We start from the raw sequence: 67675 nt of genomic DNA, 5'->3' as shown, positions 1-67675 counted from the left end.
GATAGATAGATAGATAGATAGATAGATAGATAGATGATAGATAAGACTTGAGATGAATCTGATCTCTGAGCTCGGGGGTAAGATGGGGGTAGAGGTTAGTTTAAAGCAGGAAAGGAAAATAATGGTCTTGGTTATATAGCAACAATATTATCCTGGCCTTAGGGTACAAGTTGACAATACTACAAAGGGCTAAATACTAATGTTTATTCCAAGACGTTGCCTATGAGGCATGAAGATAGATGGGAGGAAAGTCGGGAAGAAAAGCGGTATCATTTCTGTTTTTTTTTTTTTTTAAAGATTTTATTTGTTTATTTGACAGAGATAGAGACAGCCAGCGAGAGAGGGAACACAAGCAGGGGGAGTGGGAGAGGAAGAAGCAGGCTCCTAGGGGAGGAGCCTGATGTGGGGCTCGATCCCATAACGCCGGGATCACGCCCTGAGCCGAAGGCAGACGCTTAACCGCTGTGCCACCCAGGCGCCCCTCATTTCTGATCCTATGATCAAACACTTCTTGGCTGATTCAGGTGTCATCAAAAACTGCTTCTCTTCTTCATTTTCCCTGCTGGCCAGTAACAAACATGGTATTGTGGTCTTCCTTTCTCTGTACTAGCATTTACTGGCCTCCTTGATCTTGGCATGTCCTTCTGAAAATCATCCTAAACCATTAAAAAAGTATTTGAGTATGTGGGTCTTCCCTATCAGGATGGTTATTTAAAATAGCTCTGTTTACAACTGAAACCACATTTCCAAACAAAATGAGGCCTTGGTTTATGCATGAAACAATACTACACTTGAAGAGATCTCTGGTCCCTTCTAGAAAAGGAGAATAAATATCTTACCCTTGGGGTCATGGTCTGAGAGGCCAAAGTTAGCCTTTCTTTACAGATTACATAAATTTCTTGGATTTTTTAGTTGAAAAGGTCCTTAAGTACTCATTTCACAGGTGGAAAAGCTGATACCCAGAGACATAGTTATTTACCAAGGTCAAATGTTTAGTCTGTCAAAGACCGGGGTCTAAAATCCTTGCCTTCTATTATATTCAGTTCTTCTTCCATAAAAATCAGAATCATGCTAACAGCCAAATGTACAGACACAGCTACATAATTCCAAGTTTGCATGTTGTTGGTTTCCAGCCCTCTTGGGAGCCTTCTGGATGTAATCTGAAACTGATCCCCATAGGCAGAGGGCAAGGAGAAACCAAAGAAAGAGGCAAGTCATACCAAGCTTGGTAGGTGGCAGTTTTAATACGCAAAGGGAACTTAAACACAAGGCTTGTCTTGGGCTGCAGCAAGATGAATGGATCCCCACACCAGTTCACCAAATCTTAAAAAGTTTATAAAGAGGCCTTAACTGGGTTCAGTCAAGAATACTGTGCAGGTATTCTCAACACCACATCACTATCTCAAGGCTCTGTTCTTGGAGCAGCCTCTGGGAGAAAGAAGGCAAGTGGAACCCATAGTCCCAGGGCAGGGGAAGGAGTGAGGAGCCTCTGATTGCCTGGGTCCACCTTGCGGGTCAACTGGTGGTCACATCTTTTCAATGACCTTCCCCAACACATGTATTCTTATAGATCTCCAAGGTCTATATGACTATTGCCATGCCCATTTGACAGACAAGAAAGATGAAGCAAAGAGATGGTAGATAACTTATCCGAGGTCACACAGTCAGCAGGTTGCAGACCTAGGGTTCAAAATCAAGCAATCTGGCTCCAGAATCTATATGCTTCGCTATTACACTCTTCTGCCTCTCTACATGGTGAGGGTCTCCTTTTGGTGGCTATATTTCTAAAATGAGACTCTTCTCACTGACTTCGGGTGTGATAAATAGTATAAATAACACTCTAGGCACAGAAGTACTTTACCTGAGGCTCTGTCAATGAGGAATTGAGCAAGAAAACCCAGAAACTTGGATAAGAAAATGACATAGGAGAGAAATTAGGAAGACTTCCCATTTGAACATAAATGTAAGCTGCAGAGACACTGGGGCACAGCTGAGACATTGCCATTGGAAAATGAAATGATCAAATATGGCCAGAGTTACCTAGAGTTGCAGAAGCTTTTTGTATGCTTTCCTCACTAGGCATTTTGCCAGTTGCTCTTTAAAAAGCAGGTCATGTCTTCCACTGTTCTTTCAGACCCTGTACATAGTAATATAAACTGGAACTGAGAAATATACATCACTGGAAAACCTGGCCTTGCAGGCTCAGATGAAGAAGCTGGCTTCAGCGCTCCTTGTAACTAGAGGCCCATGCAGGACCCTGGGGCTGTAAGGCCATGTAGTGCACCCTCGTCAGGGAAACCAACACTCAGCACCTGAAACCTTTACAAACAGTAACTGTATCAGTTATCTACTGCCGCATAACAAACCACCCCAGCACTTCATGGCTTGAAAGTACTGTTTATTACTTCTCATGATTCCATGGGTGAGTTGGCCAGTTCTTATGCTGATTTTGCTGGAATCACTTATGCAGCTGTATTGAACAGAGGGGGCAGGTGGGGTCTGAGTTCTGTTAGAACGGCTGGGAGAGCTGGACGTCTCCATGTGGTTTTTCATCTCAGACTTTTTGCGGCATGATTGTCTTGGGTTTCCAAGACAGCATAAGAAGGAGCAGTAAGACTTCACAGGGCCTTAGTCCAGAGCTTGTATAGCATCACTTCTGGCACGTTCTATCAGCCCAAGCAACTTATAAGGCCCATCTTCATATAAGATTAGAGTAGAATGCTCAACTCCATGAATTCAAGATAGTATAATTCATTGGGGGCTATTTTGTAGCAATCTAACACTCAGGATTTTTTAAAGCCAGACCAGGGCATCTGGGTGGCTCAGTTGGTTAAGCGTCTGCCTTTGGCTCAGGTCATGATCCCAGGGTCCTGAGATGGAGTCCTGCATCAGTCTCCCTGCTCAGCAGGGAGTCTGCTTCTCCCTCTACCCTCCCCCCTGCTCATGCTCTCACTCTCTCTCTCAAATAAATAAAATCTTTTCAAAATTAATTAATTAACTAATTAATTAATTAAAGCCAGACCATTCTTTCTTTTACATGATTGGCTGGGCTAACAGCGGCTTAGGCAAGAGGAGAAAGCATTCAGTACTGAGCTCCCCTTTCAGAAAAAGGCATCATGCCAAAGGAAATGTAAGAAACGTGGTTATTTATTGAGTCTTTCATTATTTAAGTGATTTTCATGGCATGTGAGTGACTCTGACATAGTCATAGCCTTATGGGTGGGCCAGAGTAGATTTTATCTCTGGATATAGTGGAGGATTTCTGGCTTAAAGTAGGTTAGGACTGAGAGAAGGGAAGGAGGTTGTACAGAATAGTGTTGCCACAGGCTGTCATACCTTAAAGTCAGGGTTAACAAAATAAATACCCATGTAGAAAAGAGGGAGGGGACTACCATGAAAGTACTCATTAAGGCTTTGTTTCCCCCTTCAGCGTGCTCAGTGACAAAGCTGGCAACAGTTTCCAGTGATAGAAGGTTGGTCCTTCCCAGTCCTTTACTAAGATATGCTGCCAAGGAGGTAACATAGTAAGGAGTGAGTGTGTGTGTGTGTGTGTGTGTGTGTGTGTGTGTGGTGTGTTCTGGGGGAAGGGTGGCAAGAGATCTTCTGGGACAGATGTTCCAAAAGGGCATACATAACTGTATGGTGACTAACATAATATAATAAAAAATCATTATTAAAAAAAAAAAAAGGTATACATATTTCCATCAGATCATCTTAAAATGTAATCTTGCAAAAACCTTAATAAACTTCTACTTTTGTAGAAAACAGCAACAAGATAGGCATCTGAGTATCACAAATGGATGTAAAAGCAAAAAGCTTCTATTTTTATCTAGACAGATCGTGATTATCCACAAAGCAAGTGGGATAAGGCTGATCAAAATCTGGTTATCAGGCTATTTCTGCTACATTTTTTTGGTATCCATACCCAAAGCAAGTGCCAAAGGTCAAGGTATTCCATAGGCCCCTATAAAAATGCTTGGTAACCATTTGGTGTAGTTCTACAACTGACCACCGCTGAATGGAAGGTTCCTGAATGTTGGGAGTGGGGGAAGGCCTTTTCTGGAAGAAAATATCAGATATAGGGGCAACTGGGTGGCTCAGTCGTTAAGCATCTACCATTGGCTCAGGGCATGATCCCAGAGTCCTGGGATCGAGCCCCACATCAGGCTCCTCCGCTGGGAGCCTGCTTCTTCCTCTCCCACTCCCCCTGCTTGTGTTCCCTCTCTCGCTGGCTCTCTCTCCATCAAATAAATAAATAAAATCTTTAAAAAAATCAGATATAAATTTCACTTCGTTTACACTATCAGTCCACCTAAGATTAATCTTTAGATACAGAGGTGGCTCAGTTCTGTCAAATGGATCTTTAGACCCATTGTTCATGGTTTCCTGCTTGAAAGAAGATCGGTCAGCAATCCAACTAATGCAGTCCACACATTCTAGTAAAAGATGTCAATGATGTGAAGAAAATGATACACATTTTCCATTGCCTCAATAGTACTTAGCAAGTTCTTTTCTCTCTCACTTTTTCTTTTTCTTTCTTTCTCTTTCTTTCTTTTCCTTCCTTCCTTCCTTCCTGCCTTCCTGCCTTCCTGCCTAATGGCTCTGGTTGGAACTTCCAGCACAACGTTGAAGAGAAGTGGCAAGAATAGACATCCTTGTATCGATCCCAATGTTATTAAGGAGAAAGCTTTCAGTCTTTCACCATTACGTATGATGTTATCTGTGGGTTTTTCAAAAATACTCTTTAACAGGGTGAGGAAATTCCTTCTCGTTCCCAGTTTGGTGAGTGTTTTCATCACAAAAGTGTGTTGGATTTTTTTCCTTTTTTGCATCTACTAAAATGATCATTTTTATGCCCTTAATTCTATTAATGTTGTGTATTGCATTGATTAATTTGTGGATGTTAAACCAATCATGCATTTCTGGAATAAAATTTTATTAATTGTGTTCTTAAGAGCTTGTGAGAGTATAGCTGCAGGCATAGTAACATTAGTGAAAACCCACCCCACAAACAGGAGAAGATATTGTACTCTGTGTGTGTGTGTGTGTGTGTGTGTGTGTGTACGCATGCACATGCGTACACATCTATGCTTTCTACCCCTCAGCCTTGAAAAGTTGCAAAGAATCTAGCCACCCACCTGGGGTCGCATGTAGAAGAGTTACTCAAGAGAAATTAGAATCTCAAGTTCATACAATACATAATTTAAATTCCGCAGGCATACTCTACACAAGAGGAAATAACTGTAAGTACCAAAATTAACTTTAAAACTTCATTTGGAACCAGTAAGGGAAGGCTGCTGCTTTCAGAGAATCAGGAAGTTACATTTAATTGTTGTAGTAGTTTCCAGGGGCCGCTGTAACAAAGTGTCACAAAGTGGGTGGTGGCTTAAAAAAAAACAACAGAAATGTATTCGCTCACAGTTATGGATGCCAGAAGCTTGAAATCAAGGTATTAGCCAGGTTGGTTGCTGCTGGGGGATTCTGAGGGAGAATCTGTTCCATTTGTCTCCCCTAGCTTCTGATGGTTGCCGGCAATCCCCAATATTGCCTGTGCTGTAGCACCATCACACCAGTGTCTGCCTCCATTTTCACATGACGTTCTGCCTTGTGTTTCTTCACACGGTTTCCCCTCGGTGCATGTCTGTGTCTAAATTTCTCTCATAAAGACACCAGTCTTTGGGTTAGGGCCCTTCTTAATCCAATATGCCCTCATCTTAACTTGATTATATCTGTAAAGACCCCATTTCCAAATCAGGTCACATTCTGAGGTCCCAGGTAAATATGAATTCTGGGGAGGTAGTATTCAACCTTAACTTCCTTAAATCACGGAATGTACTGATGCTCACATCTTCCTGTAGCACGTTGGCGAATATGTGAGCCAAGAATATTCTTACCAATCAAGTTGTGTTTAAAGTACAAAAGGCTAAAGACAAATAGTTTTGAACATGCCAGAGCTCAGGAAAAATCACCGCCATGAGCACTTTCTGAGAAAATGAATGGAGGACGAATATAAGACAATAAAGAGATTAACAAGGAAATTATGAAAGACTTTACAATGAATTTTGAACACATTTAACAGTAGAAATAAGCCTAAAACACATGTGAGAAAGAAAGTACAAAATATAATGTTAAAGTTATACACAATCGTCATGGAGAAATGATATAATATCTAGGGGACTCTCAGTGCCCCATCTGTATCCCTGCAGCTTTACCACTTCAGGTTGTTCTAGCTGATTCTATCTACCAATATATGTGTCTTTTCCCCAAGGGTACCATGGAATTAAAATCCCCCCAGGAGAAGCTCTCAACAAATGACTGATGGGATTTGGTGAATAAATACTGTGGATCCCCTGATCCTTGGAGAGACAACTCTGACGCGTGTGCATTAAAATGTTTCCCAGAAATTACTCACAATATTAAGTTCTAGTTACCCACAGAAATGGCTGGCATAATACTCATTTTATTGGTTGCTTTGTCTTTACTGTGTATTTCCTTCCTTTCCTATTGGTATTCTTGCCCTTCACAAATAAAGAAGTTACACTTGGATCATTGTCTCATGATGTGCCTCTGAGGGAACACAAATTAAGACAATGTAACTAGCCAAAATTGATTGGGGGAGGGAGACAGTAAATATAAAGTATTGCACATATCCCATTGCTTCATCTGTAATTGCTGGGAGTCCAAGGAGATAATTTAAAGCTGCAAATATGAAGTCATAGAAGCATAAGCATAGTTAACTATAAATGGTAAACAAAAATATAATGTAATTAACTAAAACTGAGTGGTAGAAGTGAACGAAGGAAATGAAAAGGAAGAAAAAATATCCTAAGTTTATCACTGCTCAGATAATAGATACTGCCTAAGAAATGGAAGATTAAGGGTATTATGTAAATTTACAGCTATAAAGTGAAAATGGCAAAGTAAGGATGCCAAAAATTCTCTCCTCCATAAAAGCAATGAGAAAACTGGCGAAAAATAAAGAATCAGCTTTTTCGGAACTCTGGAAATTAACTAAAAGCTTGCAGCAATCCAGGGAATGTTTATGCAAGAAAAACAGCTGGTAAACCTTGGTAAAAACAGCAAGCTTTGGGGCATCTTAACTTGTCCTAGTCTCATTCTCTGCCTCCCAGAAGCACAGTGGCCTTGAAAAGTAACAATGCACATTGATGGCAAAGACTGGCAACTACTGGAGAAAGCAGAATAGCACTGAAACTCTTTCAAAGCATCATTCCCCCAAACTGTCAATTTCTGACCTGCCTGTCAGTTGTGACCCCATAAGACCATATTTGCAAACTACCAGTATCTTACCTGACTGGGAGCTTGCACAGTGTGAAAAGCCTTATCCCCCAGGGACATTTATCAAAAAGCAGTTACAGACCATTGCTGACCTTCACGGATGCCTGAGGCAGTGTATAACAGTTGAGGCAAACAATAGAGTAACCAAAAAGTCTTGAAAATAAAAGTTGGGGAATGAAATTCCATCGGGGCATTCAAAAGCTCTGGTACTTTCCCGGGAATCTGTAAGTCCAGGCACAATGCCTAAGGCAGTTTGTATGCTCAGGGCTGTGCACATGCACAGAAAGGATCGGAGGAGGCCCTCAGCTCTCACCTCTGGCTGACCTTGAGATTTTGTGCAAGTAAGAAGTGAAGGCTAAGGCAAAGTTTCAAACTGCCTGGCTGAGCGTTGAAAGCATACCCCAATACAAACACAGAGCCCCTCAGCAAAGATTGGGAGAGATCTGCCAGTCTCAGGCATTTAAGAAAATCTCTGGCCAGTCATTAGCTGATCACTCGGCTAACCAAGTAGAGATTCAGTGGCCACACATGACAAAGACACAGAAAAACTACCAGTGGAAAGCAAATCCTAAGGAAGGGGAAGAATCTGATTTTCAGAGTTATCACATTATATTACTTCAAATGTCCAGTTTTCAACAAAAAATAAATTATGAGACATATAAAGAAACAAAAACATGGCCCATACACAGGTTAAAAAAAAAAATCAAGAAACTCAAGCAAGATATACAAATGGCCAATAAACCCATCAAAAGATGCACAACAACATTCTTCATCAGCAAAATGCAAGTCAAAACCACAGTGAGATGTCACGTCACACCCACGCAGATGACTAAAATCAAAAAGTCAGAGAAGAAGTATTAGCAAGGATTTGGAGTACTCAGAACCCTCAGATACTACTGGTGGGACTATAAAAGGATGCAGCCACTTTGAAAAACTTTCTGGTAATTTCTTTCTTTTTCATTCCTGTAATTTCTCAAATGATTAGACACAAAGTCGTCCAATGACTGGGCAGTTTCACTCCTAGGTATATATATACATCCAAGAAAAATGAAAAGGTGTCCACACAAGAACTTGCACATGGATGTTTATAGCAGCATGATTCTTAGTAGCCAAGAGTTGAAAACAACCCAAATGTTCATCAACTGACAAACAGATCAACAGAAAGTGCCATATTCATACAATGGAGTATCATTTGGTACCAAAAAGGAATGAAGTACTTACCCATGCTACAACGTGGATGAGCCTTGAAAATGTTATCCGAAAGAAGCCAGTCACAAAAGACCATATATTATACAGCTCCATTCATGTGCAAGTCTAAAATGGGGACATTTATAGAGACGGAAGTAGATCTGTTAATACTTAGGACTGGGGAGTGGGTAGAGGAATAGTTGAATGTTTGCTTATGGGAAAAGGGCTTCTTTTCTGAGGTGATGAAAATGTTCTCAAATTGATTGTGGTGGTGATTGCACATATCTCTGAATAACTAAAAACCACTCTATTGTGCATTTGAGTGAACTGTGTGGTAGGTGACTCATATCTTTTTAAAGCTATTAAAAAACAAAAATACTAATGGGAGTCCTTTAGGCTTAAATGAAAGGATAGTAGACAGTGACTTGAATCCACATGAAGAGAGACAAAGAACCAGTGAAGATTCAGCCATCCAGCTTTTCTCACCACCACCACCATGCTGCGCATGCATTTTTGTGAAGAACCTTCCATGTACTAGGTCTCAAGTCAATGAGACCAGCAATCTGCACCCCTCTGGGAATTTTAGACAAGGGAAGAGGACAAACACAGAACATATCTTTTCCCTTCTGGTAAGTAAGTACTAAAACAAGGGATAGCCAGGTCACTGCAAATTATCAGCCCAAGGCTAGAGTCTTTCCACACATCAGTTCATGGATCCTTGAACTCCTGTGAGGTAGAGAATGTTGACTTCTCTGGAACTTACTTTTCCCATCCATGAAACAAACTCAAAAGATTGACCCCCAGGTCTCAATTCATAATAGAAAATAGGCCCAACCCCAAATTCCAGTAAGTTCATTTTTATGTCTCATCAACTCAATGGAATATTATATAAGCATTCTTTATGTAGTTATTAAGACTATGTTAAAACATGGCATAGAGCACTTAACAGGTGTTTTGACATGTTAAATGGAAGAAGCACACTACAGAGTTTCATTTGTGCTATGTTTACAACCTTGTAATATATGTAAAATTATGTAAAAATGAAACAGATTACAGTTATAAAGAANTTACTGGTATAAGACTATAAATCTCCCTAAAAAATATGAAGAGTCCACATAGCAAAAGACTTGAAAAATTATAAATACAGAAACACAAAATTAACTATTATGACAAAAATAAAACTGACTATATTTTTCATATCAATAAATTTAAACGGGCTAAAGTCCTTCATTAAGAGTTCTCGGTTGGTTCATAAAATAAATTCAGACACATAAAAAAAGTGTTTCTAAAAAGTTAAAAATAAAGAATTGGTAAAGGTATACTAGGCGCAAACCAAACCAAGAGGAAGAGGGTTCATGATCTTAATTTCAAATATAAAACAATAAGCAGAAATGCACTAGCAGCAGGAAACTTAGAATACATTCTCATTATCCAAGATAAATCAAGTTGTTAAAACATGAGGACATCTATAGAATACCTGTGCCACTGGATCTTCAATTTGCTTCTCCAGATGCACATTCTTCCCTCTTCTACCTTGCTCTGGTGCCCTGGGAAACCAAATTCGTTTGTGGACTCTGCCAAATGCATCACTGGGTCCCCTTGTCTCTGGCTCCTAGTGAGGTTCGGTCAGTGGGGAGCACTAGTGATAGAACAGAGGATGGAAAGAGAATGAGAGAAGAGTATTCATTCCAGTTGATTGGTCCCAATTGAGTTGCTGCAGGTTAGCAAGATCCTTCTACCGAAGCTCCTGTCAGGTGGCCCTTTTCACGTAAGCTCTCTATCTCAAGGTACTTTGGCTCTCCTTCTCCTTCATCTTCAGGTCTGTATTTAGGAATGGTACCCCCGAAAATATCTGAGTTACTGTTCTATCCCTTGTGCTTCGCCCCTCTACTCGGCCTCTATCTACCATTGTAAATTGTCCTTTTATTAATCATCTCGTGTCAAGTTATCCCATTTAAGTACGCCCCACCTGTTTTCTGATGCCACGAAAACTTAACATCTTTCATAAGATGGATCTAATATTTACATATCAAACTCTCTCCTGAAAATACAGAACAAAACTTTTGAGTCCCCATTAAACAATCATGAGGAAAAGGGACGATGCCTTGGTCTCTGAAGAAAAACAAAACAAAACAAAAAGTTCAGTTAATTCCAAACGGAAAGGAAACAAATAGAACCAAGAAATAGTCTCTCGTTCCAGTGCAATAAAACTAGAAATTAAGCATAGAATCAGAAAATACTGTCTATTGGAAATTAAGAAAAAAGTTGTTAGTTGAGTCAAGGAGTAAATACAAAAAATGCAAATTGTATTCTGAGTCCCAGGCAAAATTTTTTAAAAATCAATACCTAGATACACTGGAGTACATGCCTAGAGCAATGAAAACAAGGGGCGCCTGGGGGGCTCAGTTGGTTAAGCATCTGATTCTTGATTTTGGCTCAGGTCCTGATCTCAGGGTTGTAGGATTGAACCCTGCGTTGGGCTCCGTGCTCAGTGTGGAGTCTGCTAGTCCCTTTCCCTCTGCTCCTCCCCCCACTCCTGCTTGCTCTGTCTCTCTCAAATAAATAAATACAATCTTAAAAAAAAAAAAGAATAACAAAAACAGGGTTTGGTTTTGTTTTGTTTTAAGCAGTCAAGGAAAAAAAGAGCTTACTTAGAAAGACAGACAGTGGGCTTTTGGCCAGGTATGACAGAAGTATAGTATTTCCCTAGTGTTGAGGGAAAATATTCGTTACTCTAGAATACTATGTCAGATAAAGGTTTTAGAGTTATATGAGAACCAGGAGAGATAACTCTTCACAGAAGCAGGCTGAAAGAATGAAAGGAAGTGCTTCAGTAATAACCCAGAAGGAATATGTGGGAAATAAAACACAATGTGAGCCAAGAAGTCGGAAAGCACGGTGGTAATTCTAAACAATTATAGAATGTTAAGAGAGAGGAAAAAAATAGCTTTGGTGTGTTTAAGACAAGGAGGAGCTAAAATACAATAAACCTGAAAATAGGAGGGAGGAGAGTAAGCTTTTAATTTTTTCTGGCTCATTCTATTCTCCGTGCAGAGGCTAGAGATGAGGATGACTTTCGATTCTATTTTGTACGCACATTGGTATCTAATTGCCAAGTCACGAATGCCAATTTACACAGCATCCAACCGATTTTCACATCTGTATCAGTCAGTCAGGTGTTAGTAGATACCTAGAGAGTAGAGCAAACATGCAGGCCAGCCCATCTTCTGAGCTATACTTCACAGAACAGAAGAAAACACCACCAAGCGTTATTGATAACGCAGGATGCTCACTGTTGTACTCCTACGGCGGAATGATTTTATACATCATACTCTCTACTTTTTAAAAAATCTTTATTTCTTTATTTTAGAGAGAGCGCACCAATGGGAATGGGGCAGAGGGCGAGGCAGGAGGGCAGACTCTGCGCTGAGCGTGGAGCCAGAGGTGGGGCTCAATCTCACGAAACCGAGATCAAGACTAGAGCTGAAATCAACAGTCGGTTCCCTAACTGACTGGGCCACCGAGGCGCCCCTCTACTGAACTGCTTTTTTGGTGACTTCCTCAGTGTCAAGGTAAATGGCCTGCATGTCATTGGTAGATTCTCATTCGAAGCATCTGTTCTCAGAATGAAATGAGCATAAAAAAAGAAACAGACTTGTTGAAAAGATTCAAAGCCACGAAACATGTATCTGGAGCCTTTGAGACGTAGGACACTGAGTTCTAACGTAGTGCTGTCTGACTACAGTTTGCTTCTTCATTTCCCTGTTTTCTCCCACTGGCCTTTCTTAGAGCTGATGGGGTCTGCGAAGCTACCTTGTGTAGTTCCAGAGACCACAACATGATGAGTATCGTGCGTAGCAGTGTAGCAGTTTTTAGCCCTGGCAAAGAAAGGCCAGCTTCCTTCTGTTTCAAATGAGGATTTAACTATCCAACTACCCTGAGTTTCAGAGGCCATGAAAGGCTGGGAGTTGCTGGGAATTTCATCTGATGAACACTTCAGATTGTTGGAGAATGAGATTAACTGCCTTGTCCCCAGGTAGAGATGGCACATTTTATCTCCAAGGCCTGCAAAAGAACTTGCATCTTCATGTTAAAGCCGGCCTGGGGCCCCAGAAATTCGGTGCTTGGGCTTGCACAAATTGAAAGGAAGATCAGGGGATCTCCCTCTCCACATTTCACTGCCTTTTTTTTTTTTTTTTTTCCAGATCCCCGGGATTTTGCTGAGTGTGCTACTGAAAAAGCTTGCTCATCTCCCACACCCCATCTAATTAACTGGAAATTAACCTTCTCATTAACCCACAGATGGGGAAGACCAGCACGCATATTTCAGCGTGTGTACACTCGCATGGGCTCACACTGGCCATGATTAAGAATGAAATTCCAGTTGATAGATGCAGGACGAATAGATAGAATATATTTGAAATGGAATTTTCATTTCAGAAGTTGGTTGCCAAAACATGTATTTTTTTTAATGTCAACCAGAAGTCCACGCCTGGGATGTGATGTATTGAGCCATCTCAGGAGCCCGATCCAAGCTGCTATTGATTTTGCTGCATCCCGTGGATCCAACCTACTAGCCAACAACACACCCAACCTGTGCGTACTCACTTGCAATAAGAAGACCCCAGATGAATCCATGTCTATACTGAGGCCCTTACCTCTGCTAATCCTTTCCCATGTTCAAGCTTAATATTTTCCCGATCGTCAAGCATTACCTCCTAACACAGTAGCTCTATTTATTGACTGCCCATCATTTTTTTGGCATTAAGTCTCATGAAATCTCCTGTCTTTTGATAAGTCCCAGGCAAATCGGTGCCTTAATTAACACCCATGCCTCGACTGTCTCTCACTTTACCTAGTCTTTTGGAGTCTTACTGTCAAAATCCAAGTATAAAGGCAAAAAAAGCAGACAATGGGCTTCCAGTTTTATGCTTGTCTTAGCGATTCTATGAGAAATATTTTGAAGCTCCTCTTGAAAACTCTGTGCCAAAGACCTGGTAATTGTTTTTTACGGTTTTCCAATGAAGTGTGAAGTCCTTCTAATAGCTGTCAATAGCTTTCTCTTCTCTGTAGCTGCGGACACGAAGAAAGAGGCCTTTAACAACTGCTCCTGTGGGGTTTTTTTTCCCTCTCTCCCGTCATCACTACTTTGGTCTGATGTCTGGATAAAGACAGAACATTTGGCTTTTTACCACTGAATAGCCTAAGAGGAGTTCGGGGTAGGTAAAATTAATCATGTCGGCTGCCTCCTAAATTTCAAAAAGAAAAGACAATCATCACAGCCAATATATATCCAGTAGTTCATTACAAAAACCACTGACTTTTACTCTGCGCCGGGCCTATTGTTAGGCCCTGAGGATACGTAGAAAAATAAAGGAGGTCCTGGTTCCGAGGAGAGAGGTAACCAAAAGAAGGGGCTGATTCTAAGGGATTGTCAGCATACACATGTTTTGTCATCACTATGTTCCCAGTACTTAACACAGGGGCCAACCTTCAATAGATAGGGAATGAATGTATGTTGAATTCAACCATATCACCCTACCCTTAATGAGATATCCACAAGGACAGTGAAATCATCTCAATACATCGTTACTTTAATATTGCAAAGTCTATTAAAAGAAAAAGAAAGGAAAGGCATCTTTTTCGGCTTCCCGAGGTATCTCTGCAAAGAGGTAAGTCAGCAAAACCATCCCTTAAAAAGCCCTTTAAGTTTTTAAGAAGGCACATGAAATTATTGATAAGTAAATGTTTAATTAGTGTTTGTTCTACTTAGCATAATAGTTCAGGTCAAATTCATGATTCATGAGAGCTGTATTTTTACGTGCTGTGTATGCTCTTTATGGTACATCGGAGTCCCTTCTGTGTAATCAATGTGCACAGTATATTTCTGCCCATTATATAGGACTTGACACATAATTTTACTCTTTTAAATTCTTATGGAGGTTTGCAGTTGTTGTGTCTTTGCCTCTATAGCACACTGTTGTCCGTGCGTATAATTTATTTTATACCATAATCTTCCTTAGAAACACAATCTCAATTATTATATTATTCCTTGAGGAGAAAAGATGACCTGTTTCAGGAATATATGCTCCCCTCTTCGAAAGGCAAGAATGCACTGCGCTAGCAATTGGTGACTACCCATGCAGTCACGTATCACTGGTTACATTTTCATAGGGATGTTGGGAGTTTTTCCCTCAGTCTGAATTTAACCCTTTCAGGGAGTCATTGTTTGCTCCCAGCTCCTCTCTCCTGATTTTTCCTTCACCTGTCCAACTTCCTGTAACCGTTGGTAGGTTTTCCACTAGGCAAAGGTTGGTCTCAGGCTCTGACTCAATCCTGGATGCCAAATATCCGAGGTTCCAGCTCAGATCGAGCGGAACTTAGAATTCAGTTTGAATGCAATAAGCCAAGGGTCAGGTGTGCTAGGAAGGCGTATTCTCCTCTAATCCCCATGTAGTAGCCCAGCCGAGTTAGTCCCACAATCTCCCCATGAATCCACCTACCACTTAACTGGGTTGAGGTCCTGCTAAATTCTTATCAAACTCTTGTCTAGAGTTACTGGACTTCACTCTGGATATCCTCCACCACTACCTGAGGTCTGCCTTTGAGCAGACAGTGTTCACAAACATGATTATCACTGGGGGGCCTGGGGGGGCTCAGTCGGTTAAGCGTCCGACTCTTGATTTTGGCTCAGGTCACAATCTCACGGTCGTGAGAGCAATCCTTGCGTCAGGTTCCACACTCAGCAGGGAGTCTGCTTGAGATTCTCTCTCCTTCTCCCTCTGCCCCTCCCCCCACTCACGCATGTGCTCTCTCTCTTTAAAAAAAAAAAAAAAAAGGAAACATGATGTCATCAACTTTCATACAACTAACCCCTGCCACCTGACATCCAAACTGGACCTCCCGGAAGACCTTACCAATTTGAAGACTGGGCCTCCAGAGTTAGAATGGCTGACATGTTATGTACGCCTGTAACACAATGGATTTCTCTGTTTGGCCACCCTTCCTAGGGCAAGCCTCCGCAACTTTCCCAGACTTACTTGTCCTAGTTTTGTCTCCTTTTTCACTAGCTCCTGCTTCTGAAGTACCAAGATGTCTCACAGTAGCACTCATGGGACCTCGGTTCCACAGATAAGAACATTCTATTAATCCTGCGCCCTGCACAATACCTAGCAGAGGATGCAGTACACAGAAATTTCTGCTGAGCACATGCCTGGCCCCAAAACAGGGAGCTTGTCTGCAGGTCCTGGTCCAGGGACTTGGGGCAAACAATGGCAGAGACAATGTAAATTAAACATTAAAAATTATGAGTGTATAACTTAGTGGGGAAAAGAAGATCAACACACAGTAAATGAGAATGTGTAACAGACTGTCTGGGCCCTGTGTTTTCTATAAAGATAAATGTTACCCCTTCCTACTCAGTCACTCAAGCGAAAGTAGACTACCTCACTTCTTTTCACCCCTATGCAAATTATTGGTATCAAGTACCACCTATTCCTCATCTTTTTTTTTAAATTTTATCTTTTTTTTCCTTTTTCAGGTTTTTATTTAAATTCCAGTTTATTAACATACAGCGTAATATTAGTTTCAGGTGTAGAATTTGGTGATTCATCCCTTACACACAACACCCAGTGCTCATCACAAGTGTGCTCCTTAATGTCCATCACCCATTTAACCCATCCCCCCCACCTCCCCCTCCAGCAACCCTCAGTGTGTTCCTTATCATAAAGAATCCTTTATCGTTTGCCTCCCTATTTTTATCTTATTTTATCTCTCCTTCCCTTCCCCTATGTTCATCTGTTTTGTTTCTTAAATTCCGCATGAGTGAAATCATATGGTATTTGTCTTTCTCTGACTATTTCACTTAGTGTAATACCCTCTAGCTCCATCCACATTGATGTAAATGGCAAGATTTCCTTCTTTTTATGGCTGCATAATATTTCATTGTGTATGTATATACCACATATTCTTTATCCACTCATCAGTCAATGGACACTTGGGCTCTTTCCATAATTTGGCTATTGTTGATAAGACTGCGATAAACATTAGCGTGCATGTGGCCCTTCAAATCACTCTGTTTATATCCTTTGGGTAAAAACCTAGTAGTGCAATTGCTGGGTTGTAGGGTAGTTCTAATCTTAACTTTCCGAGGAAACTCCACATTGTTTTCCAGAGCAGCTGCACCAGTTTGCATTCCCACCAACAGTAATTCCTCATCTTTAACCTCTCCTCTTGTATTTATCCTTCTTTTCCACGTCAAACTTAATACCTCAATTGAAGTCATAGCCGTTCGCTTGGACTACTATTATAGACATGTAGTTAACCTCCCTGCCTTCAAATTTTTCCTGTCCTATCTATCCTTCATTTAGCAAGACTTTTATTTAATTAATTTATTTATTTATTTATTTTAGTGGGCAAAAAGGTTTTATTTACTTATTTATTTCAAATTTTTATTTAAGTTCTGGTTGGTTCACATATACTGTAATATTGGTTTCAGGAGTAGAATTTAGTGATTCATCACTTACATATAACACCCAGCGCTCATCATGACAAGTGCCCTCCTTACTACCCATCCCCCATCTGGTCCATCCCCCGCTCCCCTCCCCTCCAGCAACCCTCAGTTTGTTCTTTATTGTTAACAGTCTCTTACGGTCTGCTTCCCTCTCTCTTTCTTTTTCTTCCCATATGTTCATCTGTTTTGTTTCATTTAGCTATTTTAATGATGTCTTTTTTATTTATACCACTTAAAGCTAACTATTTATTATTATTTTTTAAACCAGAGACATGTGTTGCTATAGATGTTTGTTTCTTTCCAGTGCTGATTCCAGAATATAGGAGGGCTTTCCTCATCTCCCATGCCTTTCTTCAACCACTCCCATCTGCTTTTGTTCCTATCATTCGATGAAAAAGGTTCTCACTAAGGACAACAATAATATCCACATTTCTAAAGGCAACAGAATTGAGACTTGAAATCTCAGCAGTATGTGGTTCTGTTGGCTGCATGTTCCTTTGAGAAACTCTCCTTGGACTCTGTATTCATTTCCTCTCGCTGCAAGTAACAAATGACCACCAACTTGGTGGCTTGAAGCAACACACATTCATTCGCTTGTGCTTCTGGAGGACAGAAATCTAAAATCAGTTTCAATGAGCTGAAATCAAGGTATGAACTCTAGGGGAGAATCTGTTTCTTTGCTTTTTTTTTTTTTAGCTTCTGGAAGTTGTCTGCATTCCTTGGTTCGTGGCCCCTTTCTCCATCTTCAAAGCCAGTCATGCAATATCTTGCCTCATTTGTCACCTTGCCTCTTCTTCTCTAGGCCAATCTTTTTCTGCCTCTCTCTATAAGGACACTGGATTATCCGATGGGTGCTAAATGTAATCGTAATTGTCCTTATAAAGAGAGGTTGTGTGATGGTTAATTTTATATGCCAACTTAACTGGGCTGATGGATGCCCAGATAGCTGTTAAAACATTACTTCTGGGTGTGTTTGTGAGGGTGTTTCTGGAAGAGATTAATATTCGATTCAGTAGTCTGAGTAGATCGATCCGCCCATAGCAGTGTGGGTGGCCATGATCTGATCCACTGAGGGTCTGAATAGAATTAAAAAAAAAAAACAAAGGAAAGGCGAATTCTCTTTCTCTCTTCTTGATCAGGGATGTCTATCTTTTCCTGCCCTCAGACATCAGAGCTCCCAGTTCTCAGGCTTTTGGACTCAGACTGAATTATACCACTGGCTTTCCTGGGTCTCTAACTTGCAGACAGCAGATTGTGGGACTTTTCAGCCTCTATACCCATGTGAGCCAATTTCTATAATAAATCTCTTCTTGTATATATCTCTCTATATATCATATTGGTTCTGTTTCTCTGGAGATCGCTGACTAACACAGACTGTGTTCTACTTATTCATTCACTATTTATGACTCATAGTTCTTTTGAGGAAGTGTATTTTTAAATAAATTAATTTAATGTTGATAAATTTAAATTAAATTGAATAGATATTAAAGTATCTAAATATTGTGAAACATAACACACTTAGAGAAAAGTGCAAAAGCCATAAATATTTAGCTTACCAAATTATTATAACGTGAAGACATGCAACCACCATTCAGGTCGAGAAACACATTGTCAGCAGCCTAGAAGCCCTCTGTGAGCACCTTCCCAGTTACACCCCACTCCTTGTTAAATTTATCCCCAGGTGTTGTAACCTGTATGGTTTGAGAACTTGTATTTTTTTTTTGAGAAAGAGGGAAGCAGTGCCTGACATCCAGGAACCGGCTTGGCCCTTTCCTGGTGAGCATAAACAAAACCAATTTCACAGAACACCAACACCAACAAGGCCAGCCTGCAATTGTGATCAAGACAAAAGCCAGACCCTTCTGTAATCATGTCTGAACACAGATAAAAACATGAACTCTTCCAAACTACAGAAATGACCTCTCGCCCAGCTAACACGAGTGACTGCTGTTTCTTTATCAATGAGAGCTTTGGCCTCACTTGAATCTTCTCTTCCTAGAAAAGGTTTATTAACTCAATCACGGAATTACCCCCATTCCCTAACAGCACACAATTCTGAGCAAAGTCTCATTGGGACCCTCTCCTAAAGGACCAGAAGCAAGCCTGAATCCTGTCTTAAGTCCTTTCTGGCACCCTCTTAACTGAGACGATCCCCTGTGGCCTGCATTCTCCCTCATGACGATAATCAAGAAACCTAACTTGTTCACCTCTGAGTATGTTCATGAGGGTCTCTGCCTAAAGGGCACTGACATTTTCCTAAGGTCGGTGACTTTTTCTAAACAGGGTTTTCTAAAAGATTTTTAAAAATTTACATTTTATTTTTATTTAATTCTCAGTGATTTTTATTTGTGTAAAGACAGCTGACATTTTTTTGTGTATTAATTATGTTGATTTTGTGAATAGTCTCCTTGCTCCTTTTCCTTCTGGCTTAAGGCTTCAAACATTACATTTACAAAATTGCAGGAAAAAAAATCTACGTTCTCTTTCTCAACATTTATTCTTCTGATTCCTTTTTCTCATTTATTTGCCTCGACTAGTACTTGCAGAACATAATAAGTATTTCTGCTGATAATGGGTATCTTTGCCTTGTTTTTGCTTTATTGGGAATTCGTTGAGCTTCTCACTATTAAACATGATGCTGGCCTTTGATTTGAGATGTAGATTATGTAAGAAATTATCCTGGTTCAAATTCTGGCTCTGCCACTTACACGCTATGACCTTGGGCAAGCTACTTAAATTTTCAGTACTAATTTCTTCATCTGAATATTATGGCAATAATAACACTACCTCATAGGGCTTTGTCAACATGAAATTCATTTAAAAATGTTAAAAATATGAAAAAATGTTTAGAACAGTGCTTGGTTCATAGTAATTGCTATATAAAAGCTTCCTTATATAATTTCAATATGACAAAGCATAATATAACACAATATGATAAACAATATATAATATAATAAAACAATGATATTTCATGTATTGTAGAAGTATTATTTATTATTACTCTATTCTGATTTAGTTAAGAATTTTATCAACATTAGAGGTTGGATGTTATCAAATGCATTTGTAGTATCTGTAGTGTGTGTGATACTCATATGGCATTTCTCCTTTCATGGATTCATTTTTCTTTTTTTTTTTTAAAGATTTTATTTATTTATTCGACAGAGATAGAGACAGCCAGTGAGAGAGGGAACACAAGCAGGGGGAGTGGGAGAGGAAGAAGCAGGCTCATAGCGGAGGAGCCTGATGTGGGGCTCGATCCCAGAACGCCGGGATCACGCCCTGAGCCAAAGGCAGACGCTTAACCGCTGTGCCACCCAGGCGCCCCATGGATTCATTTTTCTTAAACACCCATCTGATCATGTTATACCCCTGTCTGGACTCATCCTACCTGCATAAGAGGATGTGTAATTCTTTAGCAAGACATTCAAGAACTTCCATGGTATTACCCCTGCTTTCATTTCCAAACTCACCTACTTCCTTCCTGCACCCTCTGCTTTGGATTTATTAAAGACTCGGCTCCATCAAAGTACCATACTCTATAGTATTTTTACCATGTAAGTTTGTTGTGATGATCAAATAATTTATCTAAAAAATATGTATCAGATGGTTCCTGGCACAGTGTGCATGCAATGTAAGTGTTCCTATAAGAGATTGACCAGTACAAGATGTGGAATTTTATCACATTCTTTGGGGGCCTTGGTAGAGATATTTATGTGGTATTTTTCCTTTGATTGAACCATCTTTTAAATCACAGATCTGATCATATGACACCATCAAAGAGACTCACCACTGACTGCAAAGGCAAGACAGTCAGGACCTCCCATGATCTAACTCTGCTTTTGGTGACTTGACTGTGGTCTTGTAAATAGGTTTTAAAATCGTCTCTTAATCCCAAACAGTTTTTGCCAGGGTGTGAATGTTCAAGTTTTTCCCATTCTCTCATGTCCCTGGTGTTGGCGCCAATTACAAGCCAAAAGAATGGTATGGTAGGTGTTGGTGTTTATTGATCTGAAACGTTTTAAGTTATTGGAGCGATTTCTTGCCAACCTTGTGTTCCTTCTTTGGGGGCCAGATGCCACTTGGTTAAGTGCTCATTAGTGTGACTTTCATACTGAATAAGTAACATTTCCACATGTATTAAAAAAGGCTCTCATTTCAAAACTTAGGTCCTTGTTCTAGGAGTTTCCAGTTTACCAAGCATACATTATAGACAACTAAGCCGTATTTGGAGATCCCCTCAGGGCTGCCTGAAAATTCCAAGGTATATTAAAATCGCGTCAACAATACCTTGCCCTTTCATAATATATTATGTGAAGGTTTATAATCTCTCCTAGGGAAACACAATTAATTTTTCAATGTTTTTCCCTTGTGAGAGAGTCGAGCATAATAAATACTCCTTCTCTGTACCTTTGGAGATAATTGGCTGGAAAACGATTGGGTGAAAATTGTTTTCTCACTCAAGGTCACTCTGCTGCACATTAGCACCACTGAGGCATGCTTCTGAATACCAGGAACATGCCCTTCAGACAAAGATTAATTAGATGCAAAAGTTAAAAGAGAGAAACAGATGAATCCTCAGCATGGCTTTCAGAATATAAGAAGTGCAGTCCATGTTAATGGCTGAGCTAGTTTTCAAAGCTAGCCTTTTGAACTCATCTTATTATGTATCTAGTTTAAAAGGCTTGTATTCCTATTAATAATGAGATTTTAAAATGAAAGAGAGCCATATAATGATCTAGCATTCATGCAAAGGAAATAATTATTTACTATAAAAGAATTAATTCACAAATGTCACCTAAGGAGCCAAACAGAAGAAATCCCTGCTTTGCTCGTTGTCCTTCATCTGCTTACAACCTTCCATCATACTGGAAAGGGCTACACCGGGGTTGCAAAGATGAGTATAATGTGGTCCCGCTACTTGATGGCATACTTTTTAAGAGCAGCAATCAGGACAGATACACAAACATCTTCGAGGCAAGGGAGAAGATGGCGGGGCCCAGAAGAGAAATCTCAAAAAAAGGGAATGATTACTTTCCTTGTTTTGCTTTATGGATGCTTTGTCTCGCTTCATCGTTTTCTCAGAACTTTTGTTAAGTTGCAAGAGTAAAGAGACATTGCATAACAAGTCAAATAATACAGAGGCATGAGGCCACAGTTCACAATCTGCTCCTCCACCCCTTCAATCTCCACCCCCATTCAAAGTAACCAATGTGAAATATTCCTTGTGTTAACTTCTGTACCTTTCTAGAATCTCATATTAAAATATCCAAACTTATTTTATTCTCTTACCCAAAAGAATGGGATCATCCTACAGATCTCTTCACGCAACTTCCTTTTCTTTTTATCTTCAGTTTAAGGTAAAAAGAACTAGCGATGCCAATGCATTTCGCTGGAGGAAATGGGAGTCTTTTCAATGAGCAAGAAATGAGTAGGTTTGGAGCAACTGAATATCTGCATGAAAAAAAAATGATCCTTGACCCCCTCTCCCTCACACATATATAAAAATCAATTTGATATGGATCACAGACTTAAATATTAAAGCATAGAAGAATGCATAAAAGAACATTGTGTATATATGAATATATGACCTTGGAATTGGCAAAGTTTCTTAACAGAACAGAAAAAGCACCAATCGCAGTTGAAAAAAAAAAAAAGAAATTAAGCACACACACCCACACACACACCCCTTCCGCTCTGATTTCCAAAGTAAATGTATTCATATATACTTTCATCAGTAGCATCTGAGGGCTTCAGTGGCTCCAAGCCTTGGCCAACACATGGTATTTTAAGGTTCTTAAACTTTACTGTTATTGTTGTTGTTTCTGTTTAATTTTAGCCATTCTGGTTAGCGTGAAGCTCATTGTGGTTCTAATTGTACTTTCTTGATAACGAATGAAGGTGGGCACCTTTGGACATTTCCTTTTGTGAAATTTCCACTAAGGTCTTGTATTCATTGAAAAAAAGAGAAAGAAATGAGATGTCAGTTTCTTATTGATTGTGGAGATTTTTGTTTTTGTTTTTTTGGTTTAAACAACGGAAGTTCATTTGCTCACAGTTCTGGAGGCTGGAAGTCCAAGATCAACATTGACAGCAGTGTTGGTTTCTTCTGAGGCCTCTCTCTTTGGTTTGCAAATAACCTTCCCCTCCCTGCGTCATCAGGTGATCTGTCCTGTGTGTGCGTCCTAAGCCTTTCCTTTTCTGAGAAGGACACAGTCAGATTGGATGAGGACCGTCCTATGACCTCACTTTATCAGTCCTTTAAAGTCCCTATCTTTGGAGGCATATTTAAAATCTATATTCTAAACATTATCTATATCTATATATTTATATATCTATCTATATCTATATTTATATCTCAAATATCTTTTCCCAGTTGGGGTCTTGCCTCACCATCTTAACATAGTCTTTTGATAAAGAGAAGTTCCTTATTTTAATGGACTACGATTAGCCAGTCATTTCCCTTATTGTTAGTGCATTTTGTGGGGGCCTAGCTAAGCAAGCCCAGAATCTGTAGGGCGGGCAATCAGGAAGGCAGGATCATGAGCAGGCTGGCATCCCACAGGCATGGGCTGTAGCTCATCTTCACGCAGCGAGGCAGGCAGGCAGGCAGGATGGGAAGATCCCCAGCAGGCTAGAACAGCACAGCATGAGTAAAGCTTACTGTCCACAGACAGCAGGTAGGAAGGAAGATCCAGAACAGATAGGAGAGCAATTGCAGACCCAGGTGCTGTTTGCAGTCTCTGAGCTCAGGAAAGGCCTAAGCCCTTTATTAAAGGCCTTCCAACAGATTAAATCAGACCCACAAAGATAATGTCCCTTTTTTTTTATAAGATTTTATTTATTTGAGAGAAAGAGAGAGCACGAGCAGAGTAAGGGGCAGATGGAGAAGCAGGCTCCTCGCTGAGCAGGGAACCAGACGTGGGGCTCGACCCCAGGACCCCAAGATCATGACCTGAGCCAAAGGCAGACGCTTAACCAACTGAGCCACCCAAGTGCCCCGAAAATGTCCCTTTTGATTAATTTGAAGTCAACTGATTTTGAATTCGAATCACATTTGCAAACTCCCTTTACAGCAGCACCCAGATTAGGTCTGTGTATGCTACAAAAGGGCTGTTGCCTCCCTTCCATTTCTCGGCCCTTGCCAGAGAATCTCCCTTGAAACTATGGCTCAGCCCACTCAAGTTAACCCATCAAATAGTTATCACAGATATTCTCGTATGTTATCTGGTAGAACCGCAATACCCAGTATGGGAACCACATGTCCTACTTACATTTAAATTAACTGAAATTAAATAAAATTGAGAACCCAGTTTCTTAGTCACACGAGTCAAGCTCCAAGTGGTCAATAATCATTTGTGGATGCTGTGTTAGCACAGAGAGAGTATATTTCCATCATCTCAGAAAGTTCTACTGGCTAGTGCTATTTCAGAAACTTTATTGCTTTGACTTGTCTCCCCTTTGGAGTTCTTTTTTTTTTTTTTAAGATTTTATTTATTTGTGAGAGACAGCGTGAACGAGAGCAAGAGCTGGGGGGTGGGGAGGCAGAGGGTGAGGGAGAAGCAGGCTCCTTGCTGTGCAGGGAGCCTGAGGCAGGTCTTTTTTTTTTTTTTTAAAGATTTTATTTATTTATTCGACAGAGATAGAGACAGCCAGTGAGAGAGGGAACACAAGCAGGGGGAGTGGGAGAGGAAGAAGCAGGCTCACAGCGGAAGAGCCCGATGTGGGGCTCGATCCCGGATCGCCGGGATCACGCCCTGAGCCGAAGGCAGACGCCCAACCGCTGTGCCACCCAGGCGCCCCCTGAGGCAGGTCTTGATCCCAGAACCGAGAACATGACCTGAGCAAAAGGCAGACACAACTGACTGAGCCACCCAGGCGCCTCTGGAGTTCATTTTTAAATATAAGATGAAGTTGGGGGTCAAGATTTATTTTTTGTCCATGTGGAAATCTAATTCATTGAGCCACCACTATTTATTGAAAAGTCCACCCATTCTAACTACATTTCAGTGGCTGGCACCTTTGTTATAAATTGGGTGACCATGTATGTTAATCTGGATGGTCTGTGTCTTGTTTTATTCTGTTCTGTTTGCCTGTTAGTTTATCCTTATACCAATGCCACCGTATCTTAATTCCTGTCTCTTGATAACAGGTATTGACATTGGTAATGAAAGCTTTGCAATTGGTTTTCTTCCTCAACATGCCATTGGTGATTTTTGATGTTTTGCATTTCTATATGCGTTTCAGAATGAGCTTGTCAATTTGCACAAATAATTTTCTCGGGTATTCACTGCGATTGCTTTAACTCTATAAATTAACTGAAAATAGGCATTTTATTTTGTATTTTAATGCCATCACATACCGTCCAGGTTTTTCAGTTATGTTCTTACACACACACTCCCATTAGCAATACGGGAAGTGTTTATTTCCCTGTGTTCTCATCACCACCGAATATTATCCATCTTTAAAAATATATATTATCTGCTATGTAAATGTCTTGCTGTTTGAATTTGAATTTTCCTAATTTCTCATAAGGCTGAGCATCTTTTAATATCGTCCTCCATTTGAATTTCCTTTTCTGTGAATTGATTTTTTTACTTAAAATTATTTGTGCTAATTCAATTGTAGGACTCTTTGTGTATCATGGATGGAGTGAATACTACGCCATGCCACCCAGATGCCCTTTCAGGAAAGAGTCACTTATTCTACCATCTGCCTGCAGTGCTGGCTACTAGCAAGTCACAACTGTGCCCTCTTTGGGACTTATCCCTGGCCAGAGGATGCAGCACCACGTAAAGCTGTATTTCATGACTGGTTGATGCTGGAATACAGAGACATAGTTTCCTTATGTGCCTTAAGGCAAGGCAGGCATCTCTGAAAGGCCATCCTGGCTTCAGAGCACCCCCGTTGGACTAGCCAAAGTTGCTAGTGCAACCGTACCATCGCTCAATCTTTCCCTCTGCCCAGTCTTGCTTCCCTTGCTCCCCCACACGTATTTTGGTCCAAGAACACTCCCCAGTAAACCTCCTGCTTGCAAATCTCAGAGTCTCAAGAGTCTTTTTCTCCAGAAATCTGACATGTGACAGTTCATTGAGGAAGTGGTCCTAGGTAGCACAATCTAAAATGGTATTTTGAAGATGGATCGTCTCTAGGCTGGCTGGCAATACAGATTCCAATGGTGGTAAGTGGACTATGGAAAGCCCCTGGCATGTTGTGGTTGTATAATTGTTAAAATTTACACCGGTGGTAAACTCTTGTGGGATACGGGTGGAGTGGAATGCACCAGCAGGTACAAGTCTCAGGCATTTGGGATTTTCGAGGAAGTAGTAATTTTAAGGATTTGGGATTGGATGGCTGTTGGGGGCCACTGCACTGGATCAAGTCAATGCAATGCTGAAAGAGATGAATCTGTGTCAGATGGTGTCATTGGCAGCATCGAAAGAGGATGTCCTTCTACAGCCATGGGGCAGAAAAAATGGGCGATCCGGCCCTGAACTTAATTACTAGAGTAGCAAAGCTCTACAGGAAGTTGAATTCTCGGAAGGGAAGTGTCGGAACAACACAGGTCAGAGATCCATAAGAATTTTTGGGAGGTGAGGTTGAAACTATCATATATTTAAACATGTATGAAGGAATATAAGTTTTAGCTCTCCCATTTAATCTTTTTGACCCAATAGACATAGGTATCCCAGGTATGGAAATTAAGATAATCTGACTATATTACTCTAAAATTATTTACATCTTGTCATTTGTAATTGGAATGGACATTCCACTTTGGTTTTCTCTTATCATTGTCCCTCATTTCTTTGAGTTTTTTAAATGATCTGGAAAGTTTATCTGATTCCATTATGTGCTTTTTGAGATGTGTCAGGAATACCTGGAGGATAAAGATTCAGGAAAATCTTTCAAAGGGGTCACAGTTAAAAAAAAACACAAAACTTTTGTAGTCAGAGAAAACATAGCTCCCTGATGTTTTTCAATACTAAATAATCAACTCACAATAATGGAAAACCTGAAAAACAAGAAAATTCACTTGAAGGACAAGTGCATGTGGAAAAAAAGAAAGAACAGGATGGGATTAAGAAAAGGAAATTAATAATAAATCAAGAGTAAAATGACAGTGTGTAGTCAGCAGGGTTCTGGAGTTTTGTTACTAAGGCTGTTTCACAGGACATAAGCCTAAATTGAAATGAACAATTTTCTAAACGTCAATATTGACAGAATAATACAGAAGATTGCATTTACTTGCCTCATGAGTCCAATGCAAGACCTTTTTGTAATCATACAAGTCAGAAAGATATTGCTTCTTAGTTTTTCACTGCCCTACTGTTTTTAAATTAAACCAGAAATACAGAAATGCCAATAAAAATTAATATTGAGAATCCTTCACAGAATTCTATTTTTCTAAATGTTAAACTTTCAGAAGATGGATGACGAGAAATCCCTAGAACATTGACTGTGCTAGGACAGAAAGATCATCTGAGAACATAGTTTTCTTATTATTTGCTAGAAGAACTTCAGGGTGAGCTGTGCACCATATACGGGACATATTCTTGCCTATGAAAACCAGATAAAACTATATTCAAATATTCGCTGGGCTTTTTATTTGAAAGAAAAGCAAAAATGATGATATCTAATATTATCTTACATAACCACATTGTAGGAGTAAAAATTCCAATATCAATGAGCATTGTGCTATATTAAAATGTATTTGAAAGAGTCCAAGTTGTCATCATTTTTCATTCTATTAATGTGTATTTTTTAGTGACTCCACTGAATATTAGAAGCCTCTGCACAGAGTGATAGCAGGTGGAAAATATGACTCTCCACTTGCAATTTAAAATGATCTTGACTCCAAAAGTGTCGATTATTCTATACAGAATTTCCATAGAGTAACTGTAACAGCATTTTAGCTAATTTTATTCTGCCTGGCTTTGAAAAATAAATGTAAATTAAAACCAGGACGTAGGTACAGGAGCTGGCTTTGGTAATGTTTTCAGTCTCTTTGTCCAGGCCAGCGCATCATTGCCGTTCCCCAGGACATTGTACTTACCGTAACGTTAGGGCCCTGGGAGAAGTTCAGAGCTTCTTTCATTAAGTCTCCTACCCCTTCCTTTCCTCACTCTCTCCTCACTGCAACTTCTGATGCTCGAAGTCCCGGGAAAATTATATGAGAATGAAGGCATGTAGGAGTTGCCAACTGAGCTTTCCATTTGGCGCCGTCTTGCGTGGCATTTTTTCAACATTTTGTGAAAAATAAATGGGTCAGTTAACTACATCTCTGTGAGTATTATGAATCTGATATGCTCTTTTCTTAAAAAAAAAAAAAAGGAAACGCTAACTGATCTTTTCAGGCTGTAATACAGACTCCTATTAAGATAATTTATCTTGGAATGATCCTTCAACAGGATTCTCGTGAGTGGGGTGGGGGTGGGGGTAGACATTTGGGGCACATCCTTCTCTCAGGAAGTTTCCAGTCTCAAGGGAGCAGCTAAATAAATTTACAGTGAACTAAACAAGTGTAGATGAATGAAACTATTAGAAGGTAATTAGCCCTGTCAAACCTTAGCATGAATCAGAATCAGTTGGAAGGCTTGTTAAAACACAGATGACTGGGTCCACCCCACTATTTCTGACTTAATAATCCTGGGTGGAGCCTGAGAATTTGCATTTCTAACAACTTCCCACTTAATGCTGATATTGCTGGTCTGGTGACCACCCTGATTACAGACAGGGACATTCCAAGAACACGTTTAATAAAATTGGTTCTGTTGTATTTATTTTAAGTGTTGCTGAGTAAGTTTGGATATTTTCTGGTACATTAAATATCTCTTCTTTGTATGACCTCATGGAACATATTTCTGGCCTCTGCTGTATTACCTCTGAAGTCCTGTTTGTTTTTATTTTTAGCCAAATTGAATAACTTTTTTCCCTTTTGAGCTGATCACTAGAAAACTTAGAGCCAAATTCATGACTCCCATCTTTTGAGCGCACAGGTCTTAGATTTACACTAAGCATTCTCTTCCTAACCTCGCATCGGGGTTCAACTTGCTTTTCTTTTTTTTTTTTTTAAAGATTTTATTTATTTATTTGACAGAGATAGAGACAGCCAGCGAGAGAGGGAACACAAGTAGGGAGAGTGGGAGAGGAAGAAGCAGGCTCATAGCAGAGGAGCCTGATGTGGGGCTCGATCCCAGAACGCCGGGATCACGCCCTGAGCCAAAAGCAGATGCTTAACCCCTGTGTCACCCAGGCGCCCCTCAACTTGCTTTTCTTATGCACATTTTCCCCAACTTCCTCATTTTCTCCCTTGTTTTGTGAATATATGTGTGTGTATATATATATTATAAGATATACTGTCTCTCTCTCTCTCTCTCTCTCTATATATATATACATAAAGTTTTTTTTTTTATCTGCCTAATGTTTGTTTCTAAGTGTGAGTTCAAGGCTGTCTTCTCCCTCCTCCCCCATAAATTCATCTTCAAGAATGAAGAATGCTGGAATGGGTCAGGGAAGAAGGCACCACCATGATCTTAGAGTTACATTCTATGTACTCTTTTTGAGATTTACCCATGATGTTGTATGTTTCATTAATTTGTTTCTTTTTATTACTGCATGATATTCCATTGTATAAATATACATACTCCAATTTGTTTATCCATTCACCTGATAATTGGACATCTCGGTTGTTTCCAGTTTTGGCTATTACAAATAAAGTTTCTATGAACATTTATGTACAAGTCCTCATATAAACGAGTAAATGCTTTCACTGCTCTTGGGTACTTGTGAATATAGCCACTCCAGCCTTCTTTTGGGTAGTGTTAGCATCGTCTATGCTTGCCCACCAATTTACTTTTAACCTATTTGTGTCTTTATATTTAAGTGTGTTTTTTGTAGGTAGAATACAGTGGGATCTTGCTTTTCATCCAATCTGACAACCTCTGCCTTTTCATGGGGTGTTTAGACTCTTTACACTTACTGTGATTATTAACATGTTCAGATTTACATTTATTGTCTTATTATTTGTTTTCTATTTGTCTCCTTTGTTTTTTGTTCCTCTTTTTCTGCTTTCCTTCAGATTGATTAAAACATTTATTTAAGTATGTTGACACCCAGTGTTACATTAGTTTCAGGTGTACAACATAGTGATTCAACATTATGCTATACATTATGCTTTGCTTGCCACAAGTGTACCTACTGTCTGACACTATACACTGCTCTTATAATATCATCGATGATATTCCCTGTGCTGTACCTTTCATCCCCGTGATTTATTCCCTCCATAACTGGAAGCTTGTACCTCCCACTCCCCTTCACCCATTTTGCTCATCCCCCCACCCCCACCCCTCTGGCAACCACCAGTTTGTTCCCTGTATTTATGGATCTGTTTCTGCTCTTATTTATTTGTTTGTTCATTTGTTTTGCTTTTTTAGATGCCACATATAAGTGGAATCACATAGCATTGTCTTCATCTGACTTATTTCACTTAGCATAATACCCTTTAGGCCCTCGACTGATTATTTTTTATAATTTCATTTCATATCCTTTGTTGGTTTCTCGGCTGTAACTATTCGCTTTGCTCTTTTATTGTTTTAATGTAGAGAACACATTTCGAATTTGTCACAGTCGACCTTCATTTGGTATTAACACTACTTCACACAAAGTATGAGAACCTTAAACAGTAAATTTCCATTTCTACCCTCCCGGGCTTTGTGCTTTGGTTATCATTCACTTTACCTCGACCTGTGTTGTCAACCCCACTACATCATTCTACAATATTTTCACCTTTGTTTAAGCAGCCAATTTTTAAAAGATTCAAATAACAAAAATATTTCATATATTTACCCAAGGAGCCACCATGCTGGTGTGCCCCATCCCTCTGTGTAGATCTACATTTTCATCTACAGGAGTTTCTTTTTGCCTGATCAACCTCCTTTAACCTTTCTTGTAAAAGGAGGCTTCCGGTGATGAATTCTTTCAGGATTTCTATGTCTGAAAAGGTCTTTATTTTACCTTCATCTTTGAATTCTGTTTTTGCTGAGTAGAGAATTCTAGGGTGACAGTTTACGTCTTTCCACACTCGAAAGATGTCAATCCACTGTCCTTTTGTTTGATTTCTGATTAGAAATCTGCCATCATCTTTGTCTTTGTTCCTTTGTAGGTAATATATCTTTTTTCTCTGACTGCTTTTAAGATTTTCTCTTTATGACTGGTTTTGAGAATTGGATTACGGTGCGCCTTTGTGTGGTTTTCTTCATGTTTTTTGTGCTTGAGGTTCCTTGATCTTGGATCTTTGGGATTTTAAGTTTTACCAAATTTGGAGCTTTGGGGGCCATTATTTCTTCAGATATTAATTTTCTATCCCATCTTTCTTTTCTTTCGTATAAGTACACCAATTATATGCACATTAGGTGTGTGAAGTTGTCCTACAGCTCCCTAGTGACCTGTCCATTCCATTTTTATTCTTTTCTGTGTTTTAGTGTCTGTGTTACAGAGAGTTCCTTATACCACATCTTTAGGTTCACTAGTCATTTATTCTGCAATATCAAATTGACTATTCATACCATCCAGTGTACTTTTCACATCACACATTGTGGATTTTATCTCTATAATTTTGACTTAGGTCTTAAGTTTTTAAAACATCTTCAATGACTCCACTTAACATATTTAATCTTTCCTGTGCCTTTTTTTTAAACATATAAAATAGAGTTATATTAACTGCTTTAATGTCATTGTCTGCCACATCTGTGCCCGTTCTGGGTCTGTTTTGGTTGATACATTATTCTCTTCGTTATGAGTTCTTTTTTCCTGCTTCTTTACTTGCCTTGTAATCGTTAATAAGATGTCAGACGTTGTGAATTTCACCTTGTTGGATGCTGGGTATTTCTGTATTTTTATAAATATTCTTGATCTTGCTGTGGGAGGATGTTACTTGGAAACCGTGTAATCCTTTTGGGTCTTGCTTTTAAGACCTATGTGTCAGGAATGGAGCAGCATTTAGTCTAAGACTAATTATTCTCTACTACTGAGGAAAAATTCTTCTAATGACTCTATTCAGTACTCCATGAATTATGAAGATTACCATGCCAGCTTGTAAGAACAGGCACTATTAATGGTCCTGTGTTATCACCAAGTGCTGTTCCCGCTGGTCCTTTCGGGTGGTTTTCCCTTGGCTTTGGGTAGTTTTCTCACATGCCTATGCAGCTGGGTACTCTGTTGCATACCTGAGGGGGACCCTCTATAAATCTGCAGAAGTTTTTCTGTGTAGCTCTCTTCTCTCCAGTGCTAGGTTTTGTTAACTCCATTATTTACTTCTCCAGAGCCTGCTAACAATATCGATTCAACTCAGGTAATTTGATGCATTCTATCTGGATTTGCCTTCAATACACTGTGGCCTAGAAACTCTCTCAAAGCTTTAAACTGGGGCAATAGTAGGCTTCTGTCTCTCGGAGAGCATATCCTTTATAGCCTGACATCCAATGACTTAAAATCTACTCTTTTGTATGTTTCGTCTAGTATTTTATTTGTATCAGATGGGACAGTAAATTTCGTCCTTGTTACCGCATCTTGGTTAGAAAAAGCTCCCTGTCATCCTTTCTTTGGAATCCTTTCTTCCTTTCTTCCTCAAGTGCATGGATGGTCAGCACATTATATCTTTGCTCTTGTCTCTGGAGGAAATAGATATTTCCCTTTTTGTCTTTGGCCTTGGATTAATCCTCCCTTAACTCTACTTACCATCAACTGGAATGATGCTGTGGCCCAAGATTAATAAGTAAGATTACCTGGGAGTGAGGGGCCCTGGAGACCAGCTCGTCTCCTCTAAAATGTGGCCTTCACACAGAAGCACAAAGGCCAGCCTTGTGTTTCAATTTAGCTCAGGAAGCACCAGGGTCCTCACACTGATCTGCCTCTCATGACACCAACAGTTGGCTGAGGATTTGGATATTCAGAATTACAGTCATTTATCTTTTCATCTTCTAAGACTAATGTGGTCAATCTATTTCAGAATAAAGTAGGAAGAAAGAATTTGCACTTAAATGTCAAAATTATATTTCTAATAAATTATACTGTGTTGTATGTGATTCTGTTAAAGTTAATTGTGTATAGTTCTCTCCCCCAGTGTATATTCAGTTTTTCTCAGTTAATCTTTATTATTTTTAGAGTTTTAATTAATAATCCCCTCAATACCTGCTTATATGTAAGTACTTGAACTTGGTGGGCCCAGGTGATAAATTATAGTTCAAATGAACAGAATGTGCGACAAGGTAAGCAACCCCCTTACAAGAGACTGGAGCCAGAAACATTCCTTTCTGCACATGTCATAATCCACACTAGTAAATCTGAATGTACAGATAGTTGTCATGGAAGTTGAGCTCTCCAAAATTTAACAAATATCAAAATTTTATATTTAAAATTCTAGTCTTGCCCATGGGAATAATTAGCCTTTACCCAGATAGAGACTATCAAGCAATTTTTCTTCATATACTTACTCTTATCATTTATGGCAAGAATATTTTACTGTATTGGAAAATGTCCTAATGGGAAAAAGGTTAACTTTTTTATGAGACTATGACTTTTAGGGTCAAATGACTAATACTATTCAGTCTTGCTTTCAAAAATAAGTAATAACTAAAAATCAGTTGAGAAAAGTGTTCCTTAGAAAACAGACTGATAACAGGTTTTCAAATACTTAGATTGAATCACCGGAAGGAAGTGATTGAAAATGCTTCTTCCCCCATTGCTTTTCCTCGGCAACAGAGCTACTCGAGTCATTAGCCTACAACCGCTCTACTGGGAGGAATCATCTTCCAGTCAGGAGGTCTTAGGAAGGCGATATGGTGCAGCTAAGAGCACTCCCAGAAATTTTTGCATCTCAGCCCAGATCAACCATGAAAAGATGTGAGTTTTAAGAGATCACGGGCCAAATTTACAATTCCCTATTTGTTAACATTCCTACCAAAGAGTACATTTTTCATTCACTAAACAGATACGTTATGAGCGCCTACCCGTTATCATGTACCGTGAAGCAAAAGAAGAAACAGCAAAGGTGAATGAATGTGAGCTTTGCTTTAAGACGCTTAAGTCGAGGGCCATTGCAGTCATTCACAAGACATATGCACTATACCTCATGTTTCTCCTGTTTGATAAAGGGCATCGATGGAAAGGAGAAAGCTATAGCTTTTATGATCCTAACTCTGTTTAATTAAGATGGATTTGTCTACCTTTTGTGCTTGATTGCATTTGTCCTTTTCTACTAATTAACAGCCTCTCCGGAGATGGGATTTGTGTCTAAGATTACTCTTCCACAGTCCTTCACTCTTTTCCCTCTCCCCACTGGAACTGTAAGATAGGAGATTGCACGCATAATACCCAGCAACTGTTTCGTGAGTTTAAATGATTCGAGCTCCTATGAGTCTCCACGTATTGGGTGTGAACCTAAAATCGTCAGGAGGCAATAATGAAATCTAAGTGTTGATCTGGGATCAAAGAACTGCAATTTGGGTACGCAGATGTGGGCAGCAAACCAAATAGTGTCCTATTAGGGAGTAAAAGTCAGGGATTTATAAAGCAAAAAGGGAATACTTGTATACATTGCTTACAAAGAATTTCTGATTGGGTGTTGGCAGCAGAAAGTTAATCTTGACTGAATATAACTGCTGGCTAAGGTTATCACTAAGCAAAGTCTGCTACTGTACCACGTTGCAGGTGTTTGGGCTGAGTCCTTGGAGTATTTGTGGTTTGGCCCACCTCAAAAGTTCATGGTTCCTCCAGTGAGGACATGCATAAGGTCCACCTCTTTAATGGCCTCCTGGCTGCATTTGAAAACCCCTTGACATAAGTCACCCCATTTCATTTCCCCTTTCACAGAGGTAACATCAGGTACCTGCTACTTTTGAGAGATTTTGTATGATCCTTATCTGACTTAGAATTGTGTACTCTTGGAGCTGGAAGGGAAAAAAAAAAAAAAAACTACAGGGGTAGAAGATAGATCAGTAATTGCCAGAAGCCAAGAGTGGGAGAAGCAGCACTGACCGTGAAGGGGCAGGAGGGAATTTGGGGAGCGAATTCCTGGGGTGGGGGAGAATGAGTTCTAGGGCATGGCCAGTGTCCTTTAGGACTTATTACTTTGAGCCTGTGTGTGCTTAAAGGTGTAAACTCATACCGGGATGCAGTCCTTGGGGTAATATGTATTTCTACTAAAGGCAAGGGGTTAATGGGATGAATTGTAGCTATGACTTGAATTCTGGATGGGAACCATTATTTCCTAATGTTCTAACTAAAATTCTCAAATTATTAGAAAGTCAGCAAAATAGAGTGAATAAGGGTCTGGCTTCTGGAACCAGACTGCCCGGGTAGGAATCCTAGCCGCATCCGTCACTAACTGCGTGACCTTTGACAATTTACCTATTAGAAAACGACATAGTAGTTTGTACCCATATCAGGCAGCCAGTAAAAGGATAAGTAATTTCCTAATTAAGGTGGTGAAAGAAAACCATACTGTGGGGCGCCTGGGTAGCTCAGTTGGTTAAGTGTCTGACTTCAGCTCAGGTCTTGATCCCAGAGTCCTGGGATTGAGTCTTGTGTCAGGCTCCATGCTCTGCAGGGAGTCTGTTTCTCCCTCTGCCCCCTCCCACCACGTGTGTGCCTACTCTCTCTCTCTCTCTCAAATAAATAAATAAAATCTTTAAAAAAATAAAACCATTAAAAAAAAAAAACCATAGTGCTTAAAGTAAAAAAACAAAAAATACCACTAATCAAGCTGACTACATGCTAGGTACCCTTTTAAGCATTTTACATGTTGAAATTATTGAATTCTCACAACAACCCTATGATAGGTACCATTATCATCCCTTCCACAAATGAGGAAGCTGAAGTGTGGCACGAAGAGGCACACTGCCAAAGTCACACAGGGACTGACGTGGCTGGGATTCAAACACAAGCAGTCTGGTTCCAGAAGCCAGGCTCTTAGCCACTCCACTCTACCGCCTTTCTAATAATTAGAGAATATTAGTTACAACATGAGAAAATAATTGTTCTCATCTAGAACTCAAGTCAAGTCTAATTTCAGGGTTCACTTGTAATAAACGAAGGGCAACGTTCTCCTCACCCACATCCAAAGAGTGGATTAATCAAGCGGTGTTCACGTCGTTCATTTCCAGTCACGTTAATCAAAAGGCACAGGACTCCATTTTTGACAGGGAAGTGAAAGATAAGACAATATTTTGGAAAAAGAGAAAGCAATTTGTTTGTGGGAAGGTCAAAAGGCAGGCTATGTCACAATTTATTATGAGTGTCAACTATCTGTAGAACTGCTCTCCCCCCCCCAAACTGGCTTATTATATGACTTCTTCACAGCTGCAATTCATCGCATTAGCCCTACACGTCCTGATACTACATCACATTTTAAAATTGCAACCCAGTAGCAAAAGCCGCCACTCTACCACACGCACAAAGTCCTCAGCTATATGTTCCTCTCCTTGGGTTTTATGTAAGTGAAAATCTGTGGGAAATAAATCCATTTGGATATTGTTACTTATTTATACTCTCCTTTGTTCCAAAAAAAAAAAAAAAAGATACGGGATATGGCATTTGTTCCGCAAAGTCCATACACACACATTTAAAAATCTATATTTCTATAATTTTGTAAAAGATGATGTACTGACCAAATAAAAACGCTACATATTAGAACTCATATTGGGCATTACATTCATCCTCAAGCTACCATCTCTTTCCATTTTTCTTTGTCAAAGAGTTCTGGAAATGTTATGCTAAAAATAACACTTTTAATGTGAGTAACAGGTTAACAAAATGAAAGTTGCTATAGAAACAGAATGCACACTTCAGAAACTGGAACTACGAGGAGAAATGATAGCTACTGGCTGCCGTGAATTGGCAAGAGCTTATCAATATATATCCTGTAGTCTGTTTCAGATGGCTCGGTAGCTGCTAATAGCAATACTTCCCAATATTTTCCCGAGTTTTACGAATGTGTGCAATCAAGGATGCTCAGCCAAGAGGCGGGAAGGGGAAAAAAAAAAAAAAGATGGCTACTTCATGGATTCCTGCGCCGCTCAGCACAAGCAAAAGTGGGCCTATTAGGGCAGGGCGCTCATGTCTCCCTAATGCCGTGATTTATTTTGATGTCTTAACCATTAGTATTTGCAAGGTTGTCCGAATTATTCATGTCAACAGTGGGGAGTTCTTGAATCTCTGAGAAGGATCATGTACATGGGGTTTGGGGTGCTTGGTTTGCTCCCAGTACTAAGTCGGCAGTGTCCTTGAACAAAGCTTTAATAATTGGTTTAATACCCATCTCCTGGTTAACTGCATGATTAAGGACTATTTTATTTATTCTTGCTCTCCAACTGCAACTTTTGACTGAATGTTGCCATGATTCGACCATATTTTATTAAAGAGGAACAAACAGCAGTTTCTTCCACCGTGCACCACTCTGCTTTTATAGCCTTCATTTTTCATGCCATAAATCCAGACACTTTACGATCATTAAGAATATGTAAGGAGCCTTGGCTCCGTAACATCCTCTCTCCAGAGTTCAGCCCATGGTATAAAGCAACAGCCACCACAGAAAACACTCACGCAGGCTCGGCTCGTGGAAAGCCAAAACGCCCGGTGGGAAAGAAGTTCTTTCTGGTGGGTTCGTCCTAGGCTGTGTGTGTTGTGTTCAGGGTTTTGCTACCTATGAGCCGGGTGGCTGCTGCTTCTTTCCCCCTCACCTCCTTCCCAGGATAATTTGCTGTCTCTCTCAGCGTATTAATAATGGAGCCTCTGGTAGCTGCACGAGGCCGTCGATGGGATGACTCTTACTGCAGTTGCTGGGACCCAGCTGGATTCTGCACTGAGATGATGCAAGGCTTTATCTAGGCAGGTTTTCCCCTCCCCTCATGCATCTGGAAAGCTCTCCTCCAAGGAATTTTGAGAGGCTTGTGAGGAGCGCTGCTCCGGAGTTCGGTGAAGTTGCCCTGGGACGCCCTTATTCTCATGTGGTCTCCCCAGAACCTGGCTCCTCCTATGCGAGAGAGGAGGGCTGGTCACAGAGCTCTTTGGGCTACAGACAGAGGAACAGTGAAGAGGCTCAGACTGAGCTGCCTTCCTACCTGAGGCTGCATTTCCTCCTGGACATGAGAATGGCTCTCTGCAGAACATGGAACCGAGACAGATCAGGGCGATTTTCCGACGTTATGGAATTCTGGACGTGCAACAGTACAAACGGCCTTTCTTTCTTCCCTTGACCCCAAAGAGCAGTCCTGACAATAAGAAACGATCGTGTTCAGAAGCAACAGTACCTGATGAAGACTGTGCCACATTAGAGCGTAGGCACATTCATTGAGTCTTGACCACATCCTGGGAACTGTGCCTTATCTCACGCTTTAGCTCATTCCCACGTTACAACAGCCCTGCGAAGTAAGAATTATTCTTACAATGGTTAATCAATTCTCTTTTCACCCCAGTCCTTTTGAATGCTGGTTCTCTTTCTTGTTGAACACAGAGAGAGGTCAGAAGGACTGAATCCCCTTACTCCTGTCATTCTTTTAATGCTACATCTTCCTCGGGTAGAGACCCTAGTCTTTTCTTCTTCACACTGTTGGTCTCGAAATGATCATTTTAAACCTTTTTTTACGGCATTTATCTTTTGATTTAATTTAGGAGTCAGTATGGCCCTGTGTGGATGGACGTCAGTAAACTATCTATAAAGAGCCGGATGGTAAATATGGTAGGTTTTGCAGGCTGTATGCTGTGTCTCAGCGACTCAACCCTTCTGTTGTAGTATGCAAAAGCAGCAGAGATAATACAAAAAGGAATGGGCGTGGCTGTGTTCTAATAAAACTTAATTTACAGAAACAAGAGGCCTGCCCATGAGCCTCAGTGTGTTGACCCCTGGATTAAAAATAAAAATAAAATAAAATAAACATAGAAATAGAAATAAAATGTAGCAGGAGATAGGGGGCAAGGCAAAGGCATAGCCCTCAATTAATTAATTTCTAGGACCACGTTATTAGCAGTGTGGCCTTGGGCAAGTTAACTTTATTTCATTTAGGCTTAGTTCCCTTATCTGTAAAACCAGGGTGATAGGTCCCCCCCTGGGATTATTGTGAGGATTAAAAGAGAGAAACATGCACTCCTGGGCTGCTCCTGTCTTTCAGTTTGGTTACTACTGTTTGGCTGTTCCTAATATTGCAGGCACTTGCTTAAATGCTGATGATACAACCGTAAGACAAGGCCCTTGTTTCCTGCACCACCTCCCAAGAATCCAGGGAACGTTCATTCTGCCTCAGAGGATAAAGGAAGGTTCCAGATGGGAGGTATTCAAGGTCAGCCTTGAAGGGTGAGCAGAATATTTCAGGTTTAGAAGCAAGAGAAGGACGTTCCAAGTAGAGATAACAGTGGGAGCAAAAAGGCAAAAGCTTTGTAGAAATGTGTAGTATTTCAGAGAACTGTGAAAAATAGTCCAGTATAGAGAACAATGAGGATGCATGGTGAGGTACATACTAATAGAACCTACCTGATATCCATTCCCCCTTCTTGCTTACTCACAGGTCCATTATTTTGTCCAGGGCAGAAAATGCACTCACCTAAAAATACTCAATCCCCAGTCTCCCTGGTTAGCTAGAGGTGGCCGTGTGATGCAGTTCTAGCAAATGAGATGTAAGCAGAGGTATCTGGGGAGAGTTTCGTTTTCTGAATAAATAGGAAACAACTATATAAGGAGAAGGGTTTTTTTTTTTTTTCTGATCTAGAAAGTGGATGTAACACTTGGAGCTTCAGCAACCCTTTTGTAGTTATGAAACCAAAAGCTACACTTGAAAAGTGATGAGGCAGAAAGACAAAAGGAGCCCGCCTGTGTTCTCTGTGGTATTGTTGAGCCAGCCTTAATGACCTATTTCCAGACTTCTGGTATATGAGGAAAAAGAGAGTGCCATTATTTAAGCCACTGTGTGTTGTGTTTTCCATTGTTCACAAATGAACAAAAGACGAACAACTGATACACGGTGGATTCGGAAGAGTTAGGATAAATGCTGCATCGGTAGATTAGGTCAAGGCCAAATGTTATCCTATGGAGGTTAGACCATCTTGTAGACAAGTGAGAAACAGTAAAGATTTGTAAGCAAAGGAGAAATATAGACCATTAAGATCTAAGTATATGCCAGGTACTGTGGGGAACTGCACAGATAAAGAACAAAACCAACACAAGGAGACATACTACCAAATACAACACCTATAAATGCTGATGTCTTATGAAAGAAACTCATGTTTTTACTCAAGAATAATGAGTGGCCTACGTTAGACATGGAGGAAGACTGCTTGCGTAACAACAGAGCTGAGACCTATCAGATGAGAAGTCAGTCACACAAATAATGGATGAAAACAGCATTCTACACACAAGGGCCAGCATCCTCAAAGGGCTGAAGCCTTTGGCGGGGGGGGGGGGGGGAAACAAGCCGCTCCTAGAAGCTTCAAGAAATTCAGTGTGGCTGGAGCTCATTACCCAAACTGGGAGTCGATGGTCTGAGATGGTTTGAGATGGTTCAAGATAGGCAGGGCCTTGTAGGCTATGGCAACGAGTCTTAAATGAACAGGAAGGCACTGACGAGTTTGAAGCAAGTGAGATGATCCAAGTCATGTTTTAAAAGAATGTTCTTGAATGTTCTTGATATGGTGTAGAAAATGGATTAGAAATGAGTAAGAGTGGGATGGTATAGTCCAGATGGCATTGTGGCAGTGGTCTAGGTGAAAGGTTATGGCGGGATGGTGATGGCATAGTCTCAAGGTGGTAACTATGAAGATGGAGACATGTAAGCACTTGAGGTACTTGACATGCTGTATGGATTGGATGTAGGAGGTTAGGGAAAAGGAGGAATCAAGGGTGACTGTCTCTGAACTGAGCTTGTAGGTGGACAGCAATCCCACTTACTGAGATGGGGAAGACTACGGTCAGGGGGATACATTCTGAATGGGAAATTGATTGTCCTGTTGCTGACATGTTAAATTTGAGATGCCTATGAGACATCCCAGTGGGAAACCTCAGCTATGTGGGATGTGTAAGTCAGATTCAAAGAGAATTCCTCTGGTTGGAGATCATCTTATGACCCATTAGCAAAATTATGATATTTTAATCCAAGAGAATGGACAAGCTCCCCTTGGAATATTGTAGAGAGAAAGAAAAGACCTGAGGTCTGCTTGGGGAAGGTAGGAGAAGGGGTTGGAGAGAAGAGAGACTTGGGAACAGGGAAATCAGCTCAGAAATTACTGGATTTGTTTTTGAGTGAGAAGTAAGGGAGGTCCGAACAAGAGCAGGAGCAATGGAAATGGAGAAAAAGGAAGGAATTTAAGAGATAGTCCACAGAACTTGGAGGTTGATTGGATTGCAAAGGCGAGAAAGCTGAAGTCAAAGGCAGTTCCTCCTTGCTTGACTGACAGTATCCTGCCGCTCTCAATCAGTACGTGAGACACAGAAGGCAAAGGGAGCTCCAGGGTGAGACAACTAGTTTGATTTGGGTGACACAAGGGTGAACGTCAGATAGGCTTAATGCCTGGGACTGCTGGGTGCTGCTTTTTAAAAATTGCCCTCTCTTCGCCGAAACTGGAGGCAAATGCTCAGGAACGGTCTGTGGTTGTGGTGAAGCTGATGGAAGGTAGGAAGTTTCCAGAAGAACTATGTGAGTTGTGGAGGACTTTTAGAAGGTTCTGAATCTCGGTGAGAAGAGCAAGGGGAAATTCATGTGCCTAGTACAATACTTGGTCCATGTTGGTTGCATCCTCCACAGCTGACTGTACCTTTGCCTGGAGGTATATTGTGGACCTTCTTCTTCATTTAACCATCTCCACAGAAACTTTACACTTCCAGAGGTGTCTTTTGTTGTCTTTCTGTGGATCATATCACGGATTCACTGTTAAATGGAATTGCTGCCAAGCCCTTGGGTTCTGACAGCTAAGTTGATTAGGAGAACTATAGAAACAACGAAGGTGTTAATGCTATGTTAGCAACAAGGGGGCCATCTTGGTTGGAAAGGAAGGAAGGAAGGAAGGAAGGAAGGAAGGAAGGAAGGAAGGAGGAAAGAAAGAAAGAAAGAAAGAAAGAAAGAAAGAAAGAAAGAAAGAAAGAAAGAAGAAAAGAAAGAAAGGAAGAAGAAAGAGTGGCTAAGAATAAAGGAAGAAGTAGTTCAGTGAAGTATATCAATTGTCTCCTTGATTCCCCACAGCTTGGCATCCTGGGCTGAATATTGGAAGTGGTCACAGGTATAATTTCTTGGTTGCTTCTGTTGCTTCAAGCCAAAGGGTGAGAGATACCTGAGGTATTATAGCAGAAAATGAAATCACAAAACGCAGTCTGGGTAATAACGGAAAGTGAGAGCAAGGTTGTTTCTTGTAGATGGCATTTTAGTGTGGAAGAAGGAGGTAGGCGATTAGTAAAGTTAATCAGAGATAATCCTTTTTTTAAAGATTTTATTTATTTATATGTCGGAGAGAGAAAGAGAGAGCACACACAAGCAGGAGGAGCGGCAGAGGCAGAGGGAGAAGCAGGCTCCCCGCTGGGCAGGGAGCCTGATGCGGGACTTGACCCCAGGACCCCAGGATCATGACCTGAGCCGAAGGCAGACATTTCACCGACTGAGCCATCCAGGCGCCCCAGAGAAAATCCTTTGCCTTTTATTTTACATTTTGTCAGAGGCAGCAGATTTTCAGAACAGTAAGAATTTACAAAAGAAGAGGTTATAAATGTGGGAGGAAGTGGAGGTAATGATGATAAAATGAAGTCCAGTTCTATCTTTACTGACCTGGCTGGGAAAAGTGGATAAGGAATACCTGGGTCCGCATTAGAGTTTTAATTGTAAATAATTATGCTTTAAATTTTGTGTACTAAATCTTTTCCTTTCCTGTCAGCTCTGACCTTGGAGCTCTGCTATTTGTGCAAACTAATTGGGGTTTTAAAAATGTGTTCTGAGACAGGCACTCAAAAATAATTTTCTCATTGGATCTGGCACTCTTCAAGTAGAAACCACAAGTATTTCAATGAAGTATAAAACATCCATTGATTAAAGTGTACAAGAAGCAATTTCTTCTTGGAACTTCTGTTTGAAAGAGAAACGTTTGGTTGCATACAGGTTAGCCAGGAGGTGCTGGTTTAAATATGATTGAGAAAGAGATACCTCTACTAGTCATCAGTTTCGAGATAACCCACGGTGACCGCATGTAACAATTGAAATGGCGCTGTGACAGTGCCACTACGATGGTAAATAATTGACTTTGTAATTATAGATACGATTTTGCAAGAAGGGGGTGGTTGGCCTCTCCAAAGTGCCAAGTCTTGGGGCTGCCAGAAGGGAACACTTGTATATGTTTTCAGTGATCTCAGAGGCGGGAAATAAGGAAGGATTTGACAAATCTACTCTTCCCGAACACTTGAGTAAAAGATGAGGAAATACTATAAAAGTTTTCTTTTGGGGACACCTGGGTGGCTCAGTCAGTGAACCATCTGCCTAGGACTCAGGTCATGATCCCAGGGGTCCTGGGATCGAGTCCCACATCGGGCTTCTTGCTCAGCGGGGAGTCTGCTGCTCTCTCTCCCTCTGCGGTCCCCCTTCTTGTGTGCTGTGCTCTCTCTCCTTCTCTCTTGCTCTCTGTCAAATAAATAAATAAAATCTTTAAAAAAAAAAGGATTTTTTTTTTAACAAAATACCACAGACTAGGGGGGCTTTAGGCCAGAAATTGACGTTCTCATGGTTCTGGAGCCTGGGAGTTCAAGATCAAGGTTCTGGCTGATTTGGTCTCTGGTGAGAGCACTCTTCCTGGGAAGCTGACAGCCACCTTCTATGTCCTCACCTGGTCTTTCCTCAGTGCACTCCTGCAGGGGAGTGGGGGCAGGAAAGGGAGCACAAGCTCTCTGGGGTCTTCTTATAAAGATACTAATCTTATAATTAGGCACCTACCTCTATTACCACATTTATTGTTTTTTAAGATCGTATTTATTTGAGAGAGAGCAGAGCTGGAGAGCACAAGCAGGGGGAACAGCAGGCAGAGGGAGAAGCAGGCTCCCTGCTGGGCAAGAAGCCCAATGTGGGGCTCGATCCCAGGACCCTGAGATCATGACCGGAACCGAAGGCAGACACTTAACCCACTGAGTCACCCAGGCGTTCCCCCCCCCACCCTGATTACCACATTTAACTTTAATTACCTCCTCAAAGCTCCAGATACAGCCACACAGGGGATTAGGCCTTTGACATATGAATCTGGGGGCGGGAGACACACACATTCTGTCTATAACGTGGCCCAAGAGAGAGCATCAGGTGGAGAAGCAGCCCCCCCTGGGAGACTGTGGGGGCAGGGCAGGGTGAGTTGTCCCAGTTCCTGTGCAGGCCCAGCCCAGAGCTATGAAAAACAGAAGCCCCTCTTCCTACCCACCACTCATCAGGCATAAGGAAGCCTGAGAGTCAGGTGGGGGTCAGCAAGCTTAAAGAAGAAGCCGCTGAGAGGCCAAACTGTGGCTGGGCCGGGCCCCTCTCCCGTCCCAGGGCCGATTGAGCCTGAGGCCCAAGTGTCACAGACACCCACCCGGAGAGCATGCTACTTCAAGGAAGTGACAGGAAAAAGGTCTTGGCAGGATCACACTTCAGGCAGGAGTGTTTCTACTCCCTGTGCGAAGATCGAAGAAGACAAGCAAAATGTGAAAGTCTGAAATTGCCAGTTCCTAGGACTCGCCTGGCAGGGAGCTGGCTGGGACTTACCAGGGGCCATTTAACAGTGTCTGCAGGTGATGACAACAACGATACACAGATCAGCCTCCAAAGCAGGGTTTCTCTCCAACTGTGCACATCTTGGGCTAGACAGCTTTCTGGTGTGGGGGCTACCAGTAGCGTCTGCCCTCCAAGATCTGACAACCCAAAAACGTCGCCAGATGTTGCCAATGTGGAGAACCAATGGCCTAAAGAGAGGGCTGCTGGTGGCCTCATAAAGACAATTCGTGCATCCAATTAAAACGACAGTAATTTGTCCAGTGAACTGAAACACTAAATAAAGTCGTAAGTCTAGGATAGTACTGAAATGGAGGCTACAACATAATATGCCACGGGGAAAATCCAGCCCGTGTGAGTCAGTTAATTGGTACTCGGTCTTTCGAAAAAGTGATGAGAGTAACAAACTGTTCAATTAAAGAAAAAGTTACAATCAATTCATTATTTAATTGTGCGAGACTGTCCTCTCAGTGGCTAGTTCTAGAAGTTATTGCGGTCCGGCTGCGATGTCAAACGTCTACGCACTCACGCTCATAAAAATAACTTGATGCAAAAGCATTCAATCCTGTGTCAGGGTACGGATTAAGGGCTATAACTCAGGCAAGCCTGAAGCTTGAGTCTTTGGGGGATTGTCTTGGGAAACTGAGCGCTTTATCAGGTGTGGCTGTGAACACTCAAGTGCACTCTGGTATTTTTATATACTTCTTTGCACCGAGTAGCATCCAGACTTTCCACAGGCTAGCGGTAGGTGGCCAGGACGGTATGAACTTGGGCAAAGAGAGGTTCCATGTATCTGTGGGGAACTTCAGGAGACCAGAGACGTTCTCTATCCAGCAGGGAGCACTGTGTCTTAGCTCCCGTGTCTGCAGGGTATCTCCGTAAATTTTTGCATCTTTTGCCATTGAAGAAATTTTCTATCTGCAACAAAGGTATCTGTTGGTGTCTTTCTGTCAATCATATCACTGTCCTGTTGTGATGACTGAGCAGGTGCCTTTTGAATATTCTGTGCCTTCTTCCCATCCTACAGCGTTGCGTGCGAGGCGTGAGGAAATGTAGAAATAAAACTTAACCTGGCACCAGTCTCTTGTCTTACCTTTGGGTTTTTCCTCTTCCTTTTATCTTTTGGGTGCATCAGAGGACCCTTGTGTAGTCACAGGGCTGTCTTGGGATTCCTCCTCCTTCTTATTTCTCCTTAGCCGAATTTCTTATTCCATTATAAGAATTTCTAGAACCTCTCAGCTGTCTTGAATATGTTTTAGAGACCCTGATCATGAACTAGATTATAATCATATTCTATCTGACTTTTTAAGACTATGATGTTCTAAAATCTGGGCTACCTTTTTTCCTGTTGCCAACATTTCACTTTTCAAAGCTCCAAGACGATCACTTTCTTCCAAAGTTCCTGTCATGCTCGTTGTAAGAACTCTATTGTTCTTGTTGGTGGGAATTAAGCCTAGAGTAAGAGTTCAGCTTGATATTTCCCTCTGCATTGCAGATGTGACACTGTCAGTAAGAAAAGTCAAGAATGTGTCAAATACTTAGTAGACTGGAACTTTCTAGAGACATAGATTCCTTGCCTACACACCAGATATAGAAACACTATTAGGAAAGTGTCGTCTACTTATTAAGTCATAATTGCAGGGAAGCTTTAGATTCTGTTTTTAACTTTTACACTGACATCATTTCAGACTTACAGAAACATGGCTAGCAGAGCACAAGGAATCCCGTATACCCTTCGTCCAGCTGCCCACAGGTGAACATTTCCTCCACAGTGGCTCTATCTATGCAAATGATCTTAAATGAAAGACACAGGCAGAAATCCAAGATGCTGCTAAGATGTGCCAACTATGACCTGCAAAAGCGCCCCTCCCTCCTGTCATACAAAACCCCTCACAGCTGCACGGCCAGACCCTCCAGCTCCCTGGCTGCTCCTTCCTCTGACATCACGCTGCATGTGTCTGCTTCCGTCACTAGACACAGTCTCGCCACCTTGAAGAGTCGTGACCATCACTGATCTTTCACTTCCTAGCCTGCTACTCAGTGCTCATCACATTGTGAAAGTACCCAGGGGGTGTGGAATATTGTTGTTCCCTTTGATACAGTCAGCTTTGCTGTTGGCTTTGATGTTGTAGCACTGGTCTTCTGAAACAGATGATCCCTTTCATACACAGGTCTTCCGGGAAATACAGACTTTGAGGTGTGGAAAGCCACAGCTGAAACTCCTAGGTCCAGAAATCTATGAGCTTTATGTCAGAGAACATGTGGGCAAAGGAAATAATTCTCACTTAAGAAAGAGCAAAGGGAGGGGGGGCCTGGGTGGCTCAGTTGGTTAAATGTCTGCCTTTGGCTCAGGTCATGACCCCGGGGTCCTGGGATCGAGCCCTGCATTGGACTCCTTGCTCAGCGGGGATCTGCTTCTCTCTCTCCCTCTGCCCCTCCCCACTGCTCATTCTCTCTCTCTCCCTCTCGTTCTGCACTCTTTCTCAAATAAATAAATAAAAATCTTTAAAAAAAAGAAACAGCAAGTGGTTGGTGGCGGTAAAGAAAACTTAAAAAAAAAAAAGCAGTTTGGCACAGGATGGCTAAGGTGTAAAAATGCTACAGATCGTTGTGTTTGAATAAGGTTGTATTATTGGGTAACTAAAAATTGAAGGTTTGGAGCTTTCAACAGTGAGCTTTTAACCTAGCCAGTATAGCTTAGATTGTGGAATTAAAGTCAGTTAGTTTACACATGGAAATATTCAAGTATAAAAATGTTCGGAAATACAGTATGGAATCTAGCTGATGGAATCGTGGGCTTAAGAACTAACTAGAACACAAATCGAAGTGTCAGAAAAGAGAGGGATCCATCCACTGTTTTAGTAAACGTCTATTATAATCATATCTTCCCATCATCTTTTGAAAAGCTTTTCCGCATTTGAGGAAACCCCCACCTCATGCGTTCTGCCTCCGCAGTGTTGAAGTCTGAACTCAAATTCCCAGCATCCTTTGCAGCAAGCATGCAGTCATGTGACTTAGGCTCCAGGAGTCAGACAGATAGAATTATAAGAGACTTCAGTGTAAAAAGAAGCAAAAAGAGGTAACCTTGGTATGGAGGTTCTGCGCGTGCCAGCACAGATAAACAGCAAGGGCACTTCCAGTTCTGGTTCTAGTGCTGCAAATTTTGAGTTCCTGCTGCAGAAGTAGCATCATGGCTGGCAGCAGTTAATGGCTGAGGAAAGTCAAATTCTTGGCATTTAGTGCTCAGTTGGGGCAGCAGATGTGGTTTTTCCTCAGGCCAAGTCTGGGATATGATTTTGACCAGTTCTCTAGGAAACGATTATTTGGGAGAACACCTTTGTCTTTATCTGTAATCTTTCTTAGTCAAAACAACTCAATTACAGGGGCGCCTGGGTGGCTCAGTTGGTTAAGCGTCTGCCTTAGGCTCAGGTCCTGGGGTTGAGCCTCAAATCTGGTTCCCTGCTCGGAAGGGAGTCTGCTTCTCCCTCTGCTCCTCCCCCTGCTCATGCTTGTGTTCTCTCTCTCTCTCTCTCTGAAATAAATAAATAAAATCTTTTTAAAAACCCCACTAAATTACATTCTGTTGTTTGCACCTGCCTAAGACAACATTAGAAATATCCCCCACTTCGTTCCTCAAGGAGGCAGGTCATCGACACCCAAGTCTGTAGCTATCAAGAGATTAAAAGAGTAAATACAGCCTTTAGGAAAAGCAAATCCAGCAACTGAAATGGAATAAAAGCATTCTGGGGGTAGCTCACATTTCATTTGGCTCCTGGGCTCTTAACCTTACACCCACTTTGAATTCATAGTCTGCCCCTCATAGGAGTTCCCCCAAACAGAACCAACCCTACGACACATGATGGAAATGGATCTTTTCTCTGAGGAGTCCATGGACACAGAAAGGACACCTATCTCTGCACCGCCTTCAAAGAGCACACCATGTTCCCATTAGACATCTCTGTTTCTTTCCTAAAGTCCTTATCTGGAAGATGGCAAGGCTAGAAGGGGTGGCTTCTGCTCTTAAGACCACAGGTATTCTTAACCATAGTTTTTGAAGTGGAGAATGCTTTGAAAATATACTACCCACAAAATGGGTACCGTGTATTTCCAAATTCCTCCCGTTTGAAGATTAGGGAAAATCTCTTACCACTTGTATCAATTTTGCAGGGTATCCACTACCTGGAGAACGCTTGCTCTTCTTTTCCTTTCTTAAATGGAAATATACATGACCATACCCGTGGCAGATGGTGAAGGAGAAAGCAGAAGTTGTTCTTGGTTGTCTCTTTCAGTACACGTCTTCTCCTGTGTGTGTGCCCACGTGGGCGTGCGTGTGTTACGCAGGGATGAAGAGGTTACGCAGATGCACTTAAGCGGCCACGGGCCAGTGTGCTTTCTGTGAATTCTCCTGGTATTTCTGCCAATTATTTAAACGTTTCATGTTAATGAGCTTGCCCATTGCAGCCCTCGGGAGGAGCAGGCCCTGGTGGTCCCTTATAAGAGCACGAGTGTCTCTTTTCCCCGTAGCTGACTGCTTCTATACGTTTTCGTTAGTGGAAATGAAAACAAATGGAATCCCTAGGTGCCCTAGGCAGAACGGATTGTGCATCGCCCATCGCTGCTGTCTGCAGCCTTGGGAGCTCATTCAGAAACGCGGCCAAGAGAGAAATGCTCTTGTTACACCTCTCCCCTTTAGAAGCTGGGGGGGAGCCCATGGCTTTGAATTATTTCAGTAGAGGAGACTCTCGGCCAATCAAAATGCAGCACTAAGATTAGCCTATTTTCAACCCAATGATATAGCTCGGGAGAGTAAGAGTCTTCTCAGATCTCACCATCTCCAGGCTGCCTGCTACCTCAGCCCAAATCGAGCCACCATCTTCAGAACACTGAGTCTCGGTTGCTGTCTCTGGAGTTGCGCAGGGACAAAGGATCTCACGAAGAGCTGCAGTAAATTGTTGTGTTTACAGAAATTCCTTTCCTGTCGTGTAAAGCCCGGCTCCTCTCTGCAGTGGGGGAAAGCTGCTTCCCCCTAGCAGATGCGCTGGCTCTGGCTGGCTGTGGTTCTTGTCCACACTCATCTGTCCCGCTCTGCCATCCACTTCCACGACACAAGAGAGACTGGCAGGATGGTTTCTCCTCTCCCCTGTACGGCTCTCTCCACTTGCCCACTGCTCTACTCCACAAGTCAAGCCACAGGGCTCTGCATTGCCCTGTGGGCTGCCGTGGCATCTGCTTCTGGGGCTCTTCACAGCAGTGGTGACTAAAGCCTACACTTTTTTTTTTTCTCCCGACACCATCTCCTGAGGTTTGAGCTTTTCTGTCGCAGTGGGGACATGACCACTATAAAAATTCAGTTGGCTGTCAAGAATGTCTTAGAGTCATATTTGAACCTTTCCTCTCTTCTGGTTCTTTCCTATTGAAGGTAAACCTGATTTGCTGCTGAAACGTGGGGAACGTTTGTCACTTTACTCATTATTACAGCCAAGTGCCTGACCGGATCTCTAAGCTGTTATAATAGCACCTCATTGATCATCACATCTGGGGCCTTATTTGGACAAATGTTTATTGATAGGCGAGAAATATTTATGGAGAAGTTGCTTCTGAAGGAGACTCCCTTTTTGTCCATGTTCTCAGGCTTCTGGAAAAGTGTGAAGATCACGTATTTTGTGTGTGTGTTAGAGAGAGAAAGAACTCCTTTCCTACTTTCTTCCAAATGGTCATAATGATAGGACCTGTCTTCTCAGGAAATGAGCAATGAGAAGAGGAAGAGCATATGATTCAAAGAGGGGGGATTTTCTGAGACAGATCATGGCTCTGCGACAGGTCAACAGTACCTGGGCATCATGGGAATAAATTCACCTATAGCATGACACAAAGATGTGAACGTGAGGTTTTTTCCTCTACCCATTTATTGCACATTCCTACTTAGACCAAGATGTCCTTCCTCCCAGCAACCATCTGCACAGAGAAGCCTACAGAAGCTGCAAGAAGGGGCAGAAGGTTAGGAGGGTAAAGGTAGCTCCCCGAACTATCCACTGAAGATGTTAACATCTGGTCCGATGTTTTGTGGAGTTCTAAACACTTCCATGTGCCTCCACTGTCCCCTCCCTCCATGTGTCAGAGTGATGCTCAAATCTGGGTGTGCATTAGAATTACTGAGAAGCTTAGAAAATAAATCTAAACATCTAAAAATTGGTAAGTTTTATGTTGTGTAGATTTTACCATTATAAAAAAAGATGTAGTGAGTCCTTTACCCTCAAGGAGGCAGAGCATAACTCTCGACTCCTTAAGTGTGGGCTGTGCATAGTAACTTTCTTCTGAAGAAAACATTATGGAAAAGGCGGAGAAAGCTTAAGTTTACAGTGGAGAAACTTGACAAACCTCAGCCAGGTGCTCAAGGACAACATCAACGGTGAGAAGTCATGTTGACAGCACGCACCGCCGAGATGATGTGATGAAAAGGACACTTTACCTTTGTGGTCTTTCTCTCCAAAATCTATAACCCCAGTCTAATCATGAGAAAAACATCAACACAATCTCAATTGAAAAACCCTCTACAAAATACTTAACCAGGAATCCTCAAAATTGTCAAGGTCACACAAAACAAGGAAAGTGTGAGAAACTGTCACAACTCAGAGGAGCCTCAGGAGACATGACAACTAAATATAACGTGGTATCCCGGATGGGATCCTGATACAGAAAAAGGACATTAGGGCACAAGTGAGGAAATCACAATAAAATGCAGGCAATAGTTAATAATAATGTTTCAGTATCGGTTCTTCGTCACGAGTGTTCCGTGCTAACTGAAGGTGTTAATAGGGATATACAGGAACTCTCTGTATTATTTTTTGCAATAACTCCACAAATCTAAAACTGTTCTAAAAGAAGAAAGGTTATTAAATAGATAACTATTCTTGGATCTCACCCCAGATAAATCTGTATCTTTGGGTGTGATGTCTGGGCAACTATTTTATAAGCTCCCCAACGGATTGTAATGTACGGTGAAATTTAGGAATCATTGATTCATGTGGCCCTGATCTCAAGATTCTGATGTTAGTCTGCTGTCTCATTTCATCTACCTTTGCCTTCCTCAGCTCTTACAGGTAGATTTATCAATGAGCCTCATCTCTTGGCCTGGACTCAGCCCACTTCCTGGGTCAAATCTGAGCAAGCAAAGAGATCCAGTTTATAATAGTAGTAAGCTCAGGCTGGGCTGGACATTTTCTTTCCTATACCCAACCCAGACTTGGGATACTGTTTAGCAATCCCTGGCTCCTCCCAGCCAGCCACGAACCAGTGTGTAGGAATGTGATTCTGTGCCAATTCCTTTTCTGTGGTCTCTTTGGAGAACTGCTCATATTGAGACTTCCTCTTGGGTAGGGATCTCAGATCTCTTATATAGAGACCTCCCCTTTGCTAGTTGCCTTCACTGAAGACTTTGGTCCCCTCCTCAGTCACTGATTAGACTGATGAGGGTAGACAGAGGCTCTACAATGATTCTGCCTGACTTCTGTGTTACTGACTTCCATTTGTCTGGAAATTTGCCCTACTGGATACCATATGCCAGGTGAGACCGCCTGAGCTCTGTGCCATGAACTGCCCAGCTTCCTACCCCAGGCTCTGCAGGCTTTGGGTAAAGTTCTCCACTCTACACTTGGAATATTGGAAATGATCTTAGCTCAACTTTATCTTGATGGCCTTCTTTTGCTCACAATAACATCTTAAAGCTTAACCCATTCCCATTATAACAAGAGTCCTGTCAAGCCAGACTTTTCTTTCTCCTGCTGTTCAATTTGTACTGCTAATGGATCTGCCACCCTATTATCCAAATACTTCAGTCTGATAGCAACATTTGCATATCTTCCACTCTCCACTAAGACTTCATCTTTCTCCCACACCGTCTCACCCCATTCTGCTGCATTTCATCTATATGTTCTTCTTACTCTTTCTGTTTGACATTACTAATGGAATTCCTTCGATTCTTCTCCCCCCACCAATATCACTAGACATTTGAAGAAACACTGTTATCTGAAAAATTGACAGAAAACAAATAAACAGCAATAAAAAGAATGTAGAAGAAACAGAGACAATACAGGAAGTAGAAGAAAATTTAAAAGGGAAAAAAAAGGCCCATTATTATTATCCTCAAATTGAAGAGTGAAGAGAGGGGTGCCTGTGTGGCTTGGTCGGTTAAACATCTGCCTTTGGCTCAGGTCATGATCCCGGGGTCCTGAGATTGAGCCCCGCATCGGGTACCCTGCTCAGAAGGGAGTCTGCTTCTTCCTCTCCTTCTGCCATTCCCCCACCCCTGCTCATGCTCTCTGTTGCTCTCAAATAAACAAATAAAATCTTTAAAAAGAAAAAAGAAGAGTGAAAAATATTTCATCCATGAAACAGAACAAAATCCTATATTAAAAAATGTAAAATTAAGAAAGAGTTCTTAGAATCGAAAATCTGATACAGAAAATTTAAAGCATTATTAGAAAAATTTGTTTGGTTCGGTTTTTACTTGTGTTTTCAGTTCTGGGCAAGAACTTGATAGGTATTCTTGAACTTCTTGCTTCGTTGAAATGAATAAATCAATCAGAGCCTTTTTAAGCTTCTGCTTCTGGGTGTGTGAGGCTGCTCTAGGGCCCTTGACCACATAGCTGGTTGGATTAAATGGACCTGAAGTCCACACTGCAGGGCAATTCGTGTCTCTGGAGGGCCACCTAAGCAGGTGGGTCCCAAGACAAGATTTAGGTTGAGGACCAGAAAGTTCCCTTTCACTCAGGACCAAACCAGATTCTTAAATTTGATCTTACTTAAGAGCCCTGTACTTGGTGGATATTTTCAATCACCTGTCAAACTAGTAATAAATCCTATCTGGGCCCCATCAGATCTTGACCTTTGTGTGTTTGTTTTAATGGACAGAATCCCAGATAGGAGGAGGAGTGAATGGTAACCAGAACCTCTGACATATCCCTCTCCTCCAGTGACTAGAAAGAAGTGTCAAAAGCCTGCAGCATGTCTCAAACATGGATGTTTAAAGAACTATTAGTAACTGGGATGCCTGGGTGGTTCAGTCAGTTAAGCGTCTGCCTTCAACTCAGGTCATAATCCCGGGGTCCTGGGATCGAGTCCCACATCAGGCTCCTTGCTGAGCGGGGAGCCTGCTTCTCCCTCTGCCTACCGTTTCCCCTGTTTGTGCGCGCGCTCTCTCTCTCTGACAAATAAATAAATAAAATCATGGAAAAAAGAACTATTAGTAACCACAAATAAAATAAGGTAAAACGAAACAAAACATAATAAATTCCAAACACTGTATCAGGACATTCATGTGCCCCTACAGTCTACCTCTTCAGAGGGCTTATATTCTATACCCTCCCATTGCTCTTATCAATCAAAACAATAACAACAAAAATAACAGTTTTATGGGGTACTTACTTTCTGCCAGGCATTGTGCTAAGTACTTTACAAATGCTGTTTCATTGAACCATCACAAAAAATTTTTCAAGAAGCAAGTACAGTTGTTAGCGAATTGCCCCTGGTATCAAAAGAAAGACTCAGGTTTAAATATAGGATGACTGACTCCAGGCATTATTCTCATTCCTAAACTTACTGTCCATGGTGCCTTGGCGAAATTCTGGTTGACTAGAGTCTCTCTCTCTCCTCCATGTCTATTGAAAGCTTGCCTGTTACTCAAAGAACAACCCAAATGCCTTTTCTTCTATGAAACAGTCCTCTCTCAAAATTCCTCTCTCCTCCTCAGTATTCGCATCAATTTTTAAAAATACCTTTATGACTTGGGTCGGGTTTCCCAGAAACAGACCAGAAAATGAAGTTTTGTGTGCAAGTGATTCATGAAGGAAATACTCTCAGGAGAAACTGGTAAGAGAGTGGGGAAGCAGGACAGGGAAGGGGAGGGATCCAAGCAAAGGGAGGCTTTCAGCCAAAGCCCCAGCTTCCGGCTGATCCTGCAGTGTTCCTCTGGAGTGTAAATTAGGAGAGTTTATCTTGAACCAAGGCAAGGGGCCTAGAACCTCCCCTCACCTGCCAGTCATTGGTTAAGCCCCTCATCCCTAGAAGATATAAACCCCCAGGCGTTCCGGGCTTTCAGTAATGTCAAAGCAAAGTAGCTTTAACCACCAAGAGAAGAAGAACATGGAAGCCATGTTCGCTTAGAAGAAAAACCATCCAGAAACTGGGTGTGGGCTCACAGAAATGGTAAAAGGGACTCGAGGGCATTTGAGCAGAGCCCCAACAGCATCTCATAATCTCTGTAATAGAATTTATGAAATTACGACATCTGCTCTATTTTAATATGTATATTCTTTACTACACTTCTTGAAACCCCCTACATTTTTTTATTTGCACCTAACAAATTGTATTTGGATTTTAACCAACATAACGTAACAAAAAAATAAAATAATAAAAGAAAACCTATAAAAGAGAAAAAAAATAGTGAAGAGAGACAATGACCAGACCCATAAATTCTCTATTCATATCCGGGCTAGTCCGAAAACACCTCCCTCCCTCCCTATCACCTATGCTGGGTCCCATTCTTGTTAAAATCTCCAAAGACAGGAACCTCTACTGAGAGTTCCCTTTTAAATACAATGAGGGGAGTGTGCAGAGAACCTAGCTAAGGACCACTGCCAAGGGCTATTTCCATTTTAATGAAGAATTCAATACCGAACAGCCAAGTTAGCCACTCTATCCTTCTAGAACCAAAGATTGTGCCCTCTCAACACCATCCGTTCCTCCCTTCCTAATCCCAACAATGAATAAAGCAAATGTAAGGGTGACCGTGTAGGTGACATCAAGTAAAGAAAGCTGCTGCCATCCCAATGTGCTTCAATGAATACGTCATTTCACACCACCAAGATGGAGCGAAAGCTCTGCATGTCGAGTTGCCACCATTACGGTGGTGAATTGTGAATTGCTGTGTGCGAGACCATCTGCTCAGAGGCTCAGAAAACCGCTCTGTGTCAGTGCTGGAAGATGACATGATTGCAGAGCCGCTTGGTTTTCACAGAATACAGATAACAAGAACTGGAATGAAGAGGGATCCCTGAAATTACTTGTGTTATAAAGTAGAAGCAGGAGATCATTCTTTATCAAATTTCCACATAATAACGTTCAACGTTATTGAGCACTCACTGTCAGGCAGCCAATACATAAGTGTTAGAGATGTGCTATCTAGTTTATCCTCCGAACTACCCTTTGATGTAAGCCCTTAACATCCTCCCTGGGGACTGGGATCTGGGATCTGGGAACTTAAATCACATGACCAAGGTCAGACAACCTAGACGTCGGAGAGACCAGAGATCTAAGCATGGGAATAAATGACCGACGTCAGCATACGCTCTCAGAACCTTCTGCCCTTCTGCCTCCCCATACAGGATCAGAACATGGGGCTCATCGACAAAGCGCTCTCATCAGTATCATCCAATCATTTTGGAAGTCCCACATTTAAGATAATGCTCCTCCCAACGGAACCTTAAAATAGTGAAACAGCACTGAACACAAATCTCTTAAATCCCTGATCATGTATTCTATTATAAATAGAATATGGGTTTGTAAAAATAATAAGAATATAGGAAAAGTATTCATCCTATGAAACAAAATGACTCGGTGTACATGTATTTGAAAGCATTGGAATCAAGTAGTAATGTTCACTGAAATTGAAAAGAATGTAGATAGACTTCTGTTTTAGAGAATGGGGTTAGCCGTTCATCCATATATGTAAAGAACAATACATATATAATTCTATAGTTTAAACTTTTCATTATTTCAAGCTAGCTTTACCTCTCTCAAGCCTATTTAATTAAACTTTTAATAAACAGCTTTCAATTAAACTATTAATTAAACTGTGTGCTATTTTTTCCTAAAGCAGTGATGATTTCTGGTATGTACATCTGTTGAGGGTAGATGGAGTTTTCAATTTCATTCGACATTTTAAATTTCGTTTCATTCTTTCTTCAGTTAAACTTAATGATGGGTATTCTAGGGCAGAAAACGTTGCATGCCTGTCTTTCTTACGGTATCAGGGTCCCATCAGGAAACAGATGGCATGCTTCAGTTACAATATTTTCTGGACAGTTTAATGAAAGACTATTTACAAAGATGTGGGTGGGGTGGAGGCAAGTCATAAGTAATGGCAGAGGACCGAGGGCTAGTAACAAGGCTCTGGGCCCATCATCCATAACCTCCTCTTAGCCCCAAAGGTCTTTGGAGAGGGAGCTGTTACCAGGACCTAGAGATCTAGGAGGAGGAGAGCTGTTGACACGCACGAAGACATAAATGGCTTTGCTGTGGACCCACAGCAAGAAAGCTGAGAAAATAAATCCCCAAACTTGCTCTCCACCCTCTTTCCAATCCTCCCCCCACTCCCGCCTCTCCTCGAACCCCCCTCCACAACTAGCAGAAGTCAAAGGGAAGCCGGAGGGCAGGGAGATTGCTGACTGTCTACCCAGGTCCACCTCCCAGGGCACCAAGCAAGGAAATTGACACACTCAGGAAAAACACTGTGTCCCGGAAGTGTCGGCACTGGGCTCCCTTCATCTCTGTCCTCTACACAGAGCGGGGGGCTTAGCTAGAGCGGGATGCAAGAGTGATTCCTCTCCTTGTTGGAGAAGAGCTCATCAGTGTAATCTGTGGAAAATCAAAAGAACAGACCCAGAGCTTTTGTGTTATTCCGAAGCACATCAATCAGATTTACTTCAAAACCCACTAATTTGATGCTTTCTCAAATTAAGAAAATGATGGGCCTACTCAGGAGCGTTTCCATCTTGTGAGTTAAGTTTAGAATCAGACACCGAGTTTATTAATTGGAACTTATTTTTTCCTTCACTTAGTTCTGAGTTAAGTGCCAACCTTTCAAATCTGTGCACCAAACTGAAGTCTCGCTCTGGAACTTTGTTTTTCCATTTTCCTTGTTTTTACAGTTTTCTTGCTATTTCTCCATCTTCTCCCTTCCCTGTTCCTTTTCCTTTTTCATTCAGTGGTTGAGGTCCTCAAGATAAAGATAAAGGATAACTCACTTGGGACAAAATCTAGGAAATCAAAAGCCACTTCCTTTCTTTTTTTTTTTTTTTAAGATCTATTTATGTATTTGAGAGAGAGAAAGAGAGAGAGAGCGCACGTGCACACAAGAGGGGGAGGGGCGCGGGGAGAGAGGACGCAGGCTCCCTGCTGAGCAGGGAGCCCAACTCAGGGCTCCATCTCCACACCAGGAGATCATGACCTGAGCCGAAACCAAGAGTCAGATGCTTAACCGACTGAGCCACCACCTAGGTGCCCCAAAAGCCACTTTCTTATTTCACTTTGGCCCAGTTAAGTGACACCACTGCAGCATATGCACTCAAGGCCCTCCCTTCCTCTTCTTTTTTTCTCTCATGTCTATATGGTCTCCATATTCCTAGCTCACCATGATTTTCTCTCACAGAAGCGAGGCAGAAACACTCCAAATGCTCCCCTGGCTACATTCCACACCCCACACACAAATTACCTGATACTGAAGGAGGGAGGACCTAGTGGCCTGTGGTTCAAGTTGCCTTGAAGTCTTTTATCTTCTCCAGGGCTGTGTCCAAAAGGAATATTTGCTATCCCTTTCTCACATCGTTTGTCTCCTGTATCTCCCCAATGGCCACTTCCCTCTTTACTAATTCTGCCAATTGTCCTTGCTCTACCCACCCCCTTCCTGTCTTTCTACGTCCAAACTCACTGACTTAAGTATCCAATGGACTTATGGTCATGTCAACCCCAAATAAAGCCTTCTTCCTGCCCACAAAATTATATTCTCACTCCCTTTGACTCCAGCCTATATTCTCTTCCTAACCTTGCTTCACTGGTTAACTTTCCCCCCGACTTCATCCAATCGAACCTTACATATTCACTCTGACATAATTTATTTCCACACTAAATTATTGTTCTGTTGATAATTATTTCTTACAATTATCCTTACGGCTATGATCATCATCATTGTGAACCAGTGTGTGTATTTTCCCAGTAAAACTAGAAAATGAGTTTCTGGCAATTACACCGTTTGCTACATTTTATACCGAACAAGCTATCTCTCCTGCCTCCTCAACCCTGAAACCCAGCTCCGTTTACAGGATTTTCTTCCGAACACATTGTGTATTGATGACCAAGTTAGGCATGAAGTGCTCTGGAACATGAGAACAAATAACCCAAGAGAGGCGGCGCTGAGTGAGAGAAGAACAATCTAAACAAACTACCAGGAAAAACAACAAATGTTTAGCTTTGGAAATGAAGTGCCTGCTTTCCTAAGAATGTAAGCAGGAAGAAGATCAGGCAAGTGAAGCGACACCTGAGATTTGTTGATCCAGGACAAGGAAAGAAATCACAGCCTCTCATCCAGGTATGGACTAATGGCTTCACAGGGAAACAGAGTCAACTTCCGGTTCATGAAGACATGGAGCCAATGTATTCATTCTCTAGACAGACTGGCCTGTTCAGCCCACTATCGTATTAATAGACCTACTCAGTGTGAAATGGAAACATGAACTTGGTTCCTTCGTCCTCTTTGTCTGCCTTCCAAAGCTTTGTTGATGCTAGTTCTTCATGTGACCTGTTTAGAAATGAGGTAGCTTCGTTGAATGACTACGTATTCATTTTCTTTAGAGGAAGTATATAACGATATTTCCCTCTACAAACAAGAGAATGTGATGGTAAAGATGGATTGAGAGCAAGGTTTTATAGACTGGAAGTTTCCTTCCCCCGACGAACGCCATTTTCAGGCTATGGGGTGCTTTGTTTGCAAATGAGCGTGAGCAGTTTTTCGATCAATTTGGCACAAATACTCAAAGAAAACAGCACAGTTTACCAAAGGAATACAGAAAATACCAGCCGTGGACCCTTTCGCTGGTAAGAGGTGTGCCCATAAGTGAAAAGAGTATCACTGAAACTAAAATTATTTACTAGAGAGATTCAAAGCAATCACTTTCTCACGTAGATGTTCTCATACTACCCGAGGCCTGGGCATTTGATTTTTAAAATCAACATCATTATCATCATTATTACTCACCATTAATTGTGCACATATCATGAATTTGGCTCTTGTACTCACTAGCCCTCTATTTACCTCTCTATGCCTCAGAGCCCTCATCTGCAAAATGAGGATTAAAATTATACACACTTTAGGAGATTGGTGTAAGAATAAACAAGGTGATAACACACGAAGAGCTTATCGCAATGTTTGATATTTATTCTCCTCGGGGACACTTATTCTTTGAATAACTGTTCCCATGTTTATCACGTTACTTTTTGCATGTGAGTTCCTCTGTGAAGATTAAATTAACGATTATTATTACTCCAGTTTTGCAGATAAGGAAAACGAAGCTCAGAGAAGTTAGGCAACCCTCCCAAGACGATACAGCTGGTCAGTGTAAGAGGCTGTCTGAATGACTGTGTTAGCGGGTATAATCTGCATTTCTTTAATACCAGGCTAAGTGAAAGCTTATTGTTTTAACTATGCTGAAAATAGCCTGTGTCTGGTGCATGTATTCAGTGGTATTTTCATCACAAAAGGATCTCTGCCTCTCGGCTTCTTTGGTCCCATTCTTCTTCACACCCTTCCATCCTGGGCGCTTCCGGAGCAATTAGAGATTGTGGAATGGACCAGAAGAGGGTAGGGTGGTGAGCCAGCAGCAGAATCGGGGTGGAGGGAAGTGCCGATGCTCTTCTGTCCATTTATACCTGGGACTCAAATGCTCCACTCCGCTCCAGCAGTAATTCATCTTATAAATCAATTTGGCAAGGCATCGGCTTTACAATCCGCTACATTGAATCAGGAGTGGACTTTACAGCTAATATGCCAACAGGACGCTCGTACACGGCAGTGACCTTTTAAGCTGGTGTAAACCAGTGTTCTTGCTCTGCTCTGCCTCTCTCCGCGACACTCAGTCGGTTATGTTCCTGCCTGTTACTTCATGCAGAAAGAAGGGCCGAAGGGTTGAGCCTCATTCTCCTCAGAAAATTCTATAGGAGGAGGAGGAGGACATTGTTTCTGATCCCAGATTATCTCTTCCAATTCTACTTACCGTAATAGCTGTCGCCGAATCATTTTTCTTAAAGGGAAGAAGTTTCATTTTTCTTTTTACCTCTCACTCATTGTCATTACTTAAAATCTGGCTTCCCCTACCAAAACTTGGCAGAAATTGTTTTCTGATGCCCTACTCATCACATGCCGAAAGTTCTTTTTCTCCTGTCTGTTGCGATGTTCCTCCAGCATTTGACCAAGTGGACCGGTCTTTTCTTCCCGAATATCTCCATTCCTTTTGCTTCCATAGCCTATTTTGGAACTCTGCTTACCCATCTGAGGGCTACTCCATATCAAGCTTGTCGGTCTCTTTTAGCTACTTCGTGAACTGAACTCATTAACCTCTGTGGTCGACAGAATATTGGCCCCTCAAAGATGTCCACATCCTAGTGCCCCAAATCTGCAAATACGTTACCTGACATGGCCAAGGGGAATTTTCAGATGTGATTATGTTAAAAATCTGTAAATGAGAAGATTATTCCTGAATCATCCAGGCGGGTCCAATATAATCAGAAGGGTTCTTACAAAAAGGAGGCAGGAAGGTCAGAGTCAGAGTAGACAATGTGATGGTGGATGTGGAGGTCAGAGAGAGCAAGCGAGAGAGAAAGATTTGAAGATGGTACACTGCTGGCATTGAGGATGGTAAGGAAAGTGGGCAGTGTCTGTAAACTGGAAAAGGCATGGCCATGAACTCTCCCCTGGAGCCTCTAGAGGGACTACAGCCCTGCCTACACCTTGACTTTGGGACTTATGACCTCCCAAATGCTAAGATAACAAATTAATGCTGTTCTGAGTCACTACGTTTTTGCTGGTTTATTGCAGGAGCAATAGGGAACTAATACAATCTTCTTTTCAATTCTTTATTTCTCACTCTCAAAATTCTTCCAAATTCTAGAACAGACTTTTCAACCATCTTCTAGACATCTCTATGTGGATGCTTCACCAGCATCTCAAACTCAACTCATCCAAAATTAAAATGATCTGTCTCCAAAACTGTATCCCTTCTGTGGACTTCTACGACTGCATTCATCCCTTCATTCGTTAACTATTTTATTAATTTATTTATTCACAAACGAAATGTTTAATGAGTGCCTACTATGTCAGATACTGTTGAGACTCTCGGAAAAGCAGAAGTGAACAAAAGACAAAACCTCGTTCCTGCTGAGGATCCCATGCTAGGGAAGAGATGGACAAAGACAGAAAACAAACAAATTAATAAAATAGTTCCAGCTACTAAACGTTTTATGAAGACTGTGAAGCAAGGGAAGGAGATAAGAGAATAATGTGAGGGTAGGACAGGGTGGGGGCAGGGGCGGTAATGGCTATTTTAAATAGGATGGTCGGAGAAGGCTCATCTGCAGAGACGACATCTGAACAGAGACCTGATTGAAGAAGATCAAGCAGGACACTGTGTGGACAATAGTATTGCTGGCAGATGGTACAACAAACAGAAAGCCCCAGAGGCAAGAATATATTTGGATGGTTCATGTTCCAGTGATTGAAAGGTAGGGGACAGAAAGGTAGGTGAGACTTCTTCGGTCCGAGGTAAGAATTCTGATTGCTTTTTAAGTGTGATGGGAACCATTAAAGAATTTGAGTTTTTAAAAAATCACTGTCAAAAAAAAAAAAAAAAAATCACTGTCGGGGCGCCTGGGTGGCTCAGTGGGTTAAGTGTCTGCCTTCGGCTGAGGTCATGATCCCGGAGTCCCAGGATTGAGCCCTGCATCGGGATCCCTGCTCGGTAGGGAGTCTGCTTCTCCCTCTGCCCCTCACCCTGCCGGTGCTCTCTCTCTCTCATTCTCTCTTAAATAAATAAATAAATAAATAAATAAATAAATAAATAAATAAAATCTTGAAAAACTAAAAAATAATTTAAAAATCACTGTGGCTGCTCTATAGAGAACAAAATGAGGGGAGAAAGAGGAAGTCCAGTTAGGAAGCTAAGTAATGAATGTTAGTGGTTTGGCCCAAGGTGGCAGCCAAAGGGATGGTCAGAATCAGGATATATTTCGAAAGTAGAGCTGATAATAACTGCCTATGGATTGATGTGAAGAATCGGGACAGGAAAGAGTCAAGGATAAGCCCCTTTGAGAAACTGAAAACATGTAGTTGCTGTTACCTGAAATGAACAAGAGTTTGGGAACAAATACCAGAAGTCTGGTGTCTGATATGTTAAGATTGATATGTCTTTAGACATCAAAATGGAGATGTCACATAGGTAGTTGTATACTGATATGGAAGTTTCCTGCTCCATCAGGCACTCTGGACTGCAGACTGATTTGGAAATTATCAGCATATAAATGGTGTTCAAAGCCACAGGACTGGATGGATTCACTGAAGATAAGGAAGAGAAGTCTGAGGGATGAGCCCTGGGGACTTCAATATAGAAAGATATAAAGAGGAGGAGAAGCCAGCAAGGGAGATTAAGAAGAAGCAACCAATGATGCAGGAGGAGAGCCAGAAGAATGTACTCAAATGTCAAATGAAAAATGGATTTTCAAAAGAGAATTGGTCATCTCTATTAAATGCTGTCGAATACCTGAATGAAAGGCAAACAAATAATTCAGCATTTGATTTGGTGATGTGAGTTCCTGTTCACCATGACAAGAGTTGTTTCCGTGCAATGGAGAGAGAAGAGTTTTGGTTAGAGTGGGTTAAAGAGAGAAAAGGAGATGAAGAATTTGATCCAGGAAATATAGACAATGTTATGCAGAGTTTTCCCGAAAAAGGAAAGAGAGAAATGGAATCTCAGCCGGAAAAAGACATGAGGCAATGGCGGGTATCGTTTTGTTTTTTTTAATATTGCGAACATTATGTCTAAGGGGGGAGATTTTATTGCAGTTTATATGATGAGAATGATCCTGTAGAGACAGGATAATTTCCAGAGCAAAGATCTCAGGTGGTAAAGAGAAGGGGGTTCTAGTATATATGTGTAGGGGTTACTAGTATTCACTTATTTTTACAGGTGGCAGAGAGAGAATACCAGTTCTGACAGAAGAGGTTATAGATTCTGTGGGAACAAAGAAGGAAGTGGATAAGTTGGAGGGTTGGAGAAGAAAAAAAAAAAAGGTAGGACGCAGACATCTTTAAGAGTAGCAGAGCAAGATGAAGCATGTTGGCTACACATCAGTGAGGCCCCCTTGGTCAATGGTTAGAAGTCCTGAGAACATTAAAGAATAGTTGGAAAAGGGGTAATAGAATAGTGAGCTGGAAACATAGAAGGCTGTGATGAGAGCTGGTGATGTTTGAAGTTAATCATGAATTAGGCTGAGGACCGGGAGTACTGTATCTGATGACTTCTAAAACAATGGGCCAGCCCTGGTTGAGGAAGGCATCCTAGGACCTTGCTTGGAAAGCAAGGACTTTTGAGGAATGCACTAACCACTCGGCCTCTAGCATATTTCCAGCCTGCTGCTCTAATCTACAGATCTTGGATTTCAGATGTAGACTCCAGCTGGGTTTCCAACTTCTAGCCCAGCCGTCTCTGCTCATTGCAGACTGGCCAGCCCCCACAACCCAAGCTGGCATGAGCCAGTTCTCCATCTATCCTGTCGATACTGTTTCTCTTGACGAATGGAGATTTTGTGCAATTCAGTGGTTTTGGTGGACTGACAAACTCCTTAGTTTGTCTAAAGTCTAAAGCTAAGGAGAGATTCTTGTCAGCAACCAAGGACTTCTCCCTTCAGTCTCGAACAGGCTTCTCCTCCAACTGCAACGCAAAGTTTTACATAGCTTCCTGTCCCCATAGAGTTTACTTGTGCCACTAAATGTGTAAGTGTATACACAAAATTTCCCACCCCCTAGATTCTTGATTGCTTAATACAAAACCATCCATTTTAACTCTACTTTTCAGACATCCGGACATAGGCAAACATATACTTCAGCTCGGTATTTAATGATGAAATTTAAATGTATACTCTAAAACATGAAAACTACACCCATGTTCAAAAAAATAAAAGAAAAAACAAAAGAATGAGCCAAGCATTGTGACATCTGGGGTAATGCAATTCAAAGACCTGTGTTTTCTTTAAGATTTTATTTATTTATTTGAGAAAGAGAGCAAGCAAGGAGGGGAAGGGGAAGAGTGGGGTGAGGGTCAGAGGGAGAAGTAGACTCCCCGCTGAGCAGGGAGCCTGACACAGGCTCGATCCCAGGACTCCAGGGTCATAACCTGAACCAAAGGCATACACTTAACTGACTGAGCCACCCAGGCACCCCAGATACCTGTGATTTTTGATAAAAAATATGGATTAAATGATAGGGAAGCAGCAAGGACATGTACCTTACCTCAAGGTCCTATGAGTAACATTTAAAAGGGTTTCAAAGCAGGCACTGTCCTCAGGAAACAGGCAAACTATGATTAGAACGAGAAGATAAAGGCAACACCAAGAGATGAGGTAGAAGATACAGGAGATTTTGCTGATGACAAGCCATGAGTTTCAGAGGATGTGAGACTGACAATCAGAGAAGCATGGGCAGTGAGATCAGACTTAACACATACGCAGAGTTGGATGGGGAGAAAGTCTGGATGATGACGGATGACCTGGGAGCTTTGGATTTCTGGTAGTAACTGATGAAAACAGGGATGGGAGGGAGGTTCACAGGCTGGGAGGAGAAAGGGATTCATTAGGGTCTCCATTCTATTGAGACAGATAGTCGCTATCAGTGGCCCTAACAATGTCGAGCTGCGTCATAGACAGGGTCTTCCCTGGAACACCCTGAGTCCTATGGACCTATTTAACAGACTACAGAGAATGGAGCCAGGCCCAGTGGAGGAGTCCACCAGAAACAGGTGCTCCTTAGGCCTATCTTGAATACTGCTGTGGGTAGCAGTGTTGTGGCCCCGGGACAAGGCTGGTCTTATCAGGCCCTCTCACCCAGACTTCCTCTTTGAGTCCCAGGCCCCCATGTCCGACTGTCTACTCAACTTCTTCATTTCCTTGGTGCTAAGTTATCTCAAATTCAACAAGTTCAACAAAGCATTCATGATCTCCAAACCCTACACTCCAAATTTGTTCCTCTTTCAGTGTCTCCTCTTTTGTTAAACAGTGCAAACGGGAAATCCAAGAGTCGTCCTTGATACCCATATCAAATCTGTCTCCTAGCCCCACTGACTCTACTCCTTTAATATACCCTAAATCTATCTACTTTTTCCATTTCCAGTACAAACGCCCTTCACAGATACCACCCTGGAACAAACTACCATCATCTTTCCTCCGTTCTATTTTAACAGCCTCCCAACTAGACTCAGTCCTTCCATGCCTGCTTCAGACTAATTTTTGAAAACATAAGTCACTTTAAGTTTCTTTCCAGCTGAATACCCTTTCAGGAATTTCCAATGTACTTAAAACAAAATCTCACTTTCCTCCTCCTGATATCTAAGGCCCAACACGAACTACTCCCAGCTCACCAAATCCCAGCCTACGCTGGCCTTTCTGGTCTTTGATCATGGTAAGCTTATCCCGAATGCTGCGCTCTTTCTTGAAGCTGTTTTTCCCCAACCTAGAACTCTCAGCTCCATTTTTTTTTTTTAATGGCTGTCCCTTTCCCATCATTCAGGCCTTAAAGCAAATGTCACCTTCTCAGCACAGTTTTGTCTTTTTTTTTTTTTCCGTTGTAGCTAACACGCATCCCTAGCCTGTTTTCATCACTGTCATGTTACCCTGTAATATTGTCTTCATCCCCACTGGAATTTATGTACTTGTTTACTTGCTTGTTGCCTGTTTCTCTTCTAGAATGTAATCTGTATAGGGCAGGAGCTTTATTATGCCCCCACAATATGCTCAGTGCCTAGAAAAGTGTTTGGTACATAGCAGTCGTTCATTAATAGTCACTGAGTAAATGTCAAGGGTTTCTACTGTTCAATAATTACATTCCCCATGGACTGGATATCTTCAGCCTCAGAAGATTACCGGTCAAAAATTTTAATGTACTGTTATTTAATGTGCAACCCTTTAGATTACTCCTTAAACTCTTCTTTGGGCTTACATTGCTGCTTTCGCTCTTTTGCAAGGATGGGGCTAGTCTGATGATTTTGAGGGATCTAGCAAAATATTACACTATCACAATAACTTCCTAGATCTATTCTGAAAAAAAAAAAAGCCACGCTTTGTAGCACACGAAATTATTTGGATAAAACCATATTTGAGCTTTAAATGCCTCTATTTACCACTGACATATTTCAGAATATTTACTTAGCTCTCTAGGGAAAAAAAAAAAACCCAAGATCTCTCTTTCTCTTTCTCTAATTATATCTACACATACACGTAATATTCTGCTAAACTAGCCGTTTTTGAAAGTCAGTGTACATTGCAGAAAACATTTGTTTCATAGTAATAGCCACTTATTAGAAAGAGATGTTTGTTTCTAAAGGATTACCCTTTTGTCTTCTAGAAAAAAATATCAATAACCACTGGAGTATAGAGAAATCTTTACTTTCTTGATTTTTTTTTCACTGCACTACTGGATATCATTTGCTGGGGAGGTTGAGATAATGGTTGGCAAAAGTTCGCATTTCTAAAAGAAGCCTGCTGAGACTATGTGGAAAGATTAGTAATGGCTAAGAATTGCGAGCTGCTCAGTTAATTGATTTTTTTTCTGTCTAGAGGATAGCCATTCCTTTATTTTCACTGTAGTTGGCACATAATAGACTGATCTCAAGGTGCACAGTTGAACTCTTGCCAGTTGTGAGAACATGTGCTTTGAAATGGAAAGCTTGGTACCAACTGAATAAAAGAAAATATGACCTGACACTAACTCTTCCCACTTTTCCCCCTTGGTGTACGTTATCATCATTCGCATGGCTTCAAGCTGACCCAGAAGACAAATAACGAAAGGACCATAAATACGTGTATTTATAGCGAGTACTACTGCACCTCCTTCCATTATCTA

General features: G+C 41.4%; 1 long non-coding RNA gene across 1 annotated transcript; it reads right to left on the bottom strand.

Annotated features, from left to right (window-relative positions):
- Positions 1-8524: 8524 nt before the first annotated feature.
- On the bottom strand, positions 8525-38554 carry LOC103679203. Its single transcript, XR_572867.1, has 3 exons — positions 38110-38554; positions 9962-10123; positions 8525-8610 (listed from the first exon to the last, which is right to left on the bottom strand). It is a non-coding gene; the product is annotated as an uncharacterized LOC103679203 (long non-coding RNA).
- Positions 38555-67675: the final 29121 nt, after the last annotated feature.

This window comes from Ursus maritimus, assembly GCF_017311325.1.
Source record: "Ursus maritimus isolate PB19 chromosome X unlocalized genomic scaffold, ASM1731132v1 scaffold_X1, whole genome shotgun sequence".
Lineage (NCBI taxonomy): Eukaryota > Metazoa > Chordata > Mammalia > Carnivora > Ursidae > Ursus > Ursus maritimus.
Note: the sequence above shows the minus strand (reverse complement) of the source record. Positions and strands in the feature narration are given on the sequence as shown.